This window comes from Grampus griseus (assembly GCF_964374135.1).
Source record: "Grampus griseus genome assembly, chromosome: 5".
Classification (NCBI taxonomy): Eukaryota; Metazoa; Chordata; class Mammalia; order Artiodactyla; family Delphinidae; genus Grampus; species Grampus griseus.
In genome coordinates, this window is record NC_138998.1 from 42,638,738 (window position 1) to 42,710,826 (window position 72,089).

Below are 72,089 nucleotides of genomic sequence, written 5' to 3' on the forward strand. Positions count from 1 at the left end.
TACCAGTCTACTTTCTCTCTTTAATAGCAAGAGTACGATTGTGGAGTTGTGATATCTGCTATAAAACAATTAGTTTTTCAATTATATAATTGCTCCCCTTTCTCTCTTAGTTTTTTCTCTGTTTATACTGAATCAAATTGCCTCTCCTCTTTCCTTTTGAATACTTTTTGTATTAATTTATATAGAAATACATTTTCTTCTCTCACTGTAAATTTTTGGTCATCCAATCACTGTTTTTTTAATAAATCTATATAATCCTATTCCTGTAAATTAAAAGTTGAAGAAACAAGAACATGGTCTCCTCTCCACTTAAAGGTACCAGTCATAATATTGGAGACCAATGGAACCTGAGATCTTCAGCACTCAAGTTTTTCCTTAGGTGACCTCCTTTGTCACAAGCTACAGATAGTAAAGATACTCATCTTTAGGTTCTCTAGTTGTGTACATGACTCTGAACTAAACATTCTCTGCCACCTATTTTTTGATTGCCTGACACACGACTTTGGAATTTTAGCTTACAAACGCTTTTTCTAGACAGTTTGCTACTGTTCTGCAATTTTCTACTGAAATACATTACTGTTTGCACACTTTTCCTGTCAGAAATGCTATCAGATAAACCTTAGGCAAGGTTCTTGACTCTTGAAAAGTAAGGATTTTAACAACCTGGGAAGACTATAGAGCAGGATGTTACAAGGTTATCATTCCCTCCTACAGCCCCTGATAAAACATTTTGTACTCTTGAGTACTGGGAACACTATTACACATAACTTTGCTTTCTATCTCAACAGGGAGTAGGGTGAGCAGCTCTGTGTAGAGATGGATCTCTATACAGAAAAGTGCAGACAAATCGGTTCTTGCAGCAATTTGTATTTTTCAGATCTTTTCATTTTCAGTCTTTTGGGGGGAAATACATTTGCTTAGAAGAATCTTCCATGCACTTCTTATAATAAACTTAGTTTTATAACTGAAATATCACCACAGGATTTCAGAGTCTTACATGCTACTTTGTGTTGCCTTTCTACTAAATTGTCATAATTGAATGCCATCCCTTGCTTCATTAAATAGCTAAAGAAAGTTCATTTAGTTTAAACAAGTGGAAGTATGTATGGAAGTAAGGGTAGAACAATAGTTAAATTTTTTCTGCCTGTGAAATTTAAAATCCAATAACATGCACCTCAAGGAGCTGAATATATAGGAAGGACATGGTGTAGGTGAACAAAAACCTGTAACATAAAAATAATTCAAAACAAATCATCCAGAAGTAACTTAGCAAGGAAATATCAGCTTTAACACTGCAAACTATCTAGTTTGGAAAATGGTATATTTGCAAGTATGGTTTAAATGAAGTCTTGCCTTAACAAAATGATCTAAGGTCCATGTTTAAGTCAGAATGCTGCATATACGGCATGCCACTTTCTTGGTAATCTCTATGTTCTCCTCCATTTTCTTCAAATATTTCATTGATTTTCTTCTTTCTATTCTTCCACATGGTTTCATAAAAAGAAAAATAAAGAGAATTACAGGCAGTGATAATTATGTACAATGAAGAATGAAGTAATGGGTTCTTCCTCATGATCTCATTATTTGGTCCTCTTTGCAGCTGACTGGTACTCAACAAGCTTTAAAGATGTTAAAGACGACTGATTAATTGGGTCCTCTCTGTTTATCTCTACTGTTTGTTACCTTTTTCAATATTCTGTACTTTACTAACATTTCATTCTTAGAATCCTTAGTCTCCTTGAATCATATTAATTTTCTGACAGCTGAATCAAAAACAGTCTAAATCTTGGGGTGTTTACTTTTTTAAAAAAATAGGTGTGAATAATTTAATTCAGAGATGATCTCTGGAAACCCTGACACAAGAGTGAGATTGTGATTGGATAGGGGGGAAGATCATCAATAAATTCGCATTACTAAGCAAGTTACCACTGGGGACAACAAAAGTTTAATCCCACTAGGGACTTGGAAAGCTGACATAGAACACACTCTTCAGTTATTTCACCCAAAGAAACCAGGGTATTTATTTACCAATTATTGTCTGTCATTGGTTGGGTTGTGTGGTGTTAATTCCACAACAACTTTGGCTTTCCACTTGTATGGACAAATGAGTCCAGCTGCCAGAAAAAGCCTTCACACAATGGGATGCAGCTGCTACCAGTTGGTATTCCCGCCCACATACCCAGAAATAATAAGAACCAAGGAGATATGTAGTAAGCACTGACAGCATCTACTCTAAGTCCTTAGTATAGATAAATGTCATTTTAATATATCTTAACATTTCTAAGCGAACACATTGCCTTCAAAGTATATAGAAAACTGTGTTGCCTCAGAACCTTGACACGAAAACAAAAAATCTGTGTTCAAGGCCCATATTAACAAAACATAGGAAAAGTTATATACTCCCCTGTTGTCCTCAACTTCCCTGTCTTGCTCATTTGTAGGATGAAAATGTATGCAGAAATATCCATAAATTGAAAGAAAATAAAAATATAAAATGGATTATTTCTATCAAACAATTTTAAAAAGAGCAAGCAAAACACCCAGTGACTTAGAGGAAAGCAAATTATTGTGCAATTATGTAACTTTGATATTAGAAAGACCGTAGTAAAGCTAGTAAAGGATTGTGATTAGAATTATTTGCCAAATGATAAGTAATTTTAAAGTAGGATCAAATGCATCTGATAAATTATGTTTTCATTGATCCATGGATATTTTGATATCTGGATTCATCTTACCATGTAAAGAATTACTAAAGATAAACTCACCATGTTGCTAAAATTGATATCTCTAATTTGCATCACAGCACACAACAGTCATGATAATTAAGCTAACTGATATTATCACTTATGATTGCTTCTTGTCAGAAACTGTGGTATTTTCCCCACTGAGTAGGGAGTGGAGGTGGGTGAATTAAACTTAGTGCTAGAATTATCTCCCTCTTAGGCAGAATTCATCGAAACCAACAGTGAGGTTCAAAATGACCAGTAATAAAAGTAGGAAGAGATGATTGCTATGAAGCTCAACTTAATGGGGCTGGACTCACAGAGAAAACCACCACATAGTGAATCAGGTCAAATAAAAGAAGTAGAATGGCCTGCATATATTCTAATGAAACAAAACAAAATGTTACATTATAGTAATTTCAGATATTTATATCACCTAACTTTTTCTAATTAAAATATTATTTTGTTATACAATTGACAAATGCACATATTAAAAGCTTAAAAGAAAGAGAGAAGGAAATTCTCCTACTCCTGAATCTAGTCCAGATTCCAGAGGATGGTCCACAGTTTTTTGTGTAGTTACTTAAATGGTGGGATCCCTGGCTTATATTGATTCACACCTTTCATAAGCAATGTAAGTCTTTGTTTTTCTACATTCTTACAGTGTTACGTATTTTCAACATTACTGATCTTGCATAATTAGTAGATTAAAGAGAAAGCCTTGTTTTAATTTTTATTTCTTCGTGGTAGGTGATGTTAAACACATAATGCTTAAAAGACCCGTTCTTTTTCTTGGTTGTGAATCACCTGTTTGTTTTTTTAATTCATTTATATATTACATAGTTTGACTTTTAATCATTTGTGGAAATCCTTTGGGTACTGATCCACTAGAAGAAGGAAAGATTAGTAGTCTCTGTGATCTACAATCATTTCTAGACCATTGAAACTCCTTCCCTCCACATAGGGTTTTATTGTTTTTAGTAGCTTTACATAAAAAAGCATGCATATATATGTGATATTTGCATCCTTATCACATATCTACAAAGTAATCAGAACTTACTGATATTATCATGTCAATTTTAGAGTTGAAGAAATGGAACTTCAGTTAATGATTTGACCAAGACATAACAGAAATTAAACTTCTCTTCCGATTTCTTGCATTTTTTTCCAACTACATACATCCATATCTCTGTTTTCCAACAGAGTATTGTTATATCCATTGTCATACACCAATGTTTTTTCTATTAAGTTTTCTTTATTGAGTGTATCCTAATTAATGGAAAAACAGGTACATTCCCGGAAAATCCTTGCAAAAATCTGCTTTACTAATTTATCATTTCAATGCCCCCATACTTGGCCATAGACTTTAATAAAACTAAATCAGCTGTTTCCCATACTGCTGCAAGCTTGGCACAAAAGTCAGTGTCCACATTATTTCAGCTTTCTGGAGTGGTTCTAAATAATTTATGCTACCTGTTGCCAATCTATTACCCACTTTACAAGGCTGGGTTCATTTCTTTCTCATCAATGCAAACTGTCAGGATCTTATCAAACCAAGGTCAGAATTTTTCTCACTCTCTGGTTTTCCAAGAATCTTACATTATTTATATATAATAAAGTGAGTTGATTTGCTTAAATATCTACCATAATCTTTCAAATAATGCTAATTCACTTCCTATTAATATGCTATATTAATGCTATATAATATAATATGCTATAGTTATTGAATGCTATATTCACTTCCTATTAATATGCAGTTTGACAACAGAATGTGACTATGTATAAATTGTATAAATTAATGCAGTTTGTTGGTATTATTCACAGGTATCAGTAATTATTACCAAGCTGGGAGTTGAAGAAATTTAGGGATAGTCTTTATGAACTAAAAAATAATGATTTAAAATTTAAGGATAAAAAGGAGAAAGAACAGGTGGTAACTAAATAGATAATTAAAATATAAATATGAATGCAATAATCTAGACCAGGTTGATATTTGGAAAAATGCAAAAGAACTTTCCTAATATTTCCAGAATTTTACTGTCTGCCTCTCACACTAGACTCAAGATTTATGTTTTGTTTAGGCAATAGAGAACAACAGATCACTAGGGAAAATTTATGGAAACCAAAAAGTGGGCTGTTTAATTAGCAAAGAAAACAGGTGCTAGTACTGATGGAGGGAAGGTACCACTTCATTGGCAGGAGAGAAACAGCAATGGGAGGTTAGAAGGTGGAAGTGAGTTTTTCTTAAAAAAAGATGTGATAGAAGAACAACTAAGCCAGAAAAAAAGGGAAAAATAAGAAGCAAACAGGCAGGGGAAAATTTAAACTAACCTAGGTAAGGAAGTCAAGAGATTGTCACAGATGTGTGTACAAAGAAATGAACATCAGCTGGATTAGACCAGTAGCACACTGTATGATTTGTGCCCTTACAAATTTTTATGGTACAAGTCCTGGGACTATAGAAGATACTCTGTCTAGACACTGCCCCAGAATAGCCTAAGGTTTGCATAAACTCTTCTGGTATTTTTATTTCAATCCTATACATTGGAGGTTGTGCCTTACATACCTAGCAGGATTATCACAGGTACATTGTTTAAACCATTTTATTTGTAAATATTTCCATATCTACTCAACTATCAGTTTCTTAAATTGTGCTTTTTCATGTATTGGTTTTTCTAAAGATTATTTCATTTCGCTTATTTATTTCAGTCAACTTTTCAAAATTCAAACATATGCATGCATTTTAATTTCTGCCTATATTATATAACATTGAATTTTGCACAAACATTTAATGCATTCACAAATAAAAGATGGCTAGTGTTTCATATTGCTATTTAGGAGGCTATTAAATTATTACACATAAACAGAAAATATTGTAAAGATATCATCACTTTTAATATTTCAGCAGTTGTTTCAATTACATTATAAAGTGTAGGAATATTGCCAATTAACTTTAAAAGACAGCATAATAGAGGAAATGGATTTAAAATGGCTTCAAATTATTTTTGTTTAATAAAATAATCTATGCCTTGGGTTCACCCTTTTCAATCCTACCTACTTTCTAATTCTTATGGTCCTTAAAAAGAGTATTGTAAATGACTGAACAGAACATTATATGTGATTTTGTGCTGGAAAATTGAAACAACATGTGATCATGGCTAAGCAGGAGCTTTATGGAAGTAGCAAATAGTTACATGATTACTGAAGTATAGCTGTCAATGGAAATAGAAACCTGCAAGGAGCCTATCATAAAAGCAGCACTTTCAGATTCACTAGTGTTTGAAATTAAAGTTTAGTAATTCATTGTGGATATTTCTCCTTAATGGCTTTCAGAAAGTTTCTTACTTTCACTTAGCATTTTCACCTTTTTTTCTTAATGTCCTGCCCTTCAAAATGAAAATGTGCTTATTTAAGATCAGTAATGCAATTGTTATAAGGCTGTGTGAATAAAGCACTCTAAAAACGTTGAATTCTGAAACAATGGTCAGTCAACTGTTATTTATAGTCAACACTCTATTTTTAATTCATTGAGAGATGAAATATATTAGATAAGTCAATTTGACCAATAGTTTGTTTTTGTTTTTCCTCTTCTGGAGCATAATTAGCTGATGGGTGAACCTAATTAGAGACATGACAAAACTTTCAAGTAAAAGAGCTTAGTGAAAAAAAAATGGCCATTTAAATAGTTGTACATAAATGTATGACATTATACTGTCTTAATTAGAGATGAGAAGGAGGTTTAAGAAATTGGATACTAGCTAAAGGAAAATGTTTTGGAGAAGAAGCATTTGGGATTTTTTAAAAAAATATTTTGTTTGTTTAGCATGAAATACATCTGGACTAATTGTGGATATATGTGTGAAATATTACAGAGCGACCTTTAAGAATTAGTCTGGGGAAAAAAACTTCAGAGGAGTTGATAAAAATGATTGAGGTTTGAGACAAATTAGACAAACAAGGAAGGTATTGCATATAAACAGAAATTAACAATTCATATTGAGAAAATTTAAGAGAGAAACCATTTAGGACTTAACTTTTTGCCCACACAATATTTTATGTACTGGAGGAACATGGTTTTTGAGTTTAAGCGCTTTCCTAAGCAACACTGAATACAAAAGCATAAGCCTCACATAACAAGGGCGTCGTAATATTACATATTTTTCAAAGTTAAATTTCCAAAATATCATTTTTAAAAGTTTATGCTTTGTGATTAACAAGGATAAGAAATATGTCCATAGGCATTGGTTTTCATGTGATTCAGTAGATATTACTGAAAATAACATATAAACACATAGCATGTTTTGTATACACTAAGCAAATAGGACATAGGATAGAGATATACATGTATGCATACTACAGTTAGTAGGCAGAAATCTACATATTCAGAACAAGCAACATATTTTAGAGTTATTTATTAATATAGACTTATTATTCAAATCTAACAGAAAAGGAATATTTCATGACTAGAAAATAGCTCATTTTCTTTGTGAGAGCACTGATTATATTTTGGGGGAATTAGTTCACCATGAGACAAAAGCAAGGGAAAAGGAAAAAGAAAAGAAAACCCTGCTTGTGGAAATAACAGTATTGAAAGTATGAAAAATGATGTTTAAAGATCTACAAATGTAGTCTACATATATCTTTTCACCATAATCTATAACCTCATTCTTCTAAAGTATGCATTTCTACCCTAAACCACTGTCTTTCTAAATATTCTATGGTCTTACATGCCCCAGACTTCTGTTCATTCTGTTATTTAAAGATGGAGGACTCTTCTAGCACATTCTCCGACACATGTAAAAATGTCTGCACTCATCAATACATATCTCCCATTGCTAACTATTCCACAATGTCTTTCCTAATTCTTTAACTCACAATTATTAAACCTTTTCCTTTTATTTTCATAGCTCTTTGCTTATTCCTCTATTCAGAGCAAATTTTAATATGTTAAAATATGTTAATATATATTTTATTGTTTACTTGTCATTCTGAGTTATATGTACCAAAAAGTTTGAAGGAAAAGCAGAAAAGAAAGCTAATAACTGAGATGAGATAGAAATATCAAGAAATCAAATATCTTTTGTTAACTACAATTTTACTCTTAGGATTTTGCCCCAGAGAAATAAGATATATGTCTATAAAAAGGCTCATACCTGAATGCTCATAACAGCTTTATTCAGATACCAAAAAAAAAAAAAGAAGAAAAAACCCACACAAATAAGCCAAATGTCTATCTACAAGAGAATAGATAATCAAATTGTGCTATTTTCATACAAAGGAATGAAATGCCACCCAGCAATGGAAAGGGATAAACTTCTGATGCATGTAAACATTCGTATGACTCTCACAGGTATTACACTGAATGAAAAAATCAGAAGAGAAATGTACATATGATATTATTCCTTTATGTGAAGTTCTAGAACAGATACAAATAACATGTGGTAAAAATATTCAGAAAAAGTGGAGGTAGGTGACTAAGAATGAGTACGAGAGAACTTTCTGGAGTGCTGAAACATTCTATTTATTGCTAGTGTGTGGGGTACAAAGGTATATGTACTCATCAAAACATTAGACTATACATTTAAGATGCATGCAGTAAAAGTATGTAAATATTCCTTGAAAAGATCTTTAAAAAGAACTGTTGAATTTTATTTAGTACCTTTACTTTTTTCTGTAGTATAGGTTGGCAAATGTGAAAGTATTATCTGTATATTCAAGGCATTAAATAATAAGTAAATATACTGAAAATAATAGGAACCAGAAAAGATACAAATATGAAAAGAGAAAAGGCTAGAATGTACTCTGTGGATTGGAATTAGAGTTCTCTGTATGAACTCATTACACACACACACACACCCGACACACACACATTTGATGGTAGACAGTTCTCTATGACTCTTGTGCATTTTTGCCCATTTTCTAAGAAAAAGTATTAAAATCATTTGCTCCAGATAGCTTTCCAAGAATGTTTTTATAGCATTCACTCTGAAGGGATAAACATAAGGTCTCCCAGGCTCCCTCTGATCAGGGTAGGAAAGTCACTCAGGGCCAAATGTGGGCAGATTTGCTACCAACTGTCTTATAATATTGGGAGTTTCCCTTAGCTCATGTTTCATCAGTTGTGACATAAAACCAACTGTGTGCACAGCATCGACTTGGACCCACCTCCAAATCACCCCGAGGTGATTGGAGGCACGAGGAACTGATTGGTACAGGAAGCTCTTGATGCCCGCTCTGCCATGAGGAATAAAGTTCTCTAATCCATGTATCTTGTGTTTTCTGCCTGCATCTATGAACTCATACAGCCTAACTTTTCAGTTTAACTTAGTTTTCAAGTAGAGTAAAATTTCAGAACTCACAGTTCCCTATAACACCCATTTGTTTTCTGGATTTTTCTGATGAGAGGGCCTAAAATCAATGACATAGCTATCCTATAGATGACCATACCTATGATTTGCAAGACCATGCAGATCTTGGTCTTTGAATACCATTCAACTCCAAAAGGAAACAAGGCTTCTTTAAGAATACACTGAGCGCTTCCCTGGTGGCGCAGTGGTTGAGAGTCCACCTGCCGATGCAGGGGACACAGAAAAAAAAAAAAAGGTGGAGAGAAAGTAAAGAAGTGCTACAGAATGATGGTGGCAAATCTTAATCAAATGATTATATTTAACATCACCAACTTTGAGGACAAATCAATATCATTTGTCTCCTGATGTGATACACTGAGAAGAACACATCATTTTAATACTATTGCTGCCTAAATAGTAAAACCTAAATCTAATCATGAAGAAATATCAATGAAGAACATTCTACAATACAAATGACCTGTGCTCTTCAGAAATATAAAAGGTCACAAAAGACAAGGAAACTCTGAGGACTAATTCTAGTTTATGAGACTAGCAATACCTCACAACTAACTGCAAAATGTGACCTTTGTAGATAGAACATTTGACCATGGGACACCAAATGACTATGCTTCCAAATGACCCATTCTGCACTGGGAACTGATGACCTGCCAAGTCATAACGTCTAATGAGCCAGAGGCAGATGGAAATCGTAAAACTGGGATCAAGCGTGAACAGGATGAGAGGGCATGAGTAAGCTGCATGAGTTGGTAGTCAAGGCCTCCACACAGCTGCACCCAGGGCTTGAAGCTATTGCCATCTGGGGTGTTTCATCTGCCCATCTGAAGAATAAAGAGAAGCCCAAGCTAGGTTATGGATGAGTTGATTGGTATGTGTGAGCAAGCTGAAAACGTACAACTGCCTCATAGCCACATTCAGGTATGGCCTTAAAAGACATTGGAGTGGGAAAATCTTCCCAATGGGCAGAACTGAGAGCAGTTCACCTGGTCATCCACTTTGCAAGGAAGAAGTAGTGGCCTGAGCTTAGAATATATACACACTCCTGGGCAGCAGCAAATGGCTTGGCCTGGTCAAAGGCCTGGAATGAAAATTTCTGGAACATCAGAGGAAAAAGGGTCTGGGGTAGATCATGTGTTTGAACATATAGAAGTGGACACAAACTTGATGTTAGGCCAATGTATGGGTAAATTAAACTGAATACTAAAAAAAAAAAAAATAACTTTAAAATCGTGTTAAATGCAATATTGATCAGTGGGGGCTTTGAGAAAAATTAATTTGAAACATAAAATGAGAACAATTTTTGACTTATATTTATTCATGAATGTATTGTATTAAGGTAACTATCAAAAATTAACTATAAAAAGCTTTCATAATAAAAGATTATGTATCAAGTCCATTCTCAAGATCAGTAAAAGGAAATAAAAGGTCTTAGAAGAGAAAGTTTTAAAGAAGTCCGAAAATACCCTGAATAACAGTCTCCTAATGGTTTTGAAGTATGTACCAAGTTTCTTAATTTCAGAATTGTCAGTCTTAATTGCATAATTAATAAAGCATTTTAAGTACCGGCAGGAGAAAGAGTTTGTAAACATTATAGATTTTCACAAGGATGACAATTTATTATAGTTTAATTACTTTGTAGATGCTTATAGACAGAGCTCCCATGAAGCTGAACCTCCATGCAGTTAGGCAGGACCTGAAACTCTCCTGTCACTACCTTTTTGTCAACATAGAGGTGAAATAAACAAATGCAATGTAAGATTGTACAGCTCACAAAGAACTTTTCCAAGTGGCTTATCTCCCCCGTTGCACATAGTCTTTGCATTTCCAGTTATAGCAGCATCTTCCACCCGCTACCATCCCCTTCCAATTAAAACAGGATTTTTAGAAATGGAAAGTTTTAAGGTTAAGCTTTTTATTTCTAACATAACATTTTTTAAAAGTTCTTATATTTTTAACTGAAAAATAATTGCAAGCATATGAGATCAGAGGTTGGGTTTTGGAGGGTGGGTGTTTGTTTTTCTAGGAAAAAAGGATCTGTTTTCCCAGAAATAATATTATGTGCCTGCCTGAGCCTGTAGGTACCCTTGCTTTAATCTACTTTGCTTTCTCAAGGGGATCAGATGAAAGGCCTAACTCTCCTCATTTGACCCATGGTGCTCAGCTCTGTTGATGAGGATAAATATAACCTGCATCTGCCTGCTTCTTATCATCCCCATATTGCTTTCCTACCACCTTTTCCTGAACAAAGTCCTTTGCCAGTATCTACCTCACGTTCCAGAGCTTGGAGATACTGTATCTCCTCTCACAGTACACTGGAAGAGGGAGCAGATGATGCTCAGTAGCACTCTTAGATATGATGCTGGCTTTGGACACAACTGATAGAATAGAATCCTCTGGGAAGATCAGAGAGTCTTAGAATATTCTTGTAAATAAAAAATAAATAAAATAGATTTTTATCCAGCCTCATAGGTAACTAAAAAAATCAAATGACATGTAATTTTATTTATTTATTTTATTTTTTTTTTTTTGCGGTATGCGGGCCTCTCACTGTTGTGGCCTCTCCCATTGCGGAGCACAGGCTCCAGACATGCAGGCTCAGCGGCCATGGCTCACGGGCCCAGCCACTCCGTGGCATGTGGGATCTTCCCGGACCAGGGCACGAACCCATGTCCCCTGCATCGGCAGGCAGACTCTCAACCACTGTGCCACCAGGGAAGCCCTTACATGTAATTTTAAATCAGCAATTATCCTGATGTTCAAATTATTTAGAATATTCTACAATATGAAAATAACTTTAATTAAAGTGAATATAATCCCATTTGTCAAAATCTACAAATACCACTTTCAGGTGGCAGATTATCAGACATTTTTATTAACATATAGGTTGATTGGTTTAATCTATCAATGAACAATAACTTTACTGACATCTTTCAAAATTTTAATGAATGATTTTATATAATTTTATAACTGAAATTAGTCATATAAATTTCATATAGAATGTGCAAAAGTGAAAAATCTGTATAAGATGAGATAAACTCATTTAATAAGTATGTGTATTTAAAATGTACAGAGAAACTTTACCTTGATGACTTTTTTGAGAAATTAATTTTTAAGTGACATTTTGTGTTTCAGAATGGCTAAATCAGGAAAAAGTCCTCTAACCTTTGTTACTCTATTAGAAAATAACATCTGAATGTCCCCAGGATGAATTTAACCAAAAATGTGAAAAGAGCAAGGGCCAGCTAGTGATATATCATGAAGTCATGGGTGAAATGTTAATCAAGGCAATTTTGTAGTGAAGATATGTGGTGATTGGGAGAATATATAGCAAAGGTATAAGTAAAATGGCTGTAAGCAGAAAAAATGTGATTGCTCGTGGAGAAATAATCCTAATCGTGATACACCATACATAATTGATGACTTAATCTCAGCAAAAGCATTGCTAAGTACTTTGCATACATTATCTCATTAAACTTTCACACCAAACTTATAACTCAAGTTAAAAAAAAAAAAAAAAAACTAAAGAAACTGTGAATGAGGGAATTTAAGTAAAGTATCCATGTTCCCAGAATAGTTTTGAAGCTATGATTCATTCTAGATTTATTTAACTACCCAGTGTTTGCTCATAACTCTGATATTTTACTTCTTTCCTCTGTACCACACTGCACTATACTGTCTCCTATTGCATGAATTGATTCCCTGACACTGTATATTCCATGTGTCTTGACAGAGCAAAGTAGAATAAATATAACCCCAGATTTTTAATATCTAGATTTTTTTATAGTTTGGGAAAATGAATTTTCACTAACAACTTAAATTCAACTCAATGTATCCTTTTCCTATTTTTTTCTGCCACAAATGTGATTTCATCCCATGCTGCCTATGCACACATGAATTCCTGCAGCTGAAAGTGACTAGAGTAAAATATAGGACCATACTGAATTGTAATCCTTTAAATTTGTAATGACCAAATTCAAGCTGATACTGCCCAGGAATCATGACATTTTCCTAGTCCCTATTCTCCAAGATAATTTTATACCTTCCCCTTTTATTTTCTCCTTTCTTCAAACTTTCTTCATCTTTTTTTTCCCCATTCTGTTGCTTGGCTGATATTTTTGCTTCCTATTCCACAGTGGGATAAAAAAAAAAAAAAAAAAAGGAGTTAGAAGAGAGTTTTTCAGAGACTCATTACCACATCTAGCAATTAATTCACTTCTGTTTGTAGTCATATCCAACTTCTCATTTATTATTATGGATGAACTGTCCAAGCTCCTATCAAAAGCAATCCTTCCATTTTTTCGCACAAGATCCAATACTCTTGTTTTTAAATGCAACACTCCAGTGATTTTCCTCTCTTTCCCACATCACGAATTTTCTCCATGCTTTCTGCATCAATATGGTCAGCATACAAACATGCTTTGACTTCTTCCCTTTAAAAAGCCCAGCTCCAGTACTACCCCATTCCTCCATTCCCTATACATTCTTTCTTGAAAGATCAAGCGTTTCTCCCTGTCATTTCACAGAAACTGATTTCCACTTTTCTACATCTATTGATCAATTCTCAGTCCACATCTAACTTGATTTAGCAGCATTTGTAATAATAGTTCAATCTTTCCTTCTCGAAGCTCTTTTATCGGCAAACAATGTCACACTCTCCTGGTTTCACTGGGTGGTTTTCTTTCTCATTTGCCGGTTCCTCCTAATTCTCAACACTGGAGTGTACTAGGACTCAGTCCTCAGACTTTACGTTTCCCTTGTTCTGCGTCACGGGTGGAGGAAAGTCAAACTTAAAATAAAAATGGAATTATTCATGATCAATAGTGGAAATATATAGACCTTAAAAATCCTTAGTGTAAATGTAAAGGAAAAAAAATAAACTTGGAACCACTATTAACAATTCATCAATTACCAACTATATTATTATAACTATTTAATGATTTTTCTAGAATTAAAATTTAGAGGTAAATACTTAAAACTCATATTGCGTATTTAACATATTTAATTGGATACTACTTTGTGGCTTCTAAGATTCTACCTAAACATATCTATGGTATACAATTCAGATACTATAAAAAACATTTACACAAATATGTATATCAATATATATTACTCATTGTCCATATCATTTTTATGCTAGAATTGAATTAGCTGGAATATTTTGAAAATGTACTTAAGGAGCGTTTAAATGTGATTTCAGTACCTCATCCAGCATATAGTAAGTTAAGCTAAAATATTTGTTAATGTCATAAAATAACCTCAAACTCCTACTGTATTTTAACTATGATTTGTGTTGGTCTGTACTTAAAATTATCTGGTTAGGCATTTATATAAGTAAAATGTGAGATAATTAGAAACAAATTTGGGAAGAATAAACTTGTTTTTCCCTAGAAGTGTCTTGCAAACATATTACTTATTAAAGTGAACAATTGTGAAATCTAAGGAACATGACAAATAGTCTCATATTGAATGTTATGTGGAAGACTAAGAGATCATATGCAGACTTAAGTGTCAATCTTATATACATGCGTGTGAATAATATATGTCAATAACCTAGGCTTTATATATTGATTAAGAAAATCTAAGTTGCATTAGACTCATACTGAATTTACATTAATGCTGCTTATATGGCTTCGATTCAACTTAATTTCCACTAATGTCTTTCACAAAGGTTTCTAATAAATCACTTCTTCCCATACACAATCTGTATAAGTTTTAAAAATCAAATTCATAAACTTTATTTTATTAAGATTAAACTTTCCTCCTATTATTTTAGTCTACTGAAAAACTTTAAACATAAATCTACCAGTCTACATAATAACTCCTTCTTATTCTATATTAATCACATCTATGATAATCCTACATTTTATATTATCACCTACGATACTAGTAAAACAATTTAGTAGGAAACTGTCAGGGAAAGGCCATCAGTGAATATAACAAGCAAAGTTTGTCCAAATTAAAGCTTTAATTTTTCAAAGGTTGAAATCTAGTTAATTGTAGAATTTTTTAACTTGGGGTTCTTTCAAAATGCAAGCTACTGTATAATCAATAACACTATCTAAAATGAAACACAAATTAGTGTGGCACAACTTGTTGCTTAATGAACAAATAATGGCTTATCTATATTTTTTCAAGTACTTATATACTATTTATAGGTTTATTGAGTCATTTAGCCTCCACGAAATATGCTTACCACCCACTATGTGTGAATCTCGGCTCTAGGTACAGAGGAGGTCCTCCCATCATTTACTTGATCCTCTAAAGTGCAAGTGGTAGATAGAAAATATTTTGACCCTAATAATCACACTCTCAACTGTCTTTTTAAGAAATCTTAATATTCCTATGGCCAAATTTATTGCTTTACAGTCTTTTATTTTTCTGGCACCAAATATCTTACTATGAAATAAATTCTTCCATTTTGTATATTACTCTTAACTCTTGATTATCTATATTAGTTTCACATTTCTCCAACCATGGATTTTTTTTCATAAAAGTAAGATAAACTTTAGTAAGTACCCAAGTCTTTAACCAAAAAATTATATATTGTAGTTTTTAACAGATTATTGTTCATTACCATGTAATGAAATGACGACACTAGCAATGACTGATGAAAGAATAGATATGGGAAAAAAGCACCAGCATCTCTCTCTCTCTCTCTCTCTCTCTCTCTCTCTCTCTCTCTCTCGGCATTTGAAATGTAATAATTTGCATTAAAGAAAAAAATGTCTTCATATCTTTCTGTATATTTCATATACATTTTGAGTATCTGTGGCCTGTTTAACAAAATGTAGCTGGTTTGGACTAAAGTTATTATAATAATTATTATTGCTATTGTTGTCTTTGTTGAACATGAAAAGATTATTTGTGAAAATCAATACTCACTTTATTCATTAGACTAATCAACTGTATAACATCCTTCACAACCATGGAGTAAAGACAGGAGTTTTACATAGATATATGACTCACCTCTTCAGTTGAATATACTCTGAAAGTGAATGCTGGGAACACCTGCATTTCTACAGAGATTTCCCAGTGAAGTGAAGTTTAACTGCTATTGTTGAGTGCCTCTAAACTGGGTTGTACCTCAGTAATGATTAGAGAATGATCTTTAAGATATTTCTATTAAAATTATTCTAATTATTATTCCAGGGGTACAGTTTCTAAAGGAATTGGCTTGTATTTCAATCCAAAAGAAATTATTTTCCTTCACAATTTTTGAAACCACCTGCAACTGTAGTTGAGTTTGTTTATTTGCCTTTATTTTTTTCTTTCAGGAAAGAATATACCATCCATTGCCATTACAGGATACCCACTAAATACATAATTAACCTATAACTATGCTCTTTTGTTAATTTTTCTGATGATAGTTGTTTTGTTTTGCTTTCTGTCACAAAGAAACTTGGCCAGGCATACCCTCTAACTGAAATGAATACATAGCATAGCATGGAAAGCTGGAGGCTGCTAGGTGAGCATCTGAACGCAGATGTAAATGGTGGAGAAGCTGGTAGAGAAGCAGCATCTGGTATAGAGAGCTGAGCAATGTCATGGCTGCCAGAAAAGCCAGACCTTGTGGGAAGGGCCAAAGGTGAATGGGAGAGAACTATTTAGAATATTTGCTGTAGGAAAGAAAACAGTGCGCAATTTCATGAGAAGAATGGTTATAAAAGGATGAAATAGGCTATTCTGTGAAGAGAATGGTGTTACTAAAGAATGAAAATATCTATTGTCTAGAATTGTATAACAATCATAATCGGTGAGACGTTTTCTGCTGTTATGAAATTAGAAGCACCTGCTGTTACTGGTAATAACAGCTCCTGACCCGAGTATGTCAAATAGACTTTCCAAGCACTGAAAATTACTGTTGTCATGGAGAACTGCAACTGTCCATGAATGAAAAGAACTTTTCTGTAGGATTTGGAACAGTTTGAATTGTTGCTTTTTAATATGTTACCATAATCAAAGACAAATGCTTATGTCTAGATGATGAAGTTTGCTTACAATATAACAATCTTTAGTATCTGGGAAAAAATCGTCTGGTCAAGGATTTCAAGTTGGGTCACTGTTTTTCAAAGACCTATTGTTTCCAATGTTTCAAAATGATGTGTTTCTATTAATTGTTGTTGGTGGATGGCGGGAACAAAAAGTGCCCACAGAACTGAGAAGGTATCTTGAGACCAAAAAACGAGGCAGGCAGCTCCATGTAATCAATGGGTCAGTTTATTACAGGGTAACTTACTCACAGGGTAAGATTGGGTAGTTTACAATTCAGATGCATTCACAGCTGCGTTCTGCACTGAGGGGCCACTGGGACAATTTTGTAGTTAACCTAGGGTATGAGTTATGTGCTTGAAAACAGGAAGTGCCTTGCTAAGTCAAGATTTATGAATGGGTAACTAGTCTCGTGAGTACTGGGAATACATCAGCCAACGTCTTCATCGTTTGGAGACTAACAGAGCATAGAGGCTAGCTAGACCTAAAGGTCATTAAAAAATATCTATTAGCTAAAAGCCCTGGATGACAGAGAAGAGATTTACTATAGAGTACAGCCCTAGGTAGGGTTAGTGGAAGGACAGGAGGAACTGAATGGGTGCAAATGACATCAGTTATGCTAATAGCTCTACAACCATAAAAACTGGTATATTCATTAACATTATAAAACTGAACAAATGTATAATTAGAGTTAGGTAGTTTATCAAATGACATTTCTTTGATTAGTTAGATAAAAATATTATAAAAACAAAATGATACTAAAATTAAAGGGACAACATTTAGTTAGAATAAAATGGTTAAATTATATATATATTTATAAGCCGTATTAAATTTAGCACAATGCTTTGTTAATGTTGATATTTTTTATTCCTTATTGCAAAATATATTTCCTATAACACAATCAAATGAAAATTCAAGTAGGGGATATTTTAAAAAAATTGAAGTTTTTAATTATTATAATTGAAGGTAGTGAGAAATTTGAAAGGCTATGAATAGCAGTAATGAGTAAACACAGTTATCCAGGTAACTAATTCATTCCTAGTTTATTCAACATAAATGTATTGAGCACCTAGCATATGTTACTGGCAGAGATGGCATTAAACAAATAAGACAAAAAACTTTGCCCTCAAATATCTTACATAATATTATCATTACATATCCCTTACATATTAATTAGTTACATATTACATTAAATATTAAGATCATTACTCCTTTAGCAGAGCTCTGTTTGGCTTTAGATTATAAAATCTTCAAAAATTAGAACATTTCCATCACCCCAAAATATTCTGTATCTTGGTTGTGGTGGTAGTAATATGGGTGTATATACTTCTCAAAAGGCATCAAAATGCACAATTAAATTTTATAATTAAACTGGACAATTCAAACTGGGGAATAAAAATTAAAGTTGTATGTAAATTGTGTCTTAATAAAGTAGATTTTAAATGCTTGATGAAATATTTTTAGTTATATACTATAATAATTACTTACACATACATACCTAAATTTCACAAGTGTATATATTTTGATGTGGATGTAAAAAGAAACATAGAAAGAGTAAGAAGGAAGTATGGCTTGATATATTTTCATAACTCTAGGTCGAGGGTTAGTATATTTGTTGTATTTTAGAAATGTCACTTTTATTTAAAATGAGGTTATTTTATCTCTGTTTGCCCTTCAGATCCCCAGGATGACATTACTGGTGTCACTAATAGATGGCATAGAGAAGGTCTTCTAGGAACTTTGGATGATATATATATAAATAAAATTCTATTATCTTGCTATAAGGATATTTGCCTTTCTTTGGAGTTTTCATTTTTAGGAATAGTTTATAAAGAGACAATTTTTTTGCAGATAAATGAAGAAAAATAAAAATTTGTTCATCTTCTTCTTATCTGACGCTTAAGTTCTCAGTTGTAAGGTTTAAAAGAACGAAAAATCACCTATCCTACCTGTGATTAATTATAGGATCAGTTCAAAAGAGAATTTATAGATAAAGCCTCTGAGAGTAGCTATCTAAGTCTGTGCCACAAATTATAAGTGGTTGGGATTAAGAGAATATCAGAGAAGAAAAGCAGGAACAAAGGCTGCTTACCCGACTCCTTTTGACTGAATCAAACAAACTGATACTGGCCTAGAAACAGAATTATCACCATTAACCTGAGATAGAAATGATTCAAATGTCACACTGCTAACAAATAAAATAAGAAGGCTGATGTGTTTCTGCTATTTAAGATTGTTTTAAACAGTACAACGAAGCTTTATGTTGTAATTACATAAAATAAAGGCGGTGCTGTGTCTCTCATGGTAGAAATAGAGAAGACAATCAATATGAGTAACTTAAAAACTTGCCAAAATATGAATAATTATGATTTCTAATAAGACCAATCTTTTATTACAGCTCTGTTTCTATATACTTGATACTTTCTTTTTTTGATCTCCTTATACCACCCTTCCCTTCATTTTTCTTATCCTGTAAACATGGACTTATACCTCAGAACTTAGGTCATGTCTTATCTCATCCAGGAAGCCTTCCTTGCTTCAGTCTCTAGCTCTGTCCAGAGTACACGTTTATCCTGAGTGTTCATAATGAATGGTGCATGTTCCTCGCCCAAGACAGTTGTCATATGGTATTGGAGTTATATCTCGACTGATTTATGTCCATCATTAGCAGGGAGCTCCTTAATAAAGAAATTGCCCAAAAAGCAATTTCTAGAAAGTCTTCCCTCTTATTCTTTTTTTATAACGTCTCCTTTAAGCTATTTTAAAACACATTGTAATTTGCTATTTATTTATTTTCCTTCATTTATGTATATTAGAGAGTGCTCTCTATGACTGGGGAGACCTGTCTGTCTTGTTTGTTCTATTCCCAGGGCTTCACAAAGTGCCTGGACCATATCAAACTCTCGAATATTTACCGAATGAGTGAACAAATGAATGAATATATCATGACTTTTTATCATCATATGTATAGCATACACGATCTTATCTAATACATAATGGATATGTTGATAGAGAAAAGACTTGTGTGAAATATTAGGAAGAGGAAGAAATGGACATTATTGTTAACATATGAAAATTACCTATTTGAATATGCATATTAGCAAGTGGCATAACAATGTATGCAGAGAATAAGCCTTGTATATAAACTCTGTATGTATAGATTGCATTCTATATTTTTATCTAATTTTATTTACCAATACCTGACTTATCAATTTACAAAATGAACTCAATTTTACAGATGTCTTCTACCAAAATCATAGAGAACAGCTGTATAAAACATTATCATACTTTAGAAAATATTTATTCCAAACTTATTATATTAAAAATAAGTAAATTAGGGCTTCCCTGGTGGCGCAGTGGTTGAGAGTCCGCCTGCCGATGCAGGAGACACGGGTTCGTGCCCCGGTCCGGGAAGAACCCACATGCCGCGGAGCGGCTGGGCCCGTGAGCCATGGCCGCTGAGCCTGCGCATCCGGAGCCTGTGCTCCGCAACGGGAGAGGCCACAACAGTGAGAGGACCACGTACGGTAAAAATAATAATAATAATAAGTAAATTAGTCTCACCTATGTGATAGACTTCATCCAAAGTTGAAATCTAGTTAGTAGCAGAACCAAAGCAGTAGCTGCAAAATATTGTTATTATGAAATTTTATACACACATCAATATGTAAACAAAAATATGTTTACTATATTGTGTGTACTGACTTATGAAGAAGGTATATTTACTTTGTACACATACTAATAGAATTTATGGGGGAGGCAATAGAGGATAGATAAAAGCAAAACTTAATGACTTGGATTTCCACTATAAATTTAATATAAAATTTAATTGTCACATATATCCCTGGATGGTTGGTTATAAATGACAGAAAAAGGAAGGGAAAGGTTGGGAAAGAATTGAGAATAAACAAAAAGAAAGGCATAGAAGAGAGGACTGAAAAAAAGAATGGACAATAGAAAATGTGACAAAGATAGAAGAATTGATAATATGAGAACAGGGCAACAGTTCTTGCAAAACAATTATAAATCATCTGGCAAAATATACTGTCTGCATTCAGTGTATTTAAGTACTTTCATTTTGATCCAGAGATTACATCTGCCTGAGTGCAGTAAAACTATAGCAATAACTACAACTAATATTTATATAGTATATCCTAGCTGGCAAATGCATTTTTTAGAATCTCCCAGCAGTGGATTTCATGTACTCTTAGAGAGAAATCAAATGATGCACCAAGATATCATAGACAGATAAGTGGGTATTTGAGATTTTTGCTGTTTTTGTTATTTAAATGTATTTGAGATGGGCATTTCTGCATAAATATCTCTGATGGCTTTCCAAATTTTTAAGAAATTAGTTTTTAAAAATTAGATTAAAAGTATGAACACAAACATTTTGAAATTTTTTCTAAACTTATTTATCTTCTCTAGATTAATCTTGTAATATTGTAGGTTGAGGAACATAAGAAATCATTAGTATAACATGGTCTTTATGCTTGAAATATTTTCTGTTTATTTTCTGTACTTTCAGATAAATGCAATATCACTTTATATTTTTATTGGGTCAGATATATTTGCATGATAAATTTGATATTTCACATGGGCTTTTTTTTCCCTCTGTAAAGTCTCCTAGCCTAAATTAGTTATACTGAAACTTAATGGGAACAAAAATAAGCAATGTGTTCTAAGTACATGATAAAGAAAATATAAAAAAAAGATTGTGGAAGTCCTTTTAAATTATGCAAAAATTATATGCATATACATGCTTTTTCTAATTCTGTATAGTTTTGTATTTTTAACATGATTTATTTGAAGGTAATTTTTTATTTAATGAGTAATTTTATGGGCATCATTTCTAATGACTACTTAATTTTTTCATAAGAATATATCATAAGTAAAATAATGATTTTCATATTACAAATCAAAGTAGAAAACAGCATACATACCAAATTGTAACAGTAGCTTTCAGTGACTTATGGAATTTTGCTGATTTGCTTTTATTCTTTTATATTTTTCTGCATTTAAAACATTAAAATATAGTAAAAATTATTTTAATAAACTTTGCTAATATTTCCATGTAAAACAAATTTATATAAAAATATGACTCTGCAATTTTTAGAAGGACAGAAAAAAGAAGCCAGGACCCATCTTTGGGATTAAAGTAGCTAAATGCTAAATTTTAATAGGGAAAATATATTTTTTTAATTATGTGACACAAAGCTCTTGAATTAACATGACTGACTCTGAGGATGGGTGCAACAGAGCATAGAATAAATCTTCTCATGCAAAATACCAACATTCCAGAGGATTACTTCCATGCTCTATTTCTTTCAGTTTGTTACTGTGGTCTATCATTGTAATACAGATATAGCCAGTAGTTAGTCCCAAATAAATTGGTTAAAATACGTGTAACTGAAAAAAAGTATACTAAAATTGAATAATTTATGGCTTCTTATTATTAACATCAAATGCTCAAATTTTCACAGTTCAAATATATTGAAGGGGAATGAAAGACACATTTTTATATGGGTTAATCACTTATATGGTTTAAACAATTAAAATCTTTAGACTTGATGAAACATTTTAACAGTTGGGAAAAAAATCCACAATTCTAACATCAAACATGTAGTACCACCTTTATACAGCATATAAATTTATGCATATAGAATTGGCATCTTCAGGAATGGATTATTTTAGGAAAAAATTATGGTGAATGAGATGATCAAGATGTTAAAATGTGTGATAGTGAATGCTTTACCACCTCCTCCCTCTCCAGCTGTTGTCTTCCAAAATTTACCTAAAGAAACCTAGAGTTGTATTCATTGAAGGCAGGCTTTAGACTATTTATATAAATGTTTATCCTTTATAAAGTACTGTCTGATTTTCTTCAGTGACACTTCTGCTTTTCCTGTGATTATGACATTTCTTGCCATTTTCAAAGATAACAAGACTGATCCCCCCAACTGGAGAGTTGTCTCTACTTTATCTGGACAGCATGGTGATATTGATCAGTCCAGACACTTGATCCAGTTCTACCTATTAATAGGCATTTACTTTGACAAATTACAATTTTAGGGACAGAGTCTACCACAGGATAATCGCCTAGATATGCACATTAAGAAGTGACATTACAGTGCACTTCCACACATCTAATCCACACTTATTATTTCAGAGGTGCAGTCTCAAAGGACGAATTCCCTTATTTGCTGAAATGCAAAGCAACAGCCCCATGGGACCCCCTAAATTGTTAAAACATTTAAAAATTCTGTGTAACCAGTAACCATGGAGACAGTTATCTCCACAGAAACAATGCTCTCAAATTAGATGTGAAAAGAGGTCGAGTAGAGGATTTTAGTTTCCTTCTTGTTTTACCTTTCTAGATTGCAGATATTAAAACAAGGCAAATTATCTTCTAACAATGAAGGATAATATTAATAGGACATAAAATTTTGTTGCCCTAAAAAGTGGACCTTCAGTTAAAATTTTCAGGAAAACTTCTATAATATTTATATATTCCAACTGAACTTGTATGCATTTCATATTGTATATGATTCATATTGTTAATTCTCATTCACTTGAAAGCCAAGACTATATAAAGTCAAATCCATGTTCAATAGATACATAGAAATAAAAAATATTTATCAAAAATCAAAACTAAATTTTGTAAGTAAAATGATCTCAAATTCTTTGCCCCAGAATATCTACTTATCTAATGATCTAAATATTTTCTAATTCTTAGAATATTGTTTAACACTATAATTTTAACTTAAGACACAAATATTAATAAGTAGTTTTTGAGTCATCAAATATAACCTATTTTAAAAATGTCTCCCTAAAATATTTTAAAGTTTCTCTCTTGTCATCTAGCCATGAGTATCAAATTCTAATAAGCCACAAAAGGATCAAATCATCCCAGATCCAAATATAAACAGATATTGGTGAAAGATGCCAGACCTGTGCAAGATTAAATCTTAAAACCATATGCTTTATTAACAACAGATGTGACATTTAGCAACTGTGCCTTAATTAGCTTCAAAACACACATTAATTCCCCTTTCAAATCACCATATCCATTAACATCCAGATGAACCAGCACCCAAGGTCTATTCTGTTTTCCAAATAGTTGTTTTGAAGTACTGACAACTCTAATTGCTCTGAATATCTTCATTCTTCCCTCATCCAAAACATAGGGTAATTTAACTTTATTCTTTAGATTTCAGGTGAGGAGGGTTGAATTTGTTTGGATTACTAAGATAAAAAGATAAAAGAGTATCCAAATTGTATCATGAAAGAGTTCTTAGGAACTCTTTCAATCAATGAAATATTAAGCTATAATATTTGTTAAAAATACAGAGTCTTTTAAAATGGAATAACGATAACTTTAGAAGACATATGTATATGTGTGGGCTAACAGGTCCAGTATTACGATATGTTAAGTGATCATGTACAGCTCAAACTCTAAAATAAAATATACTTCTAAAACAATATTATTACAGCAATCAAACTGCTTTAATAAAGTAACATTTGAGACAAACACATGCATATGACAGCACAACACACACACACACACACACACACACACACACACAGTCAGAAAGGACAGTAAAAGAAAAAGAGAGAGAGGACAAAATATTAGAGGAGGATGGATCAATTAGATCCTAAGGAAGTGAATTGAAGTGAGGGTTAGATTCAAGTTGAATTTCCTATTGAAACTGAGGAAATGTTTAATAAGAAACATGCAATAAATGGACATTTACAAAAGTGTCAGAACACATAAAATTTTATTTGATTCTTGAGCTAAATTTTCAGATCAACTTACTACTTTATAAAATAAAAATATATCTATATCTACAAATGCATATGCATTGAGTATCACATAAGTGAAAATTAAATTTCAAGTGAGATGCAGACTCTACCCTAAGTATTCTGTAGATTAACTTAATTTCAAATAAGAATAAACAGTAGGAGAAAACAGATAACCTATGTTTAAGTGATAGCTCTGAAATTTAACCATTATATTATCACCAGTAAGTCATTAAATTTAACCTGAATTTTAATTTATTCAACTCTAATATGGAATTTAATTAATATATTTCAAGTGCTGTGGGAGACTCAAAGGAATTCATATTTATGTGATTTATTAACCTTTTGGAGTCTGAATAAACAATTATTATTTTAACATTTTGGTACAGTATAAAGTGTATTTGGATTGTGAGGAATAAGATACTAGTTCTGGTGGCAGTGGTGACATCAAAATGGCAATTCCCTTTCACAAATAAAAACTGGACAAAATTCTCAAAAACAACAATTTCAGGGCATTGGAAATTGACCAATAGCAGACAACAAATGGAGAAGAATTTATTCTTGAAAACTTGCTAGAATTTCCAAGACATGCAGGAATCTGTGCCTTCTTATCTAGAGCTACTACTATCTACATTGCCACACTGTAACTCAGTTGGTGAGAACTGTAGCTTTACCAACCTGATGCTAGCCATGAAAAGCAGTAGCTTTACTTCCAGAGAGGATGATGTTGATTTAGGACAAAGGGTGAGAAAAAAAGTATGGTTTTGCATAATAAAAATTAGAAATGTGTAGGATAAAATAATAGATTTGATAGCCTATGTTTTCAGTCTTGCTTTAGGGCAAGTAGTAACCCATCAGCAAGGAAACTCTGGAATTGAAACACCAGAGGAAAGCCTGAAATTAGGTCTACACACATTCCTGGATGGCAAAGAAATTGTGCAAATACACTGAAACAAAAATGTGAAAGCTGGAGGAAACTTGAAAACTGACTGCAAATTTAAATGTATTCCCCAACCCATGTACAGATCAATCAGCAGCAGCTGGAAGACTTACACACTTGGAGTATTTGACCACAACTTCTACTAAAATCATTGGCTGGCCAATACATTATATCTACACCAGAAAAAATCCTAAGGAACTAGGCTGAAAGGTAACTATAAGGAAAATAAATAAATAAGAAGGAAAAAAAGGAATTGGGCAGAGATATCAATACAATAGCAGCACACAGTGAAAGACAAAGACTGGACAATTTAATTACAGGTTACTAAAACAAACAAGCAAACAAAAAAGAAAATATAATTTACATTTGCTAGAATACATTACCTAAAATATCCAATATTCAACCAAAATTAAATAGAGATACACAGAAAGAATAAATTATAACTCATATCAAAAAAAAAATCAGGTAATAAGAACTAATTCTGAGCAGGTACTACTTTCAAATAAAAAAGCTTCAAAGACACTATTATAAATATGTTTAAAGAACTAGTGGATAATATATTCAAAGAATTAAAGAGGAATATAATGAGAAATTGTACAGTGAAAAGCTAAAAGCTTTTCTTCTAAGATCATGAGCAAGACAAGGATGCTCACTCTTGCAACTGTTATTCAACACAGTATTGAAAGTCATAGTGAGAGTAATTAATCAATAAAAAGAAATAAAATATATCCATATTGGAAAGTAAAAAGTAAAACTGTGACTATTTGCAAAAGACATTATACATAGAAAACCCTAAAGACTACACCAAAAACTGTTAGAACTAATAAACAAGTTCAGTAATGTTGTAGGATAAAAAGTCAATATATGAAAATCTGTTGCATTTCTATACACTAATAACAAACTATCAAAAAAGAAATTAAGAAAAACAATCCCATTTACAATTGCATCAGAAAGAATAAAATACCTAGTAACAAATTTAACAGAGGAGGTTAAAGACCTGTATACTGAAAACTACAAAATATTAAGGAAAGAACTTGAAGATGACACAAGTAAATGAGAAAATATACTGTGCTTATGGATTGGAAGAATTAATATAGTTAAAGTGTCTTTGCTACCCAAAGCAATCTACAAATTCAATGCAGTCCTTATCAAAATTCCAATGTCATTTTTCACAGAAATAGAACAATCTTAAAATTTGTATGAAACCACAACAGACTCTGAATAGCCAAAGCAACCTTGAGAAAGAACAACAAATCTGGAGGCATCACATTCTGTGATTTCAAATTAATTTCAATTAATTTACAACAAAGGTGACAAGAATGTACAATGGAGAAAAGACCATCTCTTCAATAAATGGTGTTGGGAAAACTGGAGAGCCACAAGCAAAAGAATGAAACTGGACTTCATTCCTACATCATACACAAAAAGTAACTAAAAGTAGATCAAAGATTTGAATGAAAAACCTGAAACCATAAAACTTCTAGAAGAAAACCTAGGTGGTGGGCTCCTTAACATAAGTCTTGGCAATTTTTTGAATCTAAAACTAAAAGCAACAAAAGCAGAAATAAACAAATGGGACTATGTCAAACTAAAGAGCATCTACACAGCAAAGGAAGCCATCAACAAAGTAAAAAGGCAACCAACTGAATAGGAGACAAAACTTGCAAATCATATACCCTATAAGGGGTTAATATCCAAAATATAAAAGAATTCAAGCAACTCAACAGCAAAAAACAAAACAAAAGCAAAAACAAAATAAAACAAAAAAGGAGATATTTTTCCAAAGAAGATATACAAATGGTCAATGCATACATGAAAACATGCTCAACATCAGTAATTATCAGCAAAATGCAAGTAAAAAATTAATGAGGTATTACCTCACACCTGTCAAAATGGTTATCAAAAAAGCAAAAAAATAAGTGTTGGTGAGGATGTGGAGAAAATGGAACTCTTGTGCACTGTTGGTGGGAATGTAATTTGGTACAGCCACTATGGAGAACAGTATGGAGAGTCCTCAAAAATTTAAAAATAGGAGATTGGATCAAGATGATGGAGTAGGAGGATGTGGAGCTTACTTCCCCCCACAAACACAAACCCATCAAAAATACATCTACTTTGGAACAATTTTTATGGAAAACTAACTGGCAGAACTCCTATACAACTAAAGCTGCAAGAAAGATTTCCATGTAACCTGATAGGACTGAAAGGCATAGGGTCAGGGCCTCCACCACTGGGAGGGATTTGAAAAGAAGAGAAGGTCTACATGGATGACCAGACCATTTCCCTGGGGAGTGAACCTGTCAAGTCACAGACTGGGCATCCCAGTCCTGGGGTCCAATGGGGAGAAGACAAGCCTCCTTGGCTGCTGGGAGAACTGCTAGGACAGATAGAGGGGCAGAGAAGCCTAGACTCTACTCTTGACGAGTGTGCTGGTACCATCTTGCCAACAAACAGGGCAGAGAGAGATCTGAGATGGCACCTCACTGTACTCCCCAATCCCAGCAGAGTGAACACACAACCCCAGCCCCTGGCCCTGCTCATTCCACACCACAGATTTGTGCAGGACCTGGGCCATCTGGGCCCTGGGAAGAGACTCCGTCTAGGTATGCAGAGACAGCCTGGAGGGTGGTCAAGATGAGGCAGTGGCAACCATTGCTTACTTGGGATACATCTTGGGAAACACCATGACATGATGGCCATGGTCCATCTCCCAGCCAAGTAACCCCTCCAGTCCCCCCTACTCCATGCCACAGGTTGGCAATGGATCTGGAGCAGACAGGTCCTGGAAGAAGACTGCCGTAGAAGCAGCCCAGATCTCTGGCTGCAGTGCATCTTCCTCAGTTCCTGCAGCCACAATGCCCTGTCCCCCAGCCACAGCCTAGCCAACATTCTGGCACTGCCTACTCCATGCCACAGTCTAACAGTAGATCTTGGATGACCACAACAGGGGCAGAGACACAACCTTGAGCTGTGTCTGAGTGGCACAGCCACGGATGCCTACACAGTCAGCACCTCAGACCTCTGTAAGGGCACAGGCCTCTCTTGCTTCAACACTCCCCTCGTTTGGAGCAGGGCAGCAACCAAGGGGAATGGGGCCTAATCAAGCCCAACCCTCAGGCCTTCTACTTCAACAACTGGAGAGCACCCTCCACCTCTGATAGGGCGGTGACAGCCATGAAGCAGAGAGGAAGTCGCACCTCACATCCTACACAGGCTTTAGATACTCCAACACAAACCACATGCCTTATCAAAGTAATAGCAGCCAGCACACCCTGAGGAAGGATATGGTTGGCATCCATATCAAAACCAGCCCTCTCACCAAAGACATTGGATACACACAATCTACACAGGGACACTCCCACATAAAAGCACTCCTTCAAGACCACAATAGATAACTGTTTCTCCTAAATTCATAGAGACAGAGGAAGCAAGATGAAAAGGCAGAGGAACTACTCTCAATTAAAAGAGAAAGAGAAATCCCCTGAAATAATAAATAATAAGAATAAATAATGAAACAGACATCACCAACCTATCAGACCCCATATTCAAAAAGGTAGTAACAAAAATGTTAACTGAATTAAGAAATATTATCAATATAAATGCAGATCACTGTAACAAGGAACTAGAAACTATAAAGATGAACCAATCAAAAAGAGATAATTGATTTTCTCAGAGAAAAAGCAATCTAGAAGCATGAATAACTGACTAAATGGCATGAATAAGTGATCTGGAAGATAGAATATTAGAAATCACCCAATCAGAATAGCAGACAGAAAACAAATGAAAAATAAATAAATAAAATCAATATAATATAAAACATGTCAACCTATATGTAATAGGTATTCCAGAAGGAGAAGAGAGAGAGATGATCAAAAATGTATTTGAGGAAATTATGGCTGAAAACTTCCCAAACCTAAAGAAGGAAACAGATATTCAGGTACAGGAAGCACAGAGGTCCCCCCAAAAAATGACAGTAAACAGAACCACACCAAGATATATCATAATTAAAATGGCAAAAGAGAGAAAGAGAAAATTCTAAAGGCAGCAAGAGAAAAACAAAGAGCCATTTACAAGGAAAACCCCATAAGTCTATTAGCTGATCTCTCTGCAGAAACTTTGCTGACCAGAATGGAGTGACATGATATATTCAAAGTCCTGAAAGGGAAAAACCTGCAATCTAAGATACTCTACCCAGAAAGAATAGAATAGAAGGAGAAATAAAGAATTTCTCAGACAAGCAAAAACTAAAAGAATACAGCAATACTAAACCTATCCTAAAAGAGATGTTGAAAGGTCTTCTCTAAATGGAAAAGAAGCAAGAATCTATGGTAAAGGGAAAATCCCAATAGGGGAGACAAATATAAAGTGAGAATTAAAGATCACTTAAGCCAGTAGATAGATTAAAAACAAAACAAACCAAAATTGTAAAAGCGATTATAACTACAATAAACAGTAAAAGAATAAGTATAAAGATGTAAAATAAGATATCAAAATCACAAAATGTTGGGGAGGGGAGTAAAAAATGTAGATCTTTTAAAATGGGTTTGAACTTGAATGACTGTCAGTTTAAAGGAAGTAGATATAGTTATGAGTCAGCAAACATGAATCCCATGGTAACCACAAACCCAAACCATACAATAAATTCACAAAAACCAAAAAGAAAGGAATTCAAGCATATACAAAAGAAAAATCATCAAACCACAAAAGGGAAAATAAAAAGAAGAAGGAATGAACAAAGAACTACAAAAATAACCAGAAAACAAGGAATCAAAGGACAATAAGTACATACCTATCAATAATTACTTCAAATGTAAATGGACTAAATGCTTCAATCGAAAGACATAGAGTGGGGAGTTCCCTGGAGGTCCAGTGGTTAGGACTTGGCACTTTCATTGTCATGGCCTGGGTTTAATCCCTGGTTGGGAACTAAGATCTCTCAAGCCACACAGCATGGCCAAAAAAAAAAAAAAAAAAAAAAAGTTATAGAGTGGCTGATTGGATAAAAAAATAAGACCCATATATGCTGCCTACAAGAGACTCACTTCAGGGCAAAAGACACACATGGACTGAAAGTGAGGGGATGGAAAAAGATATTTTATGCAAATGGAAATGACAAGAAAGCAGGGGTAGCAATATTTATATCAGACAAAATAGACTTTAAAACAAAGGCTGTGATGAAAGACAAAGAAGGGTATTGTATAATGGTAAGGGTATCAATACAAGAAGGGGATATTACATTATTAACGTATGTGTACCCAATATATGAACACCTAAATAGATAATGCAAATATTAACAGGCATAAAGGGAGAAATTGACAATACTACAATAGTAGTAGGTGATTTTAACACCCCACTTACATCAATGGACAGATCATCCAGACAGAAAAGCAAGAAGGCAGCATAGATTCTAAATGATACATAGACCAGTTGGACTTAATTGATATCTACAGGACACTACATTCCCAAAAAGCAGAATACACATTCTTTTCAAGCATACATGGAAAGTTCTCCAGGATAGACCACATGCTATGCCATAAAACAAGCCTCAATCAAGAGGATAGAAATTATATCAAGCATCTTTTCCAACCACAATGTTATGAAACTAAAAATCAACTACAGAAAGAAAAATGAGAAAAGAGCAAACATGTAGAGACTAAACAACATGCCACTAAAAAACCAATGAATCAATGATGATATCAAAGAAGAATTCAGAAAAAACCTTGAGACAAATGAAAATGAGAATACAACTTTCCAAAATCTATGGGATGCAGCAAAAGCAGGTCTAAGAGGGAAGTTCATAGTGTTACAGGCCTTCCTCAAGAAACAAGGAAAATCTCAAGTAAACAATCTAACCTACCACCAAAAAAATAATAATCCGAAACAGAAAACCAAACAAAGCCCAGAGTCAGCAGAAGGAAGGAAATAATAAAAATCAGAGAGGCAATAAATAAAACAGAGATTTAAAAACAATAAAAAAAAAGATCAATAAAACCAAGAGCTGGTTTTTTGAAAGGATAAACAAAATTGACAAAGCTCTAGCCAGGTTCACCAAGAAGGTAAGAGAGAGGACCCAAGTAAACAAAATAAGAAATGAAAAAGGAGAAATAACAACCAATACCACCGATATGATAAAGGAGGGTGGAATGCAAATATCAGTATTTTATGGAATGAAATAATTGAAATTCACGCAGAAGAGTACATCCAAATGGATCAGTAGAACAAGGGTTTGTCAGTGTTGGTATGAACATTGGTGTTAGTTTCCTAGGGCTGCCATAACAGACTACCACACACTCTGTGGTTTAACTAAGAGAAATTTATTTTCTCACATTCTTAGAGCCCAGAAGTCCAAGATCAAGGTGTCAGCAGTCATGCTCCCTCTCAGGGAATGAGAAGAAAGGGAAGAAAGTATATATTTCAGAAATCTTTCTTAACTTCTGGTCATTGCTTGGCTTGTAGCAGCATAAATCCAGTCTTTACATGGTATTCTCCCCATGTGTTGTCTGTGTCCAAATTTCCCCTTTTTGTAAAGACACCAATAATATTGGATTAGGGGTCCTCTCCACTGCAGTATGACCTCCTCTTAACTAATTACATCTGCAATGACCCTATTTCCAAATAAGGTCACATTTTGAGGCGTTAGGGGTTAGGACTTCAGCATATGAATTTTTGGGTTACACAGTTCAGTCCATAACAGGAAGCATCAAGAACTATGATGCAGTAGAGAGAGGAGTGCCTTTCAGACTACTGAGACAAAATGAATACAGAAATAACATCTTGTTGCAGGGGGAGTGGCTTTGTTTGTAACAATGCCAGTGAGAGGTGGCCAAACAATGGCTTAAATTCATTGATTTATAAGGTTGGGTCATATATAATAATGTATTCAGATAGTGATAAGTTGAATGCTATCCATTCTTATATTATTTTTAAACATCTGTATATTTAACTTTGCTTTTAATAATGTATCCCACAGTCTTGATTTAAGCAATGTTCACACGTGTATATTATTATGTAAAATATGGCAAAGTTTTTGAGATAGAAAACTACTTAAGACCACTTGGTTATGGTGATTTTTGATATACTAATTTAAAATAAATTTTAATTCCTGAAGAAGGAATTTTATCTAATCATTATCCTGGGACTAGACATAGAAAAGAGCAATTTGTTTTTTTTAAATAATCACATAAGAAATGTTTTCAAACAAGTAAAAAAAAATGTGCAATAAATCATATTTTAGAAAGAATGAAGAGAAGAACATGGTTCATTTCAGAGAAATTGACCTTTGTTTTACCAGCAAAGGCAATGTCAGTTCAGATTAATGGTGGTATAAATCCAGTTATCCTAGTTATCCTACTGTTTTCCTTCTAAGTTGCATAACTGCATAACTGTACACACAACCTTTTTTGAAGGGATCTATTTTGGTCCCTATGTCTTGAACTACTAAAAACATTCACTTTTCTTTAAATAAATAGTCAATTTTGAAACAAAAAGAGCAAAATCTCATACCATGAGAAAAGTTGCTAAAACTTCCAAAGTGATAATAAGTTTAACTAAAAGGGTGATTTCTATATATATATAGAAAGGCTGTACTCACTATTGGAACTGCTATTTGATGTTTTCAAATCTTTATTGTTATCCATTAATTTTGATATTAAGTGAATATATATTGAAGTATTTTACATTTGCAGTATATTTGGAGCACATAGGTTTCCTTTGAAAAGATAAATGAAAAAGCGTCATTTGAAACTTAACTGTGTAATCAATACATCAGAAAAAGTTCAGAATTCCAGTGTTTGCAAATGAATAATTACTAGGTTTGATATTATCAGAACTTCCACTACAGGTATCTTAAAGTTAATGGTATAAAATTCTGTTGCTTTTTAAGTCAATATAACCTCAAATATAGAGAGAAAACTCAGTGAACGCTCATATCCCTTTTACTGAAATTCATCAACTGTTTACATTTATTCCATTTCCTTTATCATTTTCTCCTTTGAAATATTTATGTAAAACACCTTCATCACATGAATATCAAGATTTATAGCAATAGATAGAAAGGGGTAAGGAATCAAGAATAATTCCCAACCCTAGCCTGATTTCATAGGAACTCTGTAGCATAAAACACATCTTAGAGCTCTTCCAACTTCTAGAAAGTGAGTTAGGATTTCAGATTCCCTTGCCAGTAAGTCGCTGATACCTGAGTGGGCATAAACTCTCAGGCACTCCCAGCTCTCTCTTGTTGAGGGACAAAGGGTTCCAGGAGTAAAGGACAAACCTATGTATACAATTGCAGGTACCAACCATTAGGAGAAAAGCACAGAGAACTTGTAGGTGGTTTTCTAAAGGGGTTTGGAAGGGCAATGACAGTGTCTGCTGCATTGTCCCTATGAGACATAGAGAAGAAGAATAAATACAAATTGTGCCTCTATTATATTACTAAAAGTAGCACCTCCCTGTAAATACTGGGAAAATAATTATGCTTTGAGATAGAAGATTTGTAGTTTAATTATTATTTTGAATTGGAGAGTAGGAGTTGAATATGTTTTTTGCATATTGTATGTATTTTACAACTTTTCACATTGTGTCATTCTATCATTCAAATGTATGTCACTTCTATTACACCTAGCTTCAAAGACTTTTTAGCGTAATTAAATAAAGAATTTTTTTTGCATAGTGTCACCCTAGAGCAACAAAGGTATAGAGCTGCCTTCCTCTTCTTATTTATTTGGGGAAATTATTTGGTTGTTTAGATACTAAGTCCTAATTAAGTACCTAGAAGAACTATTTATTTGGAATAATTGAGCTTATAACTTAGGTTATGGCTATAAGCAGAGATTGGGTGATCTTCTCTATTATATATTTCTTTTAAACAATTTAACCAAATCTGTGGTTGGAGTCTTTTTTTTGAAACTTCCACAGAATCAAAAGTAAGGACAGAGCAAAAAATGTTTTAAATTTCTTTCACATAAGAAGTTACTATTCATGCTTTACATAGATATAATTTTGGAAAAATTAATTGTACCTCCCTCAAAACTATAGTAAGTGATTAGTAGTTTGAACATAAAGGAGTGTTACCAGGAAAACTTAAGGCCAAATATTCCATGGCCAGTCAGATGGAAGGTCTGGAATTCTCCCTCTGGGTGTGTGTGTGTGTGGGTGTGGGTGGGTGTGGGTGTAACTAAAATGAAACCTTGAAAGGGCTAGAGCTTGTAACATTTAGAATAAAGATACAAACCAATGTGTGGATAAGGAGAAATAAGGCCTTGCTAGGGTACGAACTGGATAACTGTAGGTGGAAGTATATCTCATAAGATGCTTCAGTAGCAATTGAGCTAAGACTTAATCTTTGTATTTGGTTCACCAGGTACGAATTAGGTTGGCACCCATAGCAGGTTCAAATATGTGTGGTCCATGAGATAGAACGGTCAATATGTCCCCATTGTCAACTCACGAGATTCATGCTCAGATAAGAACTAAGCCTAAAAATACTCAGCCTTTGAAATAATTCTAATGTATCAACAATAAATGTATGATGCTTTTGGTGCATGGTGGTGATACAGTGTTTAAGTCACAATGGCCCTTGTATGAATTGTGTCAACACTGTCACCATGTTTTGGACATTTAAATTTTTGAAACTATTCTAGTAAAATAAATGAGAACAGAAGAACCAACAGATGAGCTAAACATTCATTTCCAATAAGGGCATTTGCCTTCCTGAGGAACCAGAGTCTGTAATACAAAAGTAATCTAGACTTCTGAATGTAATTATATAATAATGAGCAATCAGTGATACGCACTATGAAGAAAAACAAAGGTGGATAGGAGTAAAGTTACATGGTTATTTTATATAGGGTGATCATAGAAGTCCTCTCTATGGTGGTAACATTTAAAAAGAGACCAAAATAAAGTGAAGAAGTGAGTATGTGACTATCTGGGGAAGAATGTTCCAGGTAGAGGAAACAGTAAGTGCAAAGATTATAGAACATCAGCATGCTTGTTCTATTTGAGGACCAGAAGGTGACCAGCATGATCTGAGCAGAGAACAGAGCTAAAGGAATATACAAGCAATCATAGAGACAGAGAATTGGTTTATGTGAAATGTACAGGGAGTGGTAAGGATTTTCTATTTGAATCTGAGTGAGATAGAAACTGTTGGAGCACAGATATGATGTGATATATGTTTTAAAAGATGATATTGGCAGTGGTGTGGAGAGGGCTGATTTTATTAGAGTAGCTGATTGGTTTGTTGTAATGCCTTCAATAAGGCAATATGTAATGCCTTCAAGGTGTTGGCCTTGGGAAACTTCACAGAGCTCTTTAGAATTCAGCTACATCAATTGGAGAATTTGCCAAAGTACTTATTTCATTGTCTTCCTTTCAGGTTAAATGACAATGCATGTTAACATAACTTTGTAAATTGTAAAGCATCTAATCAATACTAATTGTATAGAAAGGTATGGAATTCTTTATACAAACCACTGGTGAAACTCAACAGGTAGACCTCTGTCACTGAGAAATCTATGAGGCTCAGTATGTTTACTTGCAGCTAAACACTTCACATTTATTAATATTTTCTCTCCTGATATAACATCAATTTGAACTAAGGCATATGGTACATATATTTAACAAAATGAGCCTTTTACTCAACTCTACTTTTGCTTGTTAGCAGTCTACAGATTTGAGCACCTGAATGTTTGGAATATCAAGGACACAATAAGTTTAATTCTAGGAAGGTTAACACATGAATCTACCAAGTTATTATTTTTGAAAATGATTTTCTTTTTTCAAAACTTTTCATAGTATCTCAGTTGGTTTTTTATTATGTTTTAAATGAAAAGTTAGGCTGTTTTTAACATTAATACTTCAAAATTATTGCCAATGACAATGACCGAAGAAATTCATAATTATTTGTCCATAAATATTAATTTCAACATATCACAAATAATAATTTAAACCCATAAGTGTACTTACAGGCATGTTATGAAAAGGAACAAAACAACTGTCATAGTGTTCAAAATGGTACCTGCCGCTTTGAAGAGTCTTTGATTGACCTCCACAGAGTAAGTGAGGGCCTGGCAAGGGGACTATTGTTCAGTAAAATGAGTTATTTCATCTACAGAGACAGCATGCATTTGCCAAACAATGTAGGTGGGTTTTCACCACTTCCTTTCATTTTAGCAATCAATTTGAGAGCTGTACTAAAAGTAGTATAAAGTTCATTGTCCTCTGGCACAAAATCAGAAAGCACATTTAAATTTGGCTGTGTTATAAAAAATCACGTAAACAGTAAATGCTTTTACATGAAAAGATGCCCAAAGTAGAATACCTTAAGTTTTATAGTGAATTTAAAAATAGTTTTTAAAAATTATTATTTTTTAAAATTTATTTATTTATTTTTGGCTGCGTTGGGTCTTCGTTGTTGTGCGTGGGCTTTTCTCTAGTTGAATCGAGCAGGGGCTGCTCCTCTTTGTGGTGCACGGGGCTTCTCACTCCGGTGGCTTCTCTTGTTGCAGAGCACGGGCTCTAGGCATGCGGGCTTCAGTAGTTGTGGCTCATGGGCTCTAGAGTGCAGGCTTAGTAGCTGTGGCACACAGGCTTTAGTTGCTCTGCGGCATGTGGAATCTTCCCGGACCAGGGCTCGAACCCGTGTCCCCTCCAGTGGAAGGTGGATTCTTAACCACTGTGCCACCAGGGAAGCCCCCAGAATTATTTTTAAATAGAAACCTTCCAAGTAATTTGCAGGAAAGGACATAATTTAAAAGATTCTGCATGAATTATTCACATTTGCTTTTTTTTTACTTCAAAAATTGACATAGTTTTGCTGCTTTTTTTTTTTTTTGCAAAACTTGTATAAAATAATCATTAACATTTTTCCAATGCCTATTTTTGAGAATCACTCTGCTAAATTGTTAAACACATTATTTCAATTAATTCCCCAAAATAGTCTTTTGATGTTGGCCCTAGTGTTGTACTGTAATACAGATGAGAAACTGATGCACTGAGTTGAATTATTTGCCCAAGATCTCACAGGCAGTAAATCGTGGAGCCAAGATTCAAACCTAAGAAATCTGCAAGCTGACTATATATGACTATACATTGACTATATTGCTTATGGAGAATCATAAGAGAATGTGAAGTAAAGACATCTTTATCAAACATTTCTAATTAGATTTTTTATTGTCAAAGTGGTATGTTTGTTAAAAAGATATAACTTTTCACTTATAAAATTGGCATGATTTTTTTCTTCCAAACCCCAGATAGGACTGGAATATCATATAATACAATCTCTCTGAAAGGAATTTTGGCACATGAATTAAAAGCTTTATAAGAGGCATAATTTCTGACTCAGAAATTCATCATTTGGAAAAGTAATTATAGATTATCCATGATCAGGGAAGCTGGGCATAGAAAGTCATGAATGTAGATTACTTTAGGTAAAAGGCACTGATTTCCATGTTGATTGTGTGAAGAGTCCAGGGACACAAACCTGTGGTTAGTAGGATACAAAGTGATATTTCACTCTGCCCCCACAAACACAATTGTGTAGGTACACAATTCTTAATTGAAACATTGTATAAAGTGCTCAAGGGGAATTTGTTTTAGGGTAAAGACATAACCACATAGATACTTAGTCTCCATGGCAGACTTTATGACCAGACACCTACATCCAGCTTTTGTTCCCATTGTTTGAAACCAATCAGTGTAATTTTAATATATGACTTAATTAAGTTGCTAACCCTTTTAGCAAATAAGACATAGAATTTCATTTATGACTAAGTTTCCCACCAATAATCCACCTATTGAGCCAAAATATTGCAGTTCATAAGCAGGAGAGGTCTCTCTGGTCTTTGCTTAACCTGGATACCATAATAAAATTGACCTTCCATAAATCTTTGGGGCTCTGGTGCTTCTTCTCCACTTTGGGGCATATAATTCAGATTTTTGGTGTCCTAGGATACCATGTTACCCCTGCATGTTCTGCAACATCTGCAAGCACTATAAGGAATCAGAAGGGTGATTATTACATCTACCATTATTCTAATTTGGAAAGGATTTTTACCTTCTCTTATCTCAGAGGAGGCCCAGCCTTATCTCTAAGCATGATATTCCTCATAATGTTTCATTAATCCAGCTCAGCATGCAGCCTCCCTGGCCATGTGAATTTGTTCTTCCTTCTCTCTGATTTTTTCATATATACAGATAGGTTAAATATAAATAGATTAATTCCTCACTTCTCTCAAGTCTTTACTTAAATGTCACCTTCCCAGTAAAGCATTTGTGGTGATGCCATTAGTGTCCGTAAGTATCTAAGTTTCCATCTTTTCTTACCTCTGTGACATGATTACCTATAGACATGACACTCTTTATTTCTTCTCATAGTCACCAGCCAAAATTAGTCATATAGTACCCTATCCAGTTACAGTTGGGCAGTGATAAAGTCATAACCAATATGCCCAATTGATCATCCCCATTCCAGCAATAATCAAAGTCTTATTTGTTATGATGGACCTAGAATTTTGATCTCTGTATCACCGCTTAGGAGGAAGTTGACATAGTGAGCTGCCATATCTACAGAAGAATTTGCAGGAGTTAAAAAGACACATTTATATGCTAAACTAATTAAAGTTTAAGAGCTTTTTCTTTCTTTTTTTTTTTTTTTACTGCAACTTAGCCTACCTAACTAACGTACTTGCTTTAAACACAAAACAAAATTATAACCAGTTCTCCAAACATTTCTTATCCTCTCATCCTTCTTAATTTTGCTCAAAGGACTTATTATCTAACATATCATGTAATGTAAATATTATTTTTAAAAATTCTTACTATCACCACCATAGCCTCACTAAACTATCATCATGAGGGGAAAGGATTTTTATGTTTTGCTAACTACTATATATCCAGTACAAGGTAGGCGCTCATAAATATGTTTGGAAAATGAATTAATAAAAATGTATGAACTGATTTAAGATTTACAAAATAAGATTTGTGTTTACATCAGGTGTCTAATTTTTGGCTATTTTTCTCCCAGTGTTTATATTTTCAAGAAAGCATAGTATTACTTGCTTTTGCTGTATAATTCCTCATAGCTCGAGCAAAATCTGATTTAGTTAAATGGTGCTCATAAATCAAGAAGTAATTTGACAATTCCTTTTAAGTTATTACTATTGATATGGTTACTATAATTATTGTAATTCAGTCCAGTCATATGAGCTAATTTTAACTTTTCTTTCTTTGGATTTCATCCAAAACTTATGATCTTCCATATTTATTCATTTATTTGTGTTTTGAATACTTAATATTTGTTCTATGGTAGTGTGAAAGTGGGTAAAAAATGTATTTTCTTGAAAATGTGAAAGTACTGAGTATAAAGAAATTGATACATTTTATTGATTCAATATCCTACTTTCTCCTGTGCTTTCATAAAAAGATGCAATATTCAATTTTTTATTTATCTTCAGAAGAGATATTGTTTATGAGAACATCTAAACTGCCACATACTTGACATGTGAGTAAAATTTTCCTGTGTAGAAAATTCACTTCCTGTGAGTAAAATTTTGATATATACAATTCATTAAATTTTTATGGAAAAAATATCAAGAAGCATAGTATAAAATGACAAATATTTCTAGTAATTTACTACACATTTCAAAGGCAGAAATTACTTCTCTGGGAAACTGAGAGAATTATTAGGTGGTTATCAATTTGTCCTGTTATTTTACCCTGAGTTCTCAAAGACATTAAGAATGACAATAACATTTTATCAGTAATTAATGTTACAGACCTTATAAAAACTGTATATCAAGTATGCATTTATTTTTATTTTTTGAACAATTTTTACTTTTAAAATCAAACCCTAATATTTTAGTCGATTACTTTCTTGCATTATCTTGTTCTGATATTTCTTTTTACCTGCTATTTGTATCCTCTCTCTCTTATCTATCTTCGTCTTGGAAAAGAGAATTCAATAGTTACTGGACAAATATGTTACTTAATGAGATCCTCTCAACTGATAGCTAGATAAAGAGAGATATGGAAATGGAGATATAGATGCAGATACAGTTATAGGTACAAATAAATGTAATATAATATATAATGTATATAATTTAATAATATATACTACATAATATGTAATAATGATATAATACATGAAAATATGTTTTAAATATAACAGTATTTTGAGATTAAAATAGATATAATTATTAGGTATTTTAACCCATGATTATATGAATCAAAACAGCAACAATTTCAAAATGACTTCAGTATTTCATTGTCCAAAATTGTCTCTCTCAATAAAGTGAAAAGTGTATAAATACATGTTTTTTTAATTGTACATAGGTTAGTACTGGATTAATGCTGGATCATTGTCCTCCAATGTTATATTTTCTTAATAATAAAATATTAGGTTTATGTAACATTAATATAGTGGAGTTGTGTTGCATTTCCTCAGTTCCATTCACTTTAAGTACAATAAAATTACACAACTTAACAATACGTAATTAGCCATAAAATATAAATGGGGATACTTATAGATAGAGAATAGAATAATTTAATATTTTAGGGACGTACTTCATCACTAGGAAAATACATTTTTTTAAAACGTCAATTGGATGAAGTATTTTCCACATCCTCTCTTCATTTACTTTAACCAAAAAAGGCCAATAATTGAGATTCCTGAAGCATAGCACTGCTTTACTCACTCAGCCAAGGAGCAGATTTCATGTTATTTAGACTATAAATTCTTTCTTCATGATTTCAGTTATCCTTTAATATTTATTCTCTTTCCTTTTTTTGCTGTAGAAATTTATTTGATTATTCCCCATTGTGTTTGTCTTTAATCATTTAGATTTAGATTTTAAGAATGTGATAGATGGAAATGAGAAATTACTGAATTATGTAACTGTGTAGAGAGAACCTAACAATATTTTGAGAATAGACAAAATACCTGAACACTTCTATTTTTAAAGCTACCAAAGGGAGAAAATCCGACATATGGTTGTCATGGGGTGAGGGCTAGGGTTTGGAATGAAGTGCTTAAATATGATTAGCTCTTAAACTGTATATCACAGAACGTCTCTTATATTAGGTAATATGCTTAATAGGAAAATTATTTATTTCACTTATTAATATATTCATCCAAATTAATGTTCATATTAATATTTTCAGGAGCAATAAGATTCTTTTTTCTCTATCTTAAGAATTACTGAGAAAATATATCTTTCTGTATAATAATGACTTTAGCACCTGTTAATGTTCACAAAAAAAAATTTTAAAGAAAATAAATAAAGGAGTGGAAAATGCAAAATAGAATATAAACAGAAAAAAATGAAGCAAATCATATTTCAAATAAATAACATAAACACCATGAAATTCATGGGAGAACCCTAGCCCAAATGATTTTTAAGCAACATTTGAATGAGACTTCCCTGGTGGTGCAGTGGTTAAGAATCCACCTGCCAATGCAGGGGACACTGGTTCAAGCCCTGGTCTGGGAAGATCCCACATGCCATGGAGCAACTAAGCCTGTGCGCCACAACTACTGAGCCTGTGCTCTAGAGCTTGTGAGTCACAACTACTGAGCCCACATGCCATGACTACTGAAGCCCACACACCTATAGCCTGTGCTTCTCAACAATAGAAGCCACCACAATGAAGAGTATCCCCCGCTCACCACAACTAGAGAAAGCCCACACGCAGCAACAAAGACCCAATGCAGCCATAAATAAAAATTTAAAAATTATTTAAATAACACATGGATGATATAACCTGAGGCTAAGAAAAAAGACCTCTAAGAATATTGAACTCTACAGTTACTAGCTTTATCTTTCACAGAGACATAGTAAGAAATTCTGGAACTACTTTTTGGGTATTCAAGGATTGAGCAATTATGTAAATATATTGTGGATAATTGGAGCTTGGCTTGTCACTGTGCATATGGAAGTTATAAATATAGAATAGGACAAAAGGATAGAATAAGGCTCTGCTATTGGTTTGGACTGGGAGGTGTCCAGTGTGAGCTCATGTGTTTATGCAGAAACCTGTACTGATAATATTCAGATATAGATGTATATAGGCATAAATATAGATTCATATAGTTTTTGATATGAATATATCTATAAATAGATACAGATGCACCTGTATTTGCACATATATCCATGTATGTATGTATGCACATACATAAGTATGCATGTAGATATATATGTGTTTGTGTATATAGAGTTAGGTAGTTAGTCTAAAACTAGTTAGGTAGTTAGTCTAAAACAATGATTTTCTAGTGTCCACGAACTCAACTTATGCCCAAATCATGGTTGATATGTATCACACTTGCTAACAACAACTAGGACTCCTTGAGAAAAGACCTGATTCTAGGCCTAGAATAGCAAAAGTTCAAAATGAATCCAGAGTATTCATTGTATCTTATTGTCTGGAATGTATAAAAGTGCTGAAGGAATGAAAGGGACAAGCCTAAAGACAAAGGAACCAGCTTGAAGGGTATTCCCTTCAATATGGGGCAATTGGACCATGAATAAAGGATTATGACCCATTGAATAAATTAGAAAGCTCTGAGTCCATCATGATATAAAGAAATATTGAGAAAGGAAAGGCCTTCCTCAAAGTAGAAAGGCAAAAAATTAAATAAGAAATTTTTAAAAGATATCATTATTTCAAAAACCTTATAATATTTTTTAGACAAGAATCATTATCAATGCTAAAACTAATAGATGAAAGTTTGAAGAGTACTATATATATATATATACAGTATTAAAGTATCTCCCCAAAGATAATTATGAATTATAAAAAACAAATAGTAACTCTCCATTAAAGAAAGCTCCCAGGCCCTACCTCAGTCATGTGAATAAAATTAACATCATCAATGCTCCTATAAATCCCACCAGTTTCCTGACATGACACACTTTTAACAGAGTGTAACATCACTTGCATATTATTGTTGCCAAAACTGCATAACTTAATCCTGAGATAACATTAGAAAATCTAAATGTGTGTATATATGTAGGACATTAAACTAATTTAAAATATTAACATTTCAGGAATCTAAATAATATATTAATTATTTAACTATTCTCAAAATTTTTCTCTATGTCCAAAATTATTAACAGTTTTTAAAAAGTACTGTTAGAGAAAAAGAGGACATTTCAAACTAAAAAGTTTTGATATGCATACATATACATTTTTTAAGTCTTTTAATGTATCTTTTACTGGTGAGAGCAATAATCTGTCCCTACCTTCTACATTCTGACCAGAAATTGAAGTCCATCAATTATTTTGAACTCATACCTTTCTTGCAATATCTTACTAAATGAAACCAACTATTATATGCTGCTATTATTATTATGATTGCCAACCTTTCCCCTAGAGCTACAGGCTTTATAGTTTATGGTCTACTTCATATGTAATATAAGGCAACAATTTTACCCCCAAAAGTGCTGTTTACATATAATGGATTACCATCTTTCCAACATCAGGTGATAATTTCCATGCTGCTAGCCAAAAGACATTCATATAACATCACATAGTTTAGATTTTGTTTTGTCAATGGCTCATCACTGATAATATGTGTTAGTCTGAATGGGCTAGTTAACAAAGGAGTCCAGCATTTCCAGTGGTTTAAAAAAGCAAAGTTTTAATTTTGTTGGAAAAAAACATAACTACCACAGTCTCTTTCTGAACATATAAGGCATTTCTTTCCTTCAATATTATTTCATTGCTCATAATATTGCTATAATGCTCATAATAGATTCACGTATATCAATCAGCACACTTAACTGAAATTAATTTTATCATCAAGTACTATTCCTTAATTCATTAAAAATAACAAAAAAATACAGTTACAATTCCCTATTTACATCATGATAGAAATGTAGGGTTAAATGTAAATAATTTTGATTAGCTGTTATAATTCAACATTATTAATGCAATATTTAATTATACAAAAGACGAGCAGGAGTTTTCTAGTTGAGTGAATTCTAAAATGGTTATATCATACATATAATTTGTACAAATTATATATATATAATTTGTATATAATTTGTACAAATTCAATGAATATGATAAATTTTTTCTTATAATAAACACACTTTTCTTTACCTTAGAAAGCAAAGCTATTGAAACATTTGTAAATATCCATATAAATCGGAATATGTATCTTAATATTACTCATGAGATTTTATACATGAAAGCACTCTAGATATTGCTAATAATTACTTTTACTTATTTGTAAATTATTGTTTGCATTTACATTTGATATATTGAAAATATTGTCTTCCAGTAATGAATTAGTTTTCTAAGGCTGCCATAACAAATACCACAGACAGTGGCTTAAACCAGGGGTCCCCAACCCCCAGGCAGCAGACCGGTAATGGTCTGCGACTTGTAAGGAACTGGGCCGCACAGCAGGAGGTGAACGGTGGGCAAGTGAGCAAAGCTTCATCTGCTGCTCTACATCGCTCCCATCGCTCGCATTACTGCCTGAACCACCCCTGCCCCTGTCTGTGCAAAAATTGTCGTCCATGAAACTGGTTCCTGGTGCCAAAAAGCTTGGGGATCACTGGCTTAAACAACAAAAATGTATTTCTTCACAATCCTGGAGGCTTGAAGTCCAAGAGCAAGATGATTGGTTTCACTCTGAGGCCTCTCTCCTTGGCTTGTAGATGGCCAACTTCTTCCACTGCCTTCACATGATTTTCCCCTTGTCTATGCCTGTGTCTTAATCTCCTCTTTCTATAAGAGTATTGGTCATATTGGATTAGGGCCCACCCTAATCACCTCATTTTAATATGATTACCTCTTTAAAGGAGTTATTTCCAAACAAAGTCACATTTTCAGGTACTGGGGGTCAGGAGCTCACCATATGAATTTTGGGGGAACACAATTCAATCCATAACAAGTAATCAGATTTATCAGGTTATGTTATTTTAACTAAAATTAAATTAATGAAATTAGGCAAAGTTACATTGGGATTTTCCTCGTATTAAATAGGTGCCCCAGTATAAGAAATTACTATTAAGTGATGGCCACTACTTTATGGTTTGTAATCTGATATGGGGATTTGTTGTGGGGAAAAGATGTTCCAATGGACATTCATTTTGTCTACACAACCCTCATTCTTCTCTCCTTCTCTGAGTAATATATGGCTGATTTGTATCCTGCTCACTCATATGGTTTTGAGAGTCTATTTGTATCAGTACCTGCTCCGCTGGCATAAGGAGTAGGTACATGACACAAGTGCTCCGATTCCCTCTGATATATCAAATGATCCAGTTCTGGGACTAATTTTCTAACAGAGGAAAGAAATAAAAACAGAAAACCACAGAAGAATTCCCTAAAAATTAGTTTAGTGGTAGAGACGGATCCTTTCATCTCTATTTGTGAAGATGTGAGTTGTGATTCCAGAACTTCTGACAACTGTGTCTGTCACAGTTTGTGTTCCCTGGACAAAATCTTTAAGATGGAAATTAGCATAAAAATAAATGTATTAGTTTTTATTTGTTGTTATTTTGTGGCTGCTGCAACAAATTACCATAAACCATATGGCTTTAAAAAACAGAAATTTATTCTCTCATAGTTCAGAATGCTAGAGGTCTTAAAACTAGCTGTAGGTAGGGCTGTGTTTCTTCCAGAGGCAACTCTTAGGGAAAATCACTTCCTTGACTCTTCCAGCTTTTGGTGGCTATTGGCATTCCTTGGCTTGTGGCTGCATCTCTCTCTCTGCTGTCTTCACATCACCTTCCCCACTGTATGTCTGGGTAAAAAGTCCCTCTACCTCTCTCTCTTTTTTTCACAGTTTTACTGAGATATAATTGACATATAACATTGTGTAAATTTAAGGTGTACAACATAATTATTGTGAAATGACTACCACAATAAAGTTAGTTAACATATCCCTCACCTCACATAGTGATAGCATTTAGGGTCTACCCAGAAAATCCAGGATAAACTCTTCCTCTCAAGATTTTTAACTTAATTACATTTTTGGCATAGAAAATAATATTTAATATTGCCATATAAGGTAATATTCACAGGGTCCAGTGATTAGGAAGTAAATATACCTTTGGGAGGGAACACTTTTTTAACCTAATGAAGGAAGTAAATTAAGGATCACATATCAAATAAGAGAAGAAAGTAGAATTGGGCAGAGAGAAAGGTTGAGATGTGATACCATCTCAGTAAAGATCTTAGTCAAACCTACAAGAACATCTGAACATAAAATAACCCTGCAGAGTTGTTCAAAGGTGGGGCAAAGAAAAAAAAAAGTGGGGTAAAGAGATGAGGGCTCTCTAACCCTTGTGAAACAGTATTAAACGTAGCCTTCTCCAGGAAGTGCTTTGGGTGAGTGATTCTCTCTAGCTGAGGCAATTCTCAATAATGACTGAAGACTGTTGGTCAGTGGAACTCCCACCAGCTGGTAGAAAAGTCTCTTTATTTTAAAAGGGGAAAATGCTAGCAGTACATCACAGTGTGCACTGAAATGTAAAATCATATAGAAATGTCTCTGAAAGCCAGAGAGAAACAATGTAAGGACAAATTTGCCAAACCCTAGACCCAAACTCATCTAAACTGATCTAGATCCTTAAAACAGTTCCTTTGATTCTGAAAGCAATTTAAATTTCTTTGCTACAAAATTTTGCTTAGGGTACACATAAAATCAGTTTATTTCATTTGCAACTAAAGAATCAAAAACACTATAAAAATGTACAAAAACATGTATATTGCTAAGCTAAGCAATAAGAACTCCAGGAAATTTATAACAACTGTTTCATTAATATAGCTATCAGGATAATTGTGGAGATGTTATTTCAATTACTGACTGAAATCATCTACTTTATAATATTTTCATATTATGTTTACAGGCAATAAAATTCCTCAAGTTTAGCTCAAAAAACACTGTGGTCCTATGCTATTTCAACTCTTTTCCTTGTGTAGAGAGCTTGATAGAAATCCAAATTCTTGATCACCAACTAAGATCTGTATGAGAACATCAAGTGGAGGTTGGGAATCAGTCCTTTAACATGCTTTCCAGGTTATTTTTTAAAAAATTTTTTTAACATCTTTATTGGAGTATAACTGCTTTACATTGTTGTGTTAGTTTCTGCTGTATAACAAAGTGAATCAGCTACACATATACATATATCCCCGTATCTCCTCCCTCTTGCATCTCCCTCCCACCCTCCTTATCCCACCCCTCTAGGTGGACACAAAGCACCGAGCTGATATCCCTGTGCTGTGCAGCTGCTTCCCACTAGCTATCTATTTTACATTTGGTAGTGTATATATGTCAATACCACTCTCTCACTTCGTCCCAACTTACCCTTCCGCCTCCCCACGTCCTCAAGTCCATTCTCTATGTCTGCGTCTTTATTCCTGTCCTGCCCTTCTGTTCTTCAGAACGTTTTGGGTTTTTTTTAGATTCCATATATATGTGTTAGCATATGGTATTTGTTTTTCTCTTTCTGACTTACTTCACTCTGTATGACAGTCTCTAGATGCATCCACCTCACTACAAATGATTCAATTTCGTTTCTTTTTATGGCTGAGTAATATTCCATTGTATTTATGTGCCACATTTTCTTTATCCATTTATCTGTTGATGAACACTTAGGTTGCTTCCATGTCCTGGCTACTGTAAATAGTGCTGCAGTGAACACTGTGGTACATGACTCTTTTTGAATTATGATTTTCTCCAGGTATATGCCCAGTAGTGGGATTGCTGGGTCATATGGTAGTTCTGTTTTTAGTTTTTTAAGGAACCTCCTCTCCACGTTATTTTTGATAGCAATTGGTATTGCAACTTGTTTTTTGTTTGTTTTTATGAGCTTTTAAAAGGCCTGTGGTAGTATCTAACTATAGTTTAACTTGGATTTCCCTAATGACTAATTAGAGATTATTTCATGCCCTTATGTGGTAATAAATTCATCAAATTTTTGCCCATTTTATTGGGCTATTTGTTTTCTTATTATTGAGTTTTGAGAATTTTTAATATACTCTAGGATCAATTTATTTATCATACAGATGATTTCCAAATGTTTTCTCACAATCTCCAGCTTTTCTTTTCACTTTTTTTTGAATTTCATTTTATTTATTTTTTTTATACAGCAGGCTTTTATTAGTTATCTATTTTATACATATTAGTGTATATATGTCAATCCCCATCTCCCAGTTCATCCCACCACCACCACCCCCACCCCCTGCCCCACTCTTTTCACTTTCTTAACATTGTTTTGAAGAACAAGAAGTTCTTAATTTTATTGAAGTCCAATTTACTATTTTCTTTTATGGATCATTCCTTTGGTATCATATTTAAGAAAATTTTCAAAATACAAGGTCAAAAAGATTTCCTCCTACATTTTCTCCTAGAAATTTTACAATTTTACATATGGGTCTCTGAACAATTTTGAGTTACTTTTTTGCTTATAGTGAGAAGTATTGATTGTGTTTTGTCTTTTAACACATGGATAATCAATTGTTTCATAAATCATATATTCCAAAATCACTTGTGACTTGCTATTGCATGTTTTCTCAAATCAATTGACCACATATAAATGAGTCTAATTATGGACACATTATTCCTTTTAAAATGTAAAAAAAAATCCTTAGCTCACAAATAGTAAAACAAAAATAGACTGTAATATAAATTAGGCCTACCTACCATACTATAACTGACAAATAAAAATTGTATATATTTAAGTTATATAAGTTGATATTCTGATATACATATATATTGTAATGTAATCACCACAATTAACATATACATCACCTTACATTTTCTTTTCTTTTTTCTTCTTTTTAGGAGGAAAGGTGAAAACACTTAGGATCAACCCTCTTAGCAAATTTCTAGAATACAAAACAATATTGCTAAATAAAGTCATATTGCTATACTTTGTTCTCTAGAACTTCATCTTGTGTTACTGGAACTTTGTACTCCTTGACACACATCTCCCCATTTCCCTTTCCCCCAGCCCCTGACAACTACCTTTCTACTCTCTGCTTCTATGAGTTCAACTATTTTAGACTCCACATATAAGTGAAATCAGTGAAATCATGCAATATTGTCTTTCTGCATCTGGTTTATTTTGTTTAGTATTTAGTATAATGTCCTCTAGGTTCATTTGATGGGCATTTAGGTTGTTTCCATATCTTGACTTTTGTGAACAGTGTTGCAATGAACATCGGAGTGCAGATATCTCTTCAAGATACTGATTAAATTTACTTTGAATATAAGCCCAGAAGAGGAATTACTGTACCAGCAGTTACATTCCTAATTTTTTGAGGAAAGTCCATACTGTTTTTCCGTAATGGCTGTGCCACTTTACAATCCTATCAACTGTGTACAGGGTTTACTTTTCTCCACATTTTTACCAATACTTATTATCTTTTGTCTTTTTTGATAATAGCCATTCTAACAGGTATAAGGTAATATCTCATGTGGTTTGGATTTGCAATTCCCTGATAATTAGTGAAGTTGAGCATGTTTTCATATACATGCTGGCCATTTGTATGTCTTCTTTGGAGAAATATCTATGCAGGTCTTTTCCTTATTTTTAAGTAGGTTATTTGTTTTTGTTTTTTTGCTATTTAATGGTATGAGTTCTTTATATATTTTGGATATTAACCCTTTATCAGAGACAGTTTGCAAATATTTTTTCCCATTCTGTAAGTTTATCTCATTCTGCCTTTTCACTCTCTTAGTGATTTCCTTTGCTGTGTAGAAGTTTTTACTTCGATGTGGTCCTACTTGTCTATTTTTGCTTTTGTCTCCTGTGCTTTTGGTGTCATGCCTCCAAAAATCATCCCTCAGACCAATGTCAAGAAATTTTTCCTTATATTTTCTTCTGGTAGTTAAATGGCTTCAGGCATTACAATTAAGTCTTTAATACATATTGAGTTGATATCTGTGTATGATGTGAGATAAGAACGAAATTTAGTTCTTCTGTACATGGATACCCAGTTTCCCCAACATCATTTATTAAAGAGACTTTCTTTTCCCCATTGTGTGTTCTTGGAACCCTGTAAAAGATAGTTAACTGTAGGGCTTCCCTGGTGGCGCAGTGGTTGAGAGTACGCCTGCCGATACTAGGGGACATGGGTTCGTGCCCCGGTCCGGGAAGATCCCACATGACATGGAGTGGCTGGGCCCGTGAGCCATGGCCGCTGAGCCTGTGCGTCCGGAGCCTGTGCTCCGCAACGGGAGAGGCCACAACAGTGAGAGGCCCGCGTACAGCGAAAAAAAAAAAAAAAAAGATAGTTAACTGTAGAGGCTTAGATTTATTTCTGGGCTACCTATTCTGCCCTACTTGTCTATATGTCTGCTTTTATGCCAAGTACCAGCTAGGTACTAATTCCTTGTGATGTAAACCTAGGTGAGGAATTGTGAATGTTTATATACAGTTTCAAATAAATCCCTATAAATATTAAAAACAACTTGAAGTGTCTTTTAACCATGACCTTTTATTAAATATATTAATTTTCCCTTTCCCACTAAAACTACAGATTTAGCCTGACTGACTTTCCTTTTTATTAAAATATGATCCCAGCTTCTACTTTACATTTCCCTAACTACTTGACCACATAATTTTCACTACAGGTCTCAAATTGTTAATCTTCCCCTGACAGCACATTGAAGGAAAATGGGGCTACAATGTTAGAGTTTCTAAGCCTCTGTTTTAGAAAACACTTTGATAATATGATTGAACTGCCTAGAAGTAATATACATTTATCATAGTACTTAACTTGTTTTTTATCTCTTGAAATAATGTATATTTTCCTGTCAGAATCACACATTAGATATATCAAGCTGTTGACAGAACTAAAAAAATTTCACTAAAAATGAGTATAAGTTTTTTCCTTTGGGAAAAAAGACTGAAATTCATGGAAAATTTGAGCAAATAATAAAAGCAGGAAAAGTCATTTACTTTTATCTTTTTTATAACCTATAATTAAGTGATATGAACTCTGGATAATCAATTGATTGGGAGGTTACTACAATCAGCATGCTTTAGCTTTGCCTCCTCCTAAATGAATAATCAACACCCTGAAACAAAAGCAGAACACTGAAATGATGATTTCAAATATTCTCTTACTGTTAAGATATCTAGTATAGCATAAAAACAATGAGCAAAGTATGTAATTGAATTTAAACCTTTTATTTTTTTTATTGTATAGAAGTAATTAAATTTGCAACTAAAATAGAAATGGCATGTGTTTCTCATATCATTCTCACGCAAATTGTAGATTTTCCTCTGAAATTAAGCTGTTCTCTATAACATTCCTTGAATATTGGCAGTTGTTATTCTTTTAATATTTATATTGATACATATGATTAGGATTTTCATCTTTTAGTTTTGAGATATTCTGGCTTTATTTTGCTTAATTCTATATAGTTTAGGAAGCTTAACATAATTTTATGTGGGTAATCAGCTGTTGTTGAAACCACTGAGCTAATAAGGCCAAGTTTAGGTTCATTCAGAAACCGCAGTCTCTGACCCCACATGAAAATATATTCTTCGTGCACAAAGGTAAGGTACAGTGGAGTGTGTACATATTTTCAAAATTCATGGTGATTGTCAGAAAAATAATTACAGCTACATTTTTAATGAAAATGAGCAAAAAATCACTTTTAAAGACTAAGACCATAATCGCAACCAATTGTGGCACTCTGTATGTTACTGTAATATAAAATGATAGCTAATTGAAGATTTTTCCCCGTCAGTATTTTATTCTTCCTCATTGCAAATAGATTGCATGTCATTTTCTGCCACTTTTAGTAGAGAGTTGTGCAGTTAGGACAAATGTAGAAGGTTTTATTGTTTTCCTAAAGCTCACTATAGGAAATCTTATCGAAGAGATTCAATTCAATTCATTTCAGGAGGTTGGAGAAGAATTTGAGGTGTAAGGTGAGACCAAAATATCTAAAACAGAAACTGATGGTTGAATACATAAGAGATAGGAAGAACAGGTGCAAGGCTTATTGGAAGAATCCCAATAGATTTTTTAAAATGTGGTGAGGAGGCTACATGAGACACCATGGAAGACTGGGTTCTGTGCACTTGGCTTTCTGAATCTTCACACTCATTTCCTTTCACTTTGCCAAACATGAGAGCAACAAAACCAAAAAATGTCTAGTCTCTTGTCTTCTAGAACATACATCTAAGTATCAGGCATGTAGGACTTGAGTCAGAAGACCTTCATTTCATTTAAAAAAATATACCAAATACCTAGCATGTGTTACAGCAATAAGAAAAATGGACAAAAATTTCTTCTATAGTCCTAAAGCGCTGGGACAGAAAATAAACCAATCAGTAAACTATGTAGTATATTAGAAGATGGTAAATTCAGTGAAGAAAAAAGTTAAAAGAGTAAAAAGTGTTAGGGAGTATGGGGGTGGGGAATCAGCATTTTAGCAGATTGATAAGAGAAAGTTTCTCTAAGGGGATATGTGAACAAAGACTTGAAATAGGTGAGCTAGGCAGTCATGGGGCTCTCTCTAGGACAAGATGTCTCTAGGTAGAGAGAACCTCAACTGCAAAGTCACTTCAGCAGGGTCTTCCCTGGTAGATTCGAGGAATATATATGAGGACTACATGTCAGGACCTGAGTAAGCAAGGGGAGAATGATAAAAGGTAAGGTTGCACAGATAATGGACTGTCCATTTGTCTGGAGTCTTTTCGCGTTTCTAACAGATTCTGCTGCAAACCTTAGGAAGAATGATGGCTGTAATGACTGAAACTGAATTGTAAACCAGCCTAGAAGAAAGGATAATTGAAATCTTATTGAATTTAATTTGGACATGTAAGCTGTGGAATCTAAGACGGGGAAATCTAAGTTTTGGAAAAAATACTATAAATATTGTTAATGTACAGTGCACATGCCTTCCTGCTGGTGATACCCTTGCACATCCTTCCTAAGAAGTATACAAATCATTAATTAGGTGTTTTTCATTTTTTATGTTTTAAAATATATTTATGTATTAAACAACATATAAAAATTCTCAATTTTTTAATCTTTATGTATGTTCTATATGATTTTAATTCTACCTTCTGTATGTGTAACTCTTTTATGTTGATATATGCACCTATAAGTTATTCATTTTCATTTTGCCCTATGATTCCATTTTCTGAACATACACAGCTTACCTATACCCCTGTTGAGGGCATTTAGGTTATTTCCAGTTTTCCTCCAATATAAATGATGTTGATGTGGACTTTTTGCATTTTAAAATTATCTCCTTATTCACATGTGCAAGAATTTCTCTATGGTATGTATTTATCTAAGAGTGTAATTGTTCAGTCAAAGGGGCCAGGACAGATTTACAGTTTCCTTAACTGTTCTGGGCATAGTTGAAATATTATCATTCCTGGCCCTTTCCCACAAAATGCCTAACAGATCTTCAATAAGTCATCTGAGAAACCAAAATAACACTCTCTCCCACACTTCTACACCTTTGGCAATAATTGGTATTTTATTTTATTTCTTTAAATTGTCTTACGTTTTAAAGATGCCAGATTCCTACTTAATTAATGTATGTTGTATTTTATCTGAAAAATTTTGGTGTCTATATTAGTGTAATTCCCCCAATATCTGATTGGTTCCACAACATATGGGGAACACACAATTTTGCTGTTTTGAGATTTTTCTCAGGCAATACTAAACAGAGTATCCCTTTGAAGAACTTCTGGTTGATCAATTTATATCTCCTCTGCTAATCATTTGGCAGATCTTGCGGTGTCATTGGGTTTTATCATTTCTCTTTTCTCCACTTTTAAATTATCTGTGTTCAGGTTCACCTATTTTATCAAACCACTTGTATATATGCAACATCAAATTTTAGCCAAATGTCACTCCTTTAATAGATCATATGATTTTTATAGAGAGGAAATTTCTTCCATCTTTGTTTTATATATTAGTTCTAGTAGTAATTGTTAATTTTATATGTCAAATAAAATCTAAAGTATTTTACCAGTTAATTTTCTTTTCCTTGAAGTTAGATCAGAAGAAATATAATAAATCTACATTCAGATTATTGAGGATGGTAGAAGAGTCTAATTGGTCTAAAATAGCTTTCTGAGATTTGTGAGATATATGAAGGAAATGATATTTCAAAAGCTATTTAAATATTCTAGACTAAAACTGACTTAGAGAAATTTGTGATGGTCTAAACAAGATGGGATGTATTTTACATATTGCATTGTTTCTTAGAAGGTTCAAAATCCAGAAAGTTTAAATTTACTTAGCAAAGAAAAGTTAACTTCAATATATCTGAGGTGCTTATCTGAGAAATAGGAGGAAAAGATCAAGTAATACATAGATCTGAAGAACTTGGTTAAATCACATTATAGGATCAATAAATAGAAGAAATTACTTTCAAAACGAGTTAGTAGAATTGAGATCCTTAAAGTTTTAAACTTGCTTTGCTTCTAATAAGTATGTAAAAAAATCAATTTCAATGAATAAAGAGAATGCATCCTAATAACACCTTCCAGAAAATCCTTATCACTATATCAAGAATTGTTCCAATTTTAAATGCAGTGTAGTGATAGCAACTGAGATAAATAATCTACTGTGGAAATGTCAATGGATATTTACAACCAAGTATTAGAACGCCTGTGTAGACTTCTAGTTTTAGATACTCAATGTTACTGTAGTCAATTGATTATGGTGGGAGTTATCTATTGAATAGGGTATGCATATTTCATGCCATAATTTTCTTCCCTGGGTATTAAGTGTGAGGCTTTGCCTGAACATAAATTACAATCATTACTGTAAAGACTGTAGATGGTTTTGAGACCAAGTGAAAAACAAAAGAGCCCACTTTCTTAATATAAATTAAGACCTAACTGGGTAATCATCAATTCTCAGTAAATAGTTATTTTCATAATAAATAACAAATATCAGGGCAACAGACACAATCAACAGTATCAGTAATTAAATTTCATTTTAAAAGTCTAGGGTTTTATTTTTCTCATTTTGTTAAAATAGCTAAGTTTATTTTTGACATACATTTAACTAGCCATATATTAACTAGCCATAGGGATATAAGTTATATATTATATTTTCCTGTTTATAAAGCCTTTCAAATATTTTTGAATCTGAACTTTTAATAAGAAAATATTGATATTTGTGAAGATAATGCATTAATGCTTATTTATTGCTATTTTAAATACTAGTTTCATAAAACACATTGTAGGCACAAATTATCAACTAATTCTTCAAAAGTTTTTCACATTTTACATGAGACCTGATATAGGAAAACTGTAAAAGAAAGAAACTTTTTTCCAGAAGTAATATTATCAAAAATGGAAACTAGAAAACTTCCTCAAAAGATCTGTACAGTTCTATATAAAAATCTATTTTGTTCTTCTTTTCAACAATACTATTTATTTAATATTTGTATTAGCTTCCTATTGATGCTTTAACAGATTATCATAAATTTAGGGGCTTAAAATAACACAAATTTATGATCTTACAGTTCTTGAGGTCAGAAGTCAGAGAGGAGTCTTATGGGGCTAAAATCAAGATGCTAGCAGGGCTGCATTCTTTCTAAAGGTTCTACTGAAGAGTGTGTTCCTTGTCTTTTTCAGGTTTTAGAGGCTGCTTATATCCTTTGACTCATGGCCTTTCCTCCGTCTTCAGTCTTTCATTCCAATCTCTGCTTCCTTTGGCATAGCTCCTTTTTCTGACTCTGACAATCCTGTTTTCCTCTTACAAAGACCACTGTGATTACAGTGGGTTCACTCAGGTAATTCAGGATAATTTCCCCATAATCCTTAACTAAATCATATTTGCAAAATCTTTTTTGGCATGTAAGGTAACATGTTCAGTCTCTGGAGATTAGGTCATATGCATTTTAGGGGGGCTATTATTCTGTCTACTACAGTCTGAGGTCACTTCAGCATTTTCATGGCAATGAGCAGTGCGTATGTATGTGTGTGTGTGTATGAGGCAGAAACAGTACATCACATCTGCCTTTGAATAACTCAGTAAGCATTCCATTGAGTCAATAGGTATATCATTATCCATAATCACAGAAAAGGATTGTTTCCTCAAAGAATGAAATGCCTATTTTGTCATATGTTGCAAAAATGAGACTGACAATTAAGTAGTACTTTATTCTTCAGTTTAATATACATGGATATTTTTAGTGTTTTGTGGCTATGTTTTTTTTATTTTGTTCATTTTAAGGAGTGAATTTTCTATAGTTTTATTAGAACAAAGAAAACATTTGATGACATTGCCTCTTTAATATTTATATTTAGGGACAAACAATTATTTCTAAAGTAGTATGGCTTTTACCTTCAAAACTAGAATTTTCTTGGTTTGAATTTTTGTTCTCTTTTTCTATTCTGTAACGTAGATGATCCAGTTTTGGAAAATACTAAAGGGCTCTAATTTTGAAACTGATCCCTTAATTTTATTTTTCCCCAAATCTTTACAATCACTTAAAATATCCTGCAAAACAAACTTTGAGAGTATTATTAGTCTCTGTTCTTTTGAGCTATACCAGTTTTTTCTCAAAAAAGTGCTTTCAGGAAGACTTGGGAACTCTTAAGGAGGTGAATTTCCAAACCAGCCTTACTCAGTGGTTGTTTATACTGTGATTTTTAAAAATGAGGAAAACAGACCTCATTAAGCTCTTCAAGTATACTGTATTTTGCCTTCCGGCTACTTTTCAGTTCAACATAAGTTTTCCATTCATATTTCCAAATTTGAGTGCCCTAGAAGGAGTGTTTTCCTTTATTTTGTTACAGATGGACCTATGAGTTTTTTCTTTGATGACTGATCATCTACATCTTAAATAATAATTTTGTTTCAATTGAAATTCTGATGAAATTAGTTTTGCAGCAATTTAGTTGATGGTGTCTGCTTTCTTTTCTTCTTTCATTCAAATTTGTGTCCATTGGGCTTCCCTGGTGGTGCAGTGGTTGAGAATCTGCCTGCTGATGCAGGGGACACGGGTTCGTGCCCCGGTCCGGGAAGATCCCACATGCCACGGAGCGGCTGGGCCTGTGAGCCATGGCCGCTGATCCTGTGCATCCGGAGCCTGTGCTCTGCAACGGGAGAGGCCACAACAATGAGAGGCCCACGTACTGCAAAAACAAAAACAAAAACAAATTTGTGTCCACTGAATTTGACAACAAAAGAGAAATCTCAGTGCTTTGATAGAGAAATAGCAAAAGATTATAACAAGTAAGGCAAGACTTGCATTTTATGGTTAGAAGATCTACTTGCAAAATAATATTGATAGTTCTTTCAAGAATCTGGGCTGTGGAAGGAGAACAAGAAGGAAGTTATGGAGAAGTGGTAAGGGGCAGTGTGGGGAAGCTGTGTTTCTTTAGTTGGTTGGTTGACATTAATTTAGTTTAGTTTGCCATTTTACACTTTGCTTGTTTCATATTGTTTCATTGTAATTTGGGGTGAGAAAGATATAAATCACATTTAAATTCAGATTAGTGACAAACCAGATGAATTAACTGTTCTTAAATATACCTGTAGAAATGAATAAAAAATCAAACATGTAAGTTCAGAAAAGAGCCATTATTATTGTTTACTATTAACATCACTTGAAACGTGGATTCAGCAAGTTTCCTAAGGAGATTAGAGGAGACAGGGAAGGATGCTACAAGAAGTTAAATCAACTGAAATCCATATTTCTGTCACAACCCTAAAATAAGGGGGCAGCAGTGCAAGAAGCTGCCCAGGAGAATCATAGCCCCATTGAAGTTGGAAGTCTTTGAAACCTTGTGTGAATGCTAGCTATAGCAAGTATTTATTTAGAAGTCCAGTTGGCCTCCCAGAAGCTAGGGAGATACTTCTTCCCCTACAGAACCAGCAAATCAACATGGGCCAATTAATATTTGTAAATGCTAAATACACAGAAAATAATGTATTTACCATCATATTTGATCCACCAAATGAAAAGCTTTGTTAATTAGTTCTAATCAGTAATAACGTGACCAACCATCCAGCTTTGCCCAGGACAGTCCCAGTTTGAAGACTGAAAGTCATGTGTCCCAGGAAACCCCTTCAGGATGGTTGCTCACTCTAATTTTATATATATGTATATACATACATATATATAAAATATATAAATTCAGCTTAAATTTTCAATCATCCTGAAAATCTCTGAAGTTCCCAGTTTATATTATCTCAAATATCACAGATAATTGCTTGAGATTACCAATACCTTACCCTAGTCCCCAGTCTCTGAAACACACTTGTATTGTTGTCACTTTTGTCCAAGAGAATAAATAATGAATTTCCTTGGCATTTGATTACATACAGAGATATAATATTTATATCTCATAGGGGCATTGTTAGAGTAAAAACCAATACAAAAACAAAAAAAAGAAGGAGAGAGTGCAAGAGGCTGGAAGCTGCTTTATCAGCAAGACTCTATGTACCATGACCAAGAACACTAATTTTGAGAATGAAACATTTTTTTCCAAGCATTTTCCTTCTGTGGCAGCATCACCCTGATTCATACCGCTGTCATGGTCGAAGAAAGTGACCTGAAGGCACATTTGTGATGCATTGACTGTGCTAATTTGGAACTTCTTTGCCTGATATGCAGTAATGATATATAGTTACAGTGACTTGGAGTTCCTTAGAGATCCCACTGTAGAAAAATGGATATCATTTGAATATTGGATGCACTCATCCAATTTCTCTATTGTTCATTAAGCAGCACTGGTGGTGAGTTATGGGGGGGGGAATCTATAAATATTAATATCTTATGTCATTACAAGTAGTAGTTTCCAGCTTATTCTCAAATATTTTCTAGAACTGGAATTCTAATAAAGTTAAAAAATTCTTCGACTGTAAAAGTGTATTGGAAAAAATAGATTAAGCCAAATGATTATCACTAGGGACAACAGAAGTTGCTTTACAATTAATTCCATTTTTAGCCTTTGTTTCAATTAACACCTTGCTGAATGTCATCATAGTATAGTAATAATACCATAACAACTTTGGAGTCAGAGAGACACAAATTCAAGAACTGACTCTCCAATTCAATGGTTTGTTTATTTTAGGCAATTATATTATTTCCCTAAGCCTCAGTTTCCTTAATTGTAAAATGTAGACAACTATCCTTAGAATTTACATTGAAGATTAAGTGATAATATGTATCAGACACAAAGCATGCAGTGTGTGCTCATACTTTGCCCTTCAAATCTGTTCAAAACTCACTGACCAAAAGGGGAGTGATCTTTCATCATCTGCTTATTCAATATGTGAATTTTCTGAGGTTGTCTGATCTCTTTGGCTTAGGTGGAAAAAGAAATTGTTTCCTCCCTTAACACATGGGGCAAAAGAGGGAGATCATAGGTGGAAGAAAGCAGGGTGGTGGAAGTCCTCTTCCATTAGATAGCAGATGCCTGTCCTACCCAGTCATAACTATCTTTCTGACTCAAAGACGCAGATCCTTAGAGATGGAATAAATGAGGTTGTATTATTTTATCAAAACTTTTTCCTAGTTTTTCTGTATTATCATTTAATGAATTATTGTGTATGCAATGTACACAAATATATTGCAAAGTCAAGCATATCACACTACAGTATAGCTATGGTATAATATAATACCTGCTCTTAAAGAGTAACAACTACTGTTTGCTGACTTCTTAGTATCTGCAAACAGATTTAGAATCTCTCCCAAATCCTGAACAATACTCTCCCAAATCCCAAAAAATATTAGACTGATTACAATGTCTTCAACCTGTTCTAATTTTTATAAAGGTACAACACAATCTTTATAACTTAATTTAAATATTTGTGTGATGGAGATAAGATTACAAGACTGTGAGATTAAATGAAATATCACTTTGAAAATTCATAGGAGAGTCTTGGTATCGAGTACTGTTTATTCAATAGTGACCTTACTAACAGTAATATAATCTATATTCATTTTAATTTTCACTATTTCTTGATTCATATTTTTGTAAAAAATTATTAAATATAATAATCTCTCCCCTAGGATTATTTAAAATGAAATTATTTACTCTAGATGACTTATATCCATGTAGTGGTTAAATGTAATCCAGACCTCAATCTTAAACTTTCTGCTTTCTATCTTCATTGCTATAAGACATTCTTGATTTCTGGAGCACTTAAGTTTTTCTGTCTTTCTCATTCTTGTCAGACAGATCATGATTTCACAAACTACCTCATAGAGTAAATAGATCTTCTAGATGGATCAAAGCAGTTATATTAGAAACCTCTAATTTTCTCCAAGTTCTTACCTATATGACTTACTCAAAGGTTACATAGGCTTGGGCTCTGTCTAACCAAACTGACATGTATCTCCACATCTAGGTCAGGAACTCCCATCTTTATTTTTTGTACATTTCATTTCACCTCACTTTTCAGTGCCAGCTTCTGTGAAAAAATCTTGGGACATTTTACACAGGTATAATTGGATCCACTGTGCACTCATAATAAGAATTTCAGAAATAAAAATCAATTCTGGAAGAAAACTATAGATCAACATAGAAAAATCCTCATTTGTGCCCTTTATCCATACATTGTAGCCTTTTCTACTTCCACATCAGCTGGCCACTAAAAAATCAAAAGTCCTCAAGCAGCAGAAGCATATTTTTATATTGATTCCCTATCTTTTACAGAGTTATATCTCCCATTTTAATACTGATTTATAAGATTGAAATTTCCTTCCCTCCCTTGGCATTCCTGTTTCTCTTTGCCTTAGACTTTGCTTTTTTTCTGGCTCTTCCCATCTCCCTGGTTTCTCTTTTAAAACCTGGACAAATGTTTAAGAAATGTAAATATTGAATACATTCTTTTAAAATTCTATGAATATATTTTATAATCCCATGCTTTCAAGTGGAAAAGTCATCACCTGGTTGTAACTATCTCGGCTGTAGGACCCAGAGATGACTCATATCTAAAGTGACATCTGGGGGAGGAAGGGAGGACATTGTTGGGAAGTACTCATGCAGCACATCAGACACAGCCTGAAACCATGATGGCAGCTGGTCCACCACAGCCAATGCCCAGAGACACACCAAGAGCCTATATGGACCCTGACTGCCCTGCAGTGTGCATCCACAACAGGGATGGAGAGGCAGAAGCTGGGGTGAATGGTCAGTTGTGAGGGACAAAAAAAGACTCAGACCCAAGGCTGTATCTGAGCAGGGCAAGGGCAACAATTTCTGGTGCCTGTGCAGGCAGTGCATAGGAGGCAGCTTGGACATCTATCTGCAGCCAGACCACTGCAGCCCATGCTTCATCATGAGCTGAGAGCCTGTACATGCCCCACTTGCTTCAGCATTGCTCCCCTCTGGGGCAAGGATATCAGTGCTGGGAGAGAGGAAAGCACACTTAAAGAGAATGGAGTCAGCTTGGAACTGACACACAGGGCTCCTGCCCCAACAACTTGGAATCCAACCCCACTCCCACATAGGGTGATGATGGCCACTGAGCAGCACACTCAGCTCTAACCCTAGCTCCTCTATCTCCAGCCCCACCTTCTACCAAGGTGATAGCTGCCAATAAACCCTGAGGAAAGATATGACTTGCATCCATATCAAATCTAGCTCTCTAACCAAAGACATTGGGCACAAGCAATCTGTATAGGGATGCTCCCACATAAGGACACCCTTTCAACATAGCAATAGGTAACTATTTCACCTCAATTTGTAGAGATAGAGAAAGTTAAGCAAAATGAAAAGACAGAGGAACTGGTCTCAACTGAAAAAGCAATAGAAAGCCCCCTAAGTGGGGGGAGGGATAAATTGGAAGGTCACACTACTATATATAAAATAGATAACTAATAAGGACCTACAGTATAGCACAAAGAACTCTACTCAGTACTCTATAATGGCCTATATGGGAAAAGAATCTAAAACAAAAAAAGAATGGATATATGTATATGTATAACTGATTCACTTTGCTGTACACCTGAAACTAACACAACATTGTAAATCAAGTATGCTCCAATAAAATTATTTTAAAAACTTAAAAAAGATAAATCATGAAACAGAATAAACAATTTAAGAGATAAAAAATTAAAAATATTAGTAATCAGAATGCTAATTGAATTAGTGAAAAGAGTAAATTAACACAGTGAGAATTTTAACAAGGAAGTAGAAAATATAAAAACGACCCAGTTAGAAATGAAGAATTCAGTAGCTGAAATTAAAAAAAAAAAAACACACTGGTTGGAATGAATAGCAGACTAAGTGACACAGAAGAATGCATATGTGATCTGGAATATAGAATAATGGAAATCACCCAATCAGAACAGCAGAAAGAAAAACAAATTTTAAAAATGAGAGCAGTTTGAAAGATCCAGGATAACATTAAAAGTACCAACATTTGCATTATAAGGGTCTCAGAAGGAGAAGAGAGAGAGAAAGGGATTGAAAATATATTTGATAAAGTATGGCTGAAAACTTCCCAAACCTGAAGAAGGAAACAGATATTCAGGTACAGGAAGCACATCGGGTTCTAAATAAGGTGAACCCAAACAGACCACATCAAGACATATTATAATTATGGGAAAGATTTGGAGTTTGGGATTAGCAGATGTAAACTGTTATATATAGGATGGATAAACAGCAAGGTTCTACTGTATAGCACAGGGAACTATAGTCAATATCCTGTGATAAAATGGAAAAGAATATGAAAAGAATGTATATATGTATAATTGAGTCACTTTGCTGTACAACAGAAATTAAACATAGCATTGTAAATCAATTATATTTCAATAAAATTTTTAAAAAGACATAATTAAAATGGCAAAAGTTAAAGAGAGGTTTAAATGGATCAAGAGAAAAACAGAGTCATATACAAGGTAACTCCCATAAGATTATCAGCTGACTTTTATGCAGAAACTTTGCAGACAAGAAGGGTGTGGCATGATATATTCAAAGTGCTGAAAGGGAAAAACCTGCAACCTAGAATACTGTACCAAACAAGATTATTATTTAGAACTGAAGGAAAGATAAAGAACTTCCCAGACAAGCAAAAACTGAAAGAGTTCATCAGTACTAACCCTACCCTAAAAGAAATGTTAAAGGGTATCCTCTAATTGGAAAAGAAGTAAGACTCTATAGGAAAATGAAAATCCTACTATGGTAGCAATACTCATATCAGATAAAATAGACTTCAAAACAAGGCTATAACTAAAGACAAAGAAGAAATTATATAATGATAAAGAGATAAATACAAGAAGAGGATTCACAACAACTAGTATATATGCATCCAGTACAAGAGCACCTAAATATAAAAAGCAAACATTAACAAACATAAAAGGAGAAATTGACAATAAGACAGTAATAGTGGGGGATTTTAACAACCCACATACATCAATAGATCTTCCAGACTGAAAATCAATGAGGCAGCAGGGGTCTTAAATGACACAACAGACAAATTGGATTTAATATATATTTACAAGACATTTCATCCCAAAATAGCAGAATATTCATTCTTTTGAAATAAGCATGGACCATTCTCCAGAATAGATCACATGCTAAGCCACAAAACAAATCTCAACCAATTTAAGAGTATAGAAATTATATCAAGCATTTTTTTTGACTATAACAATATGAAACTAGAAATCAGTTACAGGATGAAGATTGGGAAAAGCATATACAAGTGGAGACTAAACAAAATGCTACTAAAAAAACCAATGGGTGAATGAAGAAATCAAAGAGAAAATCAGGAAATACCTTGAGACACATGAAAATGGAAACACAACTTTCCATAATCTATGGGATGCAGCAAAAGCAGTTCTAAGAGGGAAGTTTATAGTAATACAGCATACCTCAAGAAACAAGACAAATTTCAAATAAACAACCTAACCTACCACCTAAAATAATTAGAAGAAGAAGAACAAATAAAGCCCAAAGTCAGAAGAAGGAAGGAAAGAAAATGATTAGAGAGGAAATAATAAAATAGTGACCAAAAATAATAGAAAACATCAGTGAAATCAAGAACCTTTGTTTTTTTTTTAATAAACAAAATTGATAAACCTAGCCAGGCTCACCAAGAAGAAAAGAGAGAGGACCCAAATAAACAAAATAAGAAATAAAAGAGGAGAAATAACCACCAATATCACAGAGACGCGAAAATCATAAAAGAATACTGCAAACAGTTATATGCCAACAAATTGGACAAACTAAAAGAAATGGACAAACTTCTAGACACATACAACCTGCCAAGACTGAATCCAGAAGAAACAGACCATTTGAACAGACTGATCACTAATAGTGAAATTGAATTTGCAATCAAGTAACTCCCAACAAACAAAAGTCCAAAACCAGACCACTTCACAGGGAAATTCTACCAAACATATAAAGAGTTAATATCTCTCCTTCTCAAGCTATTTCAGAACATTGAAGAGGATGGAACACTCCGAAATTCATTCATGAGGCCACCGTTATCCTGATACCAAAACCACAAAACTCTACAAAAAAAAGAAAATTATAGGCAAATACCTTTAATAAATATAGATGCAAAATCCTCAACAAAATATTAGCAAACTGATTCCAACAATATATAGAAAGGATCATACACTATGATCAAGTGGGATTTATTCCAGAGATGCAAAGATGGTTTGATATTCACAAATCAACCAATGTGATACACCACATTAACTAAGGGAAGGATAAAAATCATATGATCATCTCAATAGATGTAGAAAAAGAATTTTTGAAAATTCAACATCCATTCATTATAAAAACTTTCCTCAAAGTGGGTATAAAGGGAACATATCTCAACATAATGAAGGACATTTATGACAAACCCACAGATAATATCACACAAAATGGTGAAAAGTTGAAAGTCTTCCTCTAACTTCAGGAACAAGAAAGATGCCCACTCTCACCACTTCTATTTAACATGGTAATGAAAGCCCTAGCCACAGCAATCAGACAAGAAAAATAAATACACGCATTCAAATTGGAAGAGAAAAGAAAAACTTTCACTATTTAGAAATGACATGATACTACATATAGAAAAACCTAAAGTCTCCACCAAAAAACTATTAGAACTAATAAATGAATTCAGCTAGGCTGCAGGATACAAGATTAATATACAGAAATCTGTTGCACTTCTATACACTAATAAATATCAGAAAGTAAAAGTAAAAAAAAAATCTCATTTAGGGCTTTCTTGGTGGTGCAGTGGTTGGGAGTCTGCCTGCCGATGTGGGGGATGTGGGTTCATGCCCCGGTCCAGTGGGATCCCACATGCCGCGGAGCAGCTGGGCCCGTGAGCCATGGCTGCTGGGCCTGTGTGTCCGGAGCCTGTGCTCCGCAGTGGGAGAGGCCACAGCAGTGAGAGGCCTGCATACCACACACAAAAAAATCCCATTTAAACTCACATCAAAATGAATAAAATACCCAGCAACAAATCCAACTAAGGAGGTAAAAGTCTTATCCTTGAAAAATGATAAATTGAAAACAACACAAACAGACAGAGCACTCTTTGAAATATATCAAAGCAATATTTTTTTGGATCTGTCTCCTAAGGCACAAGAAATAAAAGCAAAAATAAACAAATGGGACCTAGTTAAACTTAGAAGCTTTTGCACAGCAGAGGAAACCATCAAGAAAATGAAAAGAGTGGGAGAAAACTTTGTAAATGATATGACCGATAAGAGGTTAATATCCAAATATATAAACAGCTCTTACAACTTAATATCAAAAGAACAACCCAATTAAAAAATTGGCAGAAGACTTGAATAGACATTTTGCAAAGTAGGCATATCGATAGCTAAGAAGCACATGAAAAGATGCTCAACATTGCTAATTATTACAGAAATGCAAATCAAAACAATGAGGTATAACCTCACAGAATGGCTATAATCAAAAAGACTACAAATAATGAAAGCTGACTAGGATATGGAGAAAATGGAATACTTGTACATGGTTAGTGGGAATGCAAATTGCTGCAGACACTATGGAAATCAGAATGGAGGTTCCTCAAAAAACTAAAAATGGAAATACCATATGACCCAGCAATTCCACTCCTGGGTATATATCCAAAAAAAAAAAAAAAAAAAACCCAAAACACTATAGTGTTTGAAAAGATACATGCACCCCAATGTTATAGCAGTATTATTTAGAATACTCAAGATATGGAAGCAGCCCAACTTTCCATAGACAGATGAATGGATAAAGAAGATATATATATATAAACACACACACACACACACACACACAATGGCATATTAGAAGAAAGAATCAAAAGAATGAACTTCTGCCATTTGCAACATTGTGGGTGGACCTATAGAGTATTATGCTTAGTGAAATAAGTCAGACAGAGAAAGACAAATACTGTATGTTATCACTTTTTTTGTGGAATCTAAAAATAAAACAAATGAATGTATATAGCAAAACAGAAACAGACTCACAGATATAGAAAAACTAGTGGATGCTAGTGGGGAGAGGGAAGGAGGAAGGGACAAGATAGGGTATGAGATTAAGAGATACAAACTACTATGTACATAATAGTTAAGCAACAAAGATATATTTGACAGCACAGGGAATTATAGCCATTATTTTATAACAACTTTAAATAGATTATAATCTATAAAAATAGTGAACCTCTATGTTATACACCTGAAACTAATTTAATATTGTAAATCAACTATACTTCAATAAAATAAAGAAATGAAACAACCCAAGTGTCAATCAACCCAGAAGAATGAAATTATTCTTATGATGGTGATAATATTACTGGATCATATTTATTCTGCATTTAATACTTTTTATTAGGTAGCAGTTTGAGTACTTTTTTATTTACTGTCTCATTTATTGTCCCTAGAGCAATTATATGAAGCATGTAGACACTAAAATTCTCTCTGTGTATATACTGATATTCATATGGTATGATATACGTTTTTTTTTGTTTTTTTGTGTGTTTTTTTTTTTGTGGTACGTGGGCCTCTCACTGTTGTGGCCTCTTCCGTTGCGGAGCACAGGCTCCGGACGCGCAAGCTCAGCGGCCATGGCTCACGGGCCTAGCCGCTCCGCGGCATGTGGGATCTTCCCGGACCGGGGCACGAACCCGCGTCCCCTGCATCGGCAGGTGGACTCTCAACCACTGCACCACCAGGGAAGCCAGATATATGTTTTTAATGGGAAATAGAGAGTTAGAGGAAAAGTATATTAGAGTTTGAATGAACTTATACAAATCTGTATCCTGGTATTTCCATGAATGTTGATATCTTCATGACTATTTACCAAAATATTAAAGTTTGCTATTTCTAGGTGGTAAGATTTCTTTTCACACTGTTATATTCTTATTGGGAAATACCTTTTTCTAAAAATATTGTGTTGCAATAGTAGCTCTTCTGAGTTCCTTTTTTTTTTTTATAACTTCCATGTTTTGCCTTAGATCTTTGTTAAAAATTGATCATTTTAATGTTGTTTATTAGGTTAATTTCTCTTACCAGTAAGCTATGATATCTTATTAATCTGCACTAAAATTAGAGTTCCAATCTTACTCTTTGGCTTGATAACTTTTCTCTAAAGTATACTTAAATAAAATTTAACATATGAGCATTTAAAAATGAATATTTCATACAAGTAAGGATTATTAAACAATAAAGATGTAGTAAGAAAATTAGAGCATGTGCCTGATTATTTATTCAGTATCATTCCAAGAAGAGTTATTCAATAATAAAAATAGGAATATTGAGATTCAGCAATGTGATTATTACAATATCCACGAATAACTCTTCTCAATTTTCTTTTTATTTTTGTTTCTCATAGAAGCAATTTAGGCAAGAGCCAAATTTAACATTAACTTTTCCAAAAAATAACAGCATAGCAGAAAATATTGCATAATTGTCTATATTTTAAGCATCTGAAGTTTGGAATTTGCACTGGAGTATATTTATCATTGTCACTACATGAGAGTACAATTAATTAGAACATTTTAGTTTCGTTAAAGCAGTATGATCTCGAGGGAAAATGTATGCTTTAGTTGGGATATATTGGGAGTTGACTTCAATTCTGAAATTGCTTCTATTCTTTTATTGTGTGGCATTTTATTTCATAAATAAAATTGAAAAACCTATGAGAAGGTGATTCTTCAAGATGTTTTCTATATAAATATATAAATTTACTATTTATATAATAAAAACTTATTTATATGTTATACACATTGATCACACTGTTAAAAATCCATTAAAACAAAAAACCTGTGGCCAGGCTGCAACCCACCACTTGCCACCATCAGTGCCAGGAAACCTGAGTAAAGCAAGATCATTTCTCAATTGACATTTCCGGTCCTTGCCTCTCTTCCCAGCTCAAGTCAGTCATTTTTACTTGTACCTTGACTCTTTGGCCATTTTTCAAGCGTGTTAAATTTAACCTGGCTAATGCTAAATTACATTTCTGTCCCCTAAACTAGCTTTTCCTACAATGTTTCTGTTCTTCCATATTCCCGTTTATCTAACATGGATAGTTATTTTTGATACCTTCCTTCCTTCCTCACATCCAATCTATTGTCAAGCTTTGTGCAGTCTTCACTTATATCTTTCATTTATATGCTTTCACTTTTCATTTGTACTGTTTATATCATAGTCTAGGTACTCATGAATTCCTGGAATACCAACAAAGTCTTCTAATGCATCGCCCCAGCTCTGCTTTTTTCCCCCCTCCTCCAGTCTGTCCTGTATACCAGCATCAGACTGATATTCCAGGAACTCTGCTTTGATCATAACGTTTCCCATTGTCTTCCAAGGCATCCTCACTGACTTGGAGATAAAGTGCAAACCACTGAGTTAGCATGCAAGACCCTGTTTCCAAGCCTTTTTACTAGTTCCTACAGTTAGCTATAGCAAAACTGATGTATTTTCACTGCTCCAAATGCAGCAGTTGACTTTTTGCCTCCTCATGTTTGTTCTTCCATTTTCTCTTCATATAATGACATCTACCCATAACACCATCCAAGGAAATCCCACCATACCCACCTTAAATGTCAACTCATTTTTTAATTCTACCTGATACCAACAGCTATTGTACTGTTGTTTGAATCAAATTTTTTTTATTATTTAGGTCTTGCTGTATGGTATGTGAGGAATTACATATTTTAGCTATCCTACAAAATTTTAGGAGATAGAAACTGTTTCATGGATATGTATTAATATCCCTCAGTATCTACTCTAATACTGTGCATATAGTCAAAACGTTTGCATAAATATCAAGGAAAAATTCTCAAGAATTATTAAAGCCGAGAAATCAAGAGAAAGAAAATGATACATTATCTACTAAATTTGTAGGAAATTTTTATAAATATAAATTACCATATATAACAATATAAATAAGATATTGTTGCCACAAAAATCATAAAAAATATATTATAAATGGTATCTATAATTGATTAAACACACTGGCTATGAGTCTGTTTATTTTAAAAATGAATACCATTGATTACTTCTTTGAGAACATGGTATAAGAAAATAGCATATAACAGAAATCTATAGGTATTGGCATCATTTTTACTTTCATTTCAAATTGAAACAATTTTTTTTTACATCTTGATTGGAGTATAATTGCTTTACAATGGTGTGTTAGTTTCTGCTTTATAACAGAGTGAATCAGTTATACATATACATATGTTCCCCTATCTCTTCCCTCTTGCGTCTCCCTCCCTCCCACCCTCCCTATCCCACCCCTCTAGGTGGTCACAAAGCACCGAGCTGATCTCCCTGTGCTATGCGGTTGCTTCCTACTAGCTATCTATTTTATGTTTGGTAGTGTATATATGTCCATGCCACTCTCTCACTTTGTCACAGCTTACCCTTCCCCCTCCCCATATCCTCAAGTCCATTCTCTAGTAGTTCTGTGTCTTTATTACTGTCTTACCCCTAGATTCTTCATGACATTATGTTTTTCTTAAATTCCATATATATGTGTTAGCATATGGTATTTGTCTTTCTTTTTCTGACTTACTTCACTCTGTATGACAGACTCTAAGTCCATCCACCTCATTCCAAATAGCTCAATTTCATTTCTTTTTATGGCTGAGTAATATTCCATTGTATATATGTGCCACATCTTCTTTATCCATTCATCCGATGATGGACACTTAGGTTGTTTCCATCTCCTGGCTATTGTAAATAGAGCTGCAATGAACATTTTGGTACATGACTCTTTTTGAATTGTGGTTTTCTCAGGGTATATGCACAGTAATGGGATTGCTGGGTCATATGGTAGTTCTATTTGTAGTTTTTTATGGAACCTCCATACTGTTCTCCATAGTGGCTGTACCAATTCACATTCCCACCAGCAGTGCAAGAGTGTTCCCTTTTCTCCACACCCTCTGCAGCATTTATTGTTTCTAGATTTTTTGATGATGGCCATTCTGACTGGTGTGAGATGATATCTCATTGTAGTTTTGACTTGCATTTCTCTAATGATTAATAATGTTGAACATTCTTTCATGTGTTTGTTGGCAGCCTGTATATCTTCTTTGGAGAAATGTCTATTTAGGTCTTCTGCCCATTTTTGGATTGGGTTGTGTTTTTTTTTTGTTGTTATTGAGCTACATGAGCTGCTTGTAACTTATGTAAAAGTATGAGTTTAGATCACTCCCTAACACCATACAAAAAATAAGCTCAAAATGGATTAAAGACCTAAATGTAAGGCCAGAAACTGTCAAACTCTTAGAGGAAAACATAGGCAGAACACTCTATGACATAAATCACAGCAAGATCCTTTTTGACCCACCTCCTAGAGAAATGGAAATAAAAACAAAAATAAACAAATGGGACCTAATGAAACTTAAAAGCTTTTGCACAGCAAAGGAAACCATAAACAAGACCAAAAGACAACCCTCAGAATGGGAGAAAATATTTGCAAATGAAGCAACTGAAACAATTTTTATTTTGTTTTTTTTGTGACTGTATTACATTTCAAGTAGAAAACACTAGAAAAAATGCATGAATACATGAAAACAAATTAATTCACCTTCACTTCCTTGCCCTGTAATACCATCTCACAGAGATAATTGTTATGAGTTTTGGTGATTATCCTTCTAAATATCTATGGTTATTTAAAATGTATTTAATCATATAATAGCTAGTTTTATATAATTTTAACTGTATATTCTATGAAAATATTTCCATGTGAATATAAATTCTTTAAAACAATTTCTACTGTATCACTGTATCTCGGTTTAAAAATATTTTTGAAAATGTTTAAAATTATTTTTTAGTGCTTTATATAATCTTTTGTACATTAACTATTAGTCAATAAACAAAAGAAGACATATCCTTGGGGAATATTAAGTTGTTTC